At 46.3% G+C, this 56344-nt stretch overlaps 1 protein-coding gene, 3 long non-coding RNA genes and 2 other non-coding genes across 6 annotated transcripts; 5 read left to right on the top strand and 1 right to left on the bottom strand.

Moving 5' to 3' along the window:
- The first annotated feature begins 7244 nt into the window (after positions 1-7244).
- LOC102150074 (uncharacterized) lies at positions 7245-13115 on the top strand. The gene is made up of 4 exons (XR_011434074.1): positions 7245-10998; positions 11145-11434; positions 12621-12711; positions 12863-13115. It is a non-coding gene; the product is annotated as an uncharacterized protein (transcript).
- A 196-nt stretch (positions 13116-13311) lies between these two features.
- LOC111771338 (uncharacterized) lies at positions 13312-14653 on the bottom strand. The gene is made up of 3 exons (XR_002805133.2): positions 14524-14653; positions 13820-14000; positions 13312-13529 (listed from the first exon to the last, which is right to left on the bottom strand). It is a non-coding gene; the product is annotated as an uncharacterized lncRNA (long non-coding RNA).
- Positions 14643-20307, top strand: LOC138921468 (uncharacterized). Its single transcript, XR_011434075.1, has 4 exons — positions 14643-14800; positions 15209-15281; positions 16587-16677; positions 17741-20307. It is a non-coding gene; the product is annotated as an uncharacterized lncRNA (long non-coding RNA).
- Positions 20308-21305: 998 nt separating this feature from the next.
- Positions 21306-53147, top strand: LOC138921524 (uncharacterized). The gene is made up of 6 exons (XM_070255746.1): positions 21306-21438; positions 22965-23571; positions 38650-38796; positions 43845-44045; positions 50898-51019; positions 52200-53147. The coding sequence occupies exons 1-3, from the start codon at positions 21306-21308 to the stop codon at positions 38741-38743; spliced, it is 834 nt and encodes a 277-aa protein (XP_070111847.1). The 3' UTR covers positions 38744-38796; positions 43845-44045; positions 50898-51019; positions 52200-53147.
- An 867-nt stretch (positions 53148-54014) lies between these two features.
- LOC111771339 (uncharacterized) lies at positions 54015-55995 on the top strand. Its single transcript, XR_002805134.2, has 3 exons — positions 54015-54175; positions 54698-54878; positions 55169-55995. It is a non-coding gene; the product is annotated as an uncharacterized lncRNA (long non-coding RNA).
- On the top strand, positions 54461-54595 carry MIR9125 (microRNA mir-9125). The gene is given in 1 exon segment (NR_128157.1): positions 54461-54595. It is a non-coding gene; the product is annotated as a microRNA mir-9125 (primary transcript).
- Positions 55996-56344: the final 349 nt, after the last annotated feature.

The following is a 56344-nucleotide window of genomic DNA, read 5'->3' as shown; positions in this document are numbered from 1 at the left end:
TGATTTAAAGCTTGCTACAAATCTACAATATCAAAACAGCATTGTAATAACATAAAGACAGACATATAGACCAATGAAACAGAATTGAGAACCCAGAAATAAACCCTCCCCTGTGTGATCAAATGATGTTTGACAAGGATGCAAAGATTATTCAGTGAGGAAAAGACAGTCTTTTCAACAAGTTGTTCTGGAAAAGTGGTTGTCTACATGCAAAAGAATGAACTCTGACCCTTACCTGACACCATATGTAAAACTAAATTCCCCATCGATCAAAGACCTAAATGCAAGAGGTAAAACTATAATACCCTTAGAAGAAAACGCAGGACAAAACTTTACAAAATTGGATTTGGCAATGATTTCATGGGTATGATACCCAAGGCGCAGGCAATAAAATTAAAAAGTATGTACACTGGACTTCATGAATATTAAAACTTTTGTGCCTCAAAAGACATTATCAACAGTAAAAACAACCCACATGATGGGAGCCCGTATTTGCAAACCATGTGTCTGACAAGGGCTTAATATCCAGAATAGACAGACAACTCCTAACCTCAAACAACAAAAAAACAACCCAAATTGTAAATGAACAAAGTACTTGAATAGACATTTCCTCAAAGAAGATAATGCGAATGACCAATAAGCCTATGAAAAGATGCTCAACATCACTAATCATTAGGGAAATGCAAGTCAAAAATGCACCTGACATTCATTAGGATGGCGTATATCAAAAAGAGAAGAAGAAAAGAAGTGTTGGCATAGATGTGGAGAAATTGGAACTCTTGTGCACTGTGGTGGGAATGTAAAATGGTGTAGTTGCTGTGGAAATCAGTATAGCATTTCCTATACGGTATACGGTAATTCTATTACCGTAGGACCCAGCAACTCCACTTCTGGATATATACCCCCAAAAGAATTGAAAGCACATTCTCGAACTCATATCTGCACACCCGTGTTCATAGCATCATTACTCATAATAGCTTAAACATGGAAGCACCCCAAGTGTCTGTCCAGGGATGAATAGATGAGCCAAATGTGGTATGTCCATGCAATGGCATATTATTCATCCTTAAAAAGTAAGGACACTCGAGATATGGTACACCATGGATGAACTTTCAGAATATTATGCTAAATAAAATTAGCTGCAAAAATACAATCTTGTGTGATTTCCCTTATAAGAGGTACCTGAAATGGCCACATTCAGAGAGACAGTAAGTAGAATGGTGTTTGCCAGGGGTTTGGAGGTGGGAGGAATGGGAGGTTGCTGATGAATGGGTATAGAGTTTCAGTTTTGCGAGATGAAGAGGGTTCTGAAGATGGATTGTGGTGATGGTTGCACAGCAATATTACTGTGTTTAATACACTTAAAATGTACTTAACGTTCTTAATGATATGTACACAGAAAAATGGTTAAGATGGTAAATTTTATGGGTATTATAGGTATTTTACTTCAATAAAGATATATTTTAGGGGCTGGCCCTGTGGTTGAGTGGTTAAGTTCGTGCGCTCTGCTTCGGTGGCCTGGGGTTCGCCAATTCAGATCCTGAACACAGACCTACACACCGCCCATCAAGCCATGCTGTGGCAGCATCCCACATAGAAGAACTAGAATGACCTACAACTGGGATACACAACTATGTACTGGGGCTTTGGGGAGAAAAGAAAAAAAAAAGGAGGAAGATTGGCAACAGATGTTAGCTTAGGGCCAATCTTCCTCACCAATAAAAAAAAAAAAAAGTGTACTTTAAACAAAGCAAAACCTGTATTTTAGTAAAAATGGGAAAATCCAAAGAAATGAGCAGAGGACACCTTAGTCTTGCCATTTGTACTCTTTCATTTTGACCCTGATATTCTGTCCCAGCAGTTTTACCTGAGACAACTTTGATCAGAGCAAATGTTTTGATTCTGTGCCTAATAAAACCTTGAAATCAGACTTAGACAAAACATGTAAAAATTTGTCTTGAAATGCATTTTTCAGAGCAAACTTTTTAAAAATTTGAATTTATTTTTTGTATCAGTTTCAGATGTATGACATAATGCTTTGATATTTGTATATCTTGCAAAATGATCACCACAAAAAGTCTAATTAACATCTATCATCATACAGTTACAAATTTTCTTTCTTGTGATGAGAACTTTTAAGATTGACTCTGTTACCAATTTTCAAATATGCAGTACAGTATTACGAATTCCTTGATCGATTTCTTTAAAACATAGTCCAGTAAAACAATTCTGGTGTATCCGTTTTTAATTCACTGGAATTATTTTTTATCAGAATCAGTTATTTTTCCTGCAAATGGCTGGGCTTTTTTTATCCACATCATAACATAGTGAGTACAGATTCTTCTATTTTAGGTTTTGTTTAGGTGTCATCATTCTACCAAGTCAGTTTTCCTGAATCTCATTATTCATTTCAAAGTGTGATCAGATGTATTTCTTGTTTCCTGGATGTTTAGTCAGTGATAGATTTTACCAGGTGCCATTTTAACCATTAGCAGTTTTATTTTGTGTGCATTAATTTAACTACTAATATTTACCATGTAGGCTCTAAGTCTTTGGGGAGTTTACTGGGGGGACTTCTTTGATTTGCAGAGATTCCATTTTGACTCGGCTCTTAAGGCACATGCTGTTTCCTCAGAGGCTCTGCAGTCCCGCTCCGTTTGTGAAACAGAAAGGGTGTGCTCAGATCTGCTTCCAAGACCCAGGCAGGTGGAAGCACACAGTGCTTCTGATGGGCCTTTGCCAGTTTGGAAGCAAGGCTTGCTGTTCTCTGTGTGAATGAATGAACAACCTGAAAGAGAGGCCGTGGTAGATGCCCGGATGCCCAGTTTGCGTGGCAGTGACATTATCTCCTCCTCTTCAGCTAGAAGGTTAATGTAGGAGGGAGCACTGGTCGTTTCCACTGTTTCCCTCTCCCTTCCCCTTTAGAATAGAGAACCCGCTTTCCTTCAGGCAGCAGTCGAACAAACTACAAGATAAAATTCCTGACCTCTCTTGCAGCTAAGAGTGACCAGAGGAAGTTCAGGCCAGTGTGTGTGACCAGAAGTCTGCTGTGGCACTGTGGGGAGGCTGCTCAGAGGGAACTGACCTAGCCGGGAGGACCCGCTCTGCCCTCCTGTTCTCCTGCCCACAGTCTGGAATGCAGACAGCGTTGCTGGTCAAGGTCAGAGCTCCAGCAGCCATCCTGGACCGTGGACAGCCTCGAAGATGGAAACCACATAGGAAAATTCTGGAGCAGAAAGACAGATGATCTGTGAACTGCAATGGTGGGAATTCTGGGATTAATTTGTACTGCCAGCCTCTAGGGGTTTTTTTATATGAGAAAGAAACAACTCTCTCCTGTTCGTGCCAGTTATTTAGTGTTTTCTAGACTACATAGCCAAATCTAATCCTAACCAATGTTGATGTTTTGCCATGGAATCCCTGTGTGACCTTCGACGAGATAGGACCCTTCTCTGGGACATATCCCCTTGTGCATAGCGGCAGAGCAGGTGTGAAGGCAGATGGCCTGATTGTGATATCTGGTGCTTTTGCCCGGATGACATCTAGGTTCTCTTCCACTGGGAACAGATGGAGGTGCAGGCGGTGAGGTGGGGGCAGGGCACCAAGACCTGCCTCAGGGGCAGAGCCATGGGTGTGTTGTCCATGCGTGCATGGCAAGGCTGGGCTCACATGTACGAGCTGTCCTCGGGCTGTCACAGGGCCCCTTTTGTCTGCAAGTCTTGGACACGAGGCCTGGTTGACTGGCAGGTTGTCCCCCACTGTTCCCCTGTAGTAGAGAGCGTTCTGTGTGTCTGCTACCCGAACATCAGCCCATGTGACACCCCATCCAGTATCGGTGGAGCCTGATGACCTGTCCTGGCTGAGCATGTGCTTATGCTTGCACATCTTACCCCACACTGTACAGTTGGGAGGTGGTCAGTGTCCAGAAGATTAGAGAGAGCTCCGGCTTCCTTGGCCAAGGCTCAGCCTCTTCCCTTCAGGTTTCTTTTGGAAATGAGAGGCCTTAAGATCCTAGAGGATTCCCGCCCACCCCCTCTCTATTCGGGGCCATTGTCCTTTCTGCATTTTCGCATGTGCACAGGCACACCCACTCACGCTGACCTTATGTGGGGACCAGGAGGTGCAGTCAAAAAAGAGCAGAGACCAGGGAAGTGGCAAGGCAGGAGAGAGAGAGATTGGAGGCAGCTCTCCCACAGGGCAGTAGCGTCCATTCTCCTAGATACGTGCCTGGGGGCACAGAGATGGGCAGAGGGATCCCCAAGGTTCCCAGGTCTCTACAGATTCCAGAGCCGTCCCTGGCCCAGCCTGGAAAGGACAGGACTGGGGTCCTGCAGTCCACCTCTGTGAGCACCTGGAAGTGTGATGAGGCCATCATCCCCTTTGCAGACCTTGGGTGCAGGAGAGAAGCCCTCAGTGAGTGTCCTCCTGTATAAAGTGGAGAGCACCCGGCGGGTGACTCCAAGGGTTCCATGGCTCACAGCGTGTCTGTTGGGCTGGCTTCTCCGTCGATGACCCACTGCTCTGAGAGCCTGAGAAAACGCTTTCCACTCCCTGGAGATCCCTTAGAACCGAGTAGCCCTGGGGGCTTGGGTGGATGAGACTTGGGATAAGGAAGAAGCCAGAGCACCGGACACCAAGTCCAGATTCCAGGGAGAAGACTAGTCCTTGGTGGATCCTCGGGGTCCTCATTACAAAGTAGGGAGGCATCATTGTCTTGGCTGAGGTTGGGTGCCTCATGAGTGCAGAGGACACCCTGGTGGGGGACAGAAAGACGAGGGGAAAGGCAGACTCCTGAGATTCCCCCCACTCCCTGGAAGCCTGCAGGTCCTGCTCTTCTACCCCGGGACACTGGAGACCCTCTGCCTTGAGGACACCCAAAGAAAGCAGCCTTTCTGCTTGGGGGAGTTCCTGCCTGGGCTGCAGTGCTAGTGCTGGCCACCAGGGGGCAGAGGCTTCCAGTGTCAGTGATGGCCACTGAGTTTTTGTTCTTTTCGATTGTATTGAGATATAATTGATATACAGCACTGTATAAGTTAACATTGCTGTGTGATATATTTGAAAGTTGCTAAGAAAGTAGGTCCTGAAACTTCTCATCACAAGGGAAAAAATTTTTTTTATTTTGGTGTGGATGTTGACTAAACTTATTGTGGTAATCAACACGTAGTATATGTAGATCAAGTCTTTATGCCGAGCACCTACAATTTACATGGTGGCCACTAGCGTTGCTTGGGCTCCTGGAGGAGCGAAGAGTCATGCAGTGGTCTTTCTGGCTGCCCCGCCTCAGAAACAACTAGCCCCTCCAATTACTAGCCCTCATCTCCACAGTCAAAGTGAGTCAGAAGCAGGAGGAAGGTGCAAGGTCTTCCCATTGCTTCATTCAGCAGCTGTGTGCTGAGCACTCCCCCTGTGCCAGGCACCCGGGTGGCCCCCATGCGGGCTGAAAATGACCGAGTGGTCCCCGCCTGCGGGGAGCTCACAGTCTGGAGGAGAGATGGACAACAGCAAAGACCTGAGAAAGAAAAGGGCAGGTGCTGTGGAGAACACAGCAGGGGGCTGTGAGGGAGGGCTGGGGGTCAACTGGGCAGGAGGGTCTGAAGGCCTCACTGGAGTGACATTTGCTGTGACCACAATGACAAGAGGGAGCCAGCCCTGCACGAGTCTGGAGCAGTGTGTCAGGGAGAAGGCACCACTGGTGCAGTCTTGCTGACAGAAGTAGGTTTGGCCAGAGGAGGTTAGAAAGGTGGCGCTGTGGCCAGAGGGCACTGGGGAGGAGAACAGGAGATGGGGTGGAAGGTAGGGCCAGGGCCTGGGAGGCTGTTAGTTACCTTTTCCTCTCTGACTACGTTGCCCCTAAACCTTGCATTTGAAAACGACAAATGTTTACCATCTCACCATTTGTGTGGATCAGCAATCAGGCACGTTTTTGCTGGGTTCCTCTGCCTCAATGTGTTTAACAGTTTGGGGCTGTGGCCTCAACTGACGCTCGACTGGGAGAGGATTGGCTCCAAGTGCACTCTCAGCTTTCAGGACTCGGTTTGGACTGAGAGCCTGAGTTCCCTTCTGTCTGGTGGCCTGGGCACCCCCTTGCTTCTCTCCTCTAAGGGCCACGTTAGGGCACACTGGGCAGTCCAAAACACCAGTGCTCGATTCCCCAGTTCCAGGGATACAATAGACTGAGAGAGAGAGAGAGAAAGATGGAACCAAGAGAGGGAGGAAGAGGAAAGCAAGAGACTTTGTGTAATTAAAATTCAGACAAGACACCCCATCACATTGGCTGTATGCTATTGGTCAGAAGACAGTTACTAACCACTGAGTGGATCCACAGGGAGGTGTATCCCATGGGTGAGATTTACTGGGTACCACTGTGGAGGTTGTCCACCCCATAGGCCAAGATGAGGCCCTTGGGTCTCATTTTAAATATAACACAAAACAATTGAATGGTTTTATGCCACAGGATGACAATACCTGAATTTCCATTCATTTCACCCCCCCTCATGACGCTGACCTGAAAATGCGGCCAAGTTGGAAGCGACTGCTGCAACGTCACAGTGCTGGGTTCTCCAACATCACAGTGCTGGGTTCTCCAACGTCACAGTGCTGGGTTCTCCAACGTCACAGTGCTGGGTTCTCCAACGTCACAGTGCTGGGTTCTCCAACGTCACAGTGCTGGGTTCTCCAACGTCACAGTGCTGGAACCCAGGCCTGCTTTGAGTGGTGCTCCATGCTACATCTCACCCCTTCTCCTAATTCTTCCATCTCTAAGTTTGTGCCTTAGATACATGTGACACCAGCCCACAGAGGTTATGGATATTATCTCATATCTACCTGATGATGTCCCTAAGAAGTAGATTGTAGCCTGATCCCCATTGTGCAGGTTTGGAGACTGGAGAGGACCTGAGAGGCACAGTGACTTCCCCAGGACGCAGAACTGGTAAGAAAAAGCTACGACCGTAGTTAGGTTTCCAGGGAGCCGTGGCTAGGGCTGTGCTGGCTCACTGTGTACCCTTCAGGAGATGACGTGGGGGACGAGGGTGAGCAATAGCTGTTCAGGGGGGCTTGGGAGAGTGATTGCACAAAGTGGCCCTGGTAATGACTCTTGAAAAAGTGACCTCACTTCCTTGGTCGTGGAGCTCAACAGAACTTAGGACTCTGCTACCAATCAGGCACCCACAGCCCCCTATCCAGCTCACTTGACTGGAGTGCTCAACAGACAAGGACGTTTTGTGGTTGGGTCCCAACTTTCAGGGATTCTGGGCTCAGAAAGGCCCAGAAAGAGAATCGTTTTTGTCGTTGTAGATGTTAGCTTACCCGTCATCCCCAACACATCTGGCCATTTGGCAGGAGGCACCCAAAGGTAACACGGGGCAGCCCAGGGCAGGCCATGCAGACCAGCATGCAGCTGTGATCCCACCTGAGCAGCCCCACACCCCTCGCCCTGATCGTGTGCGTGTGTGCGTGTGTGCTTGTGTGTGTGTGAGAGTGTGGAAGGAGGAAGGCAGGGATGAGGGGTGGATCTTTCCTGGGCAGGAGCTGGTTGTTAGGGTGGGAAGCCTGTTGGGCCTGTCGTGCTCAGACCCCAGGTCGTGGCTGGCAGCATGAGAAGGTGAGCTCCTCCACTCCTAGTTACCGAGCCCTAGAGGTGTCATCTCCTTCCCTCCTGACTGGAGATCTCTGTGCCTGAACTGAGGAACAGACTTCCCCTTGGGAGCTGGTCCCAGTGGCAGTGTGCAGGCAGCCCCTGATTCCTCCTGGCCTGGCTCTCGGGCACTGTCTTTGCAGAACTCCACTCAGGAGAGCCTCGAGGAGCTGGCGGGTGGGTTTAACCGCTCCAACTCTGTAGACAAGGGGCAGGAGCAGGAGGCCACATTCACCATCCAGCGCTGGTCCGAGGTGAGAGAGCAGCACAGGGTCTCCACATTCAGGACCTCGAGATGACTGGGTGGGACCAGCACCCAGACTCAAATCTGGGGACTCCCTGAGGCCCGGCCAGGGCTTTCCCACGTGAGCATCCCACAGGCCTGATCCCAGAGAAATCTGGCCCTCCACACAGAGCTCACCTGCTACGTAATAGAGTAGAAATACACTCTTCGCACATTTGTTGGAATAGCAGAGAAAAATTTTATGTTGTCTTTGCATTTGGCTGCTATTTTCTTTTAACTCCCGCCCGGGAATCCCGTGGAGCAGTCGGCTCCACTGTCCGGGCAGCCCTTCCCAGAAGCTTACAAATCATCACACCTGATAGGGCGGTTTGTACGAAAATGGGGTGGGAGTAAGGTGTTGTGTACGTTTCTCTGCAACTTGTCATCTCGCAGAACCCATCGAGTCATTGTAGGCCCACCAGGCCAGGAGCTGTGGCCTTACTCATCTTCATAGTATCCCATAAAGGAGGTCATTTGCCACAGCCCTTCAGCCTCTAGATGTTGCTGGACCTTGACAGGATTCAATTCTGTTGCCATTTCAGCAGTGCGCAGGGAACACGTTAAGTGTGTCCTCACAGGCTGTGTTAGTGTGCTGGGTCTGCCATAACTTGGGGCCATAGACTGGGTGGAAGGCCCCTGAGGCAGACTGGCCCCGGACCGGGCTCTGTCTTTCTAGCGCTCCACCCGGGACCTCTGTGAGGAGCTCGTGGAGGGGTTCAAACTCTCCATCTCCCTAGACGAGGGGCAGGTGCCTCAGGCCAACAACAGCCTTGCTGGTCTGCGGTAAGTGTGGGCACAGAGGGGTCTCCACACTCAGGACCCCAAGATGACAAGGTAGACCCAGACCCAGCCTGGAATCTGGCAACTGCCCTGGGGCCCTCCCAGGAATGTGCTTTCCACAGAGCCTTCCCCTCCATGTCAGGAGCAGACCAAGCCTCAGGCTGTTTGGAGGGATGTCACGCAGCCCATGCTGTGTCCTGTTCCACTTCTGACCTCGTGATCTTGAGCAGCCGCCTGGAATCCCTACCCCTCTCTTTCCCAGTATCTACAGCGGGGAAGTTTGTTGACGACTCGCGGGGACAACACTCTTAACACAGGCTATTGATACAGGGAGGTGTTATTGTTTCCCAGCTGACAGAACATCTTGAAGGTGCCAGCTGTTTATTATTTCTCCCCAAATCAGACTTTTAAAGCCTAGAACGTTTTCCTGTGTGGGCACACATGTTCCTCCTCTTGCGTGAGTTCCTGAGGTGACGGGAGTTTCTGGGCTGAGCTCCAGACCCTGATCCTCCTGGGGGCTCCTGGTGATGCCGCGGTGTGTCTCTCTTTGTCCACTCGGTGTGAAAAGGACTCAACCCTGTCCCTCCATCGGGCCTGATCATGCTGACCCCAAGGCAGGCACAATGGAGAAGGCGACAGAATCCCTGGCACCAGCCTCCCCAGGGGGAAACAGCTACGTTGCCACCTCGCCCTGCCCCCACCACACCTTCGACACCACCCAGCAGGTGTTGGGCCAGCTGTCCCACAGGTGAGAGCTGCTTCCTCCTCAGCGCAGCTCTGGGTCTCCCACCTGCTACCTGTGTGTCTGGAGAATGTCAACACACCTCTCTGAGCTTCACTTTGCTCTTCCGAAAGTGGAGTGGTCAGAAGATGAACCTCGTGCGGTTACTGGAGGAAATCATGGGATAAGCTGTGGCAGGTACTTCCCTGGCGCCTGGCTCTGCAGAAAGGACTGCTGGACATGCTGGACATTTTCATCTTTATTAATTCTCTCTCTCCCATGGAGAAGCTCTCTGCCTCACTCCGAACTGTCCCGTGGCTTTCCTGAGTTTGGAAAGCCTCATGGAAAGCAACCTCTTTTCCCATTTGTAAAGAACTTTTGAGATTCCATCCAGCTGGTCCTGGTCCTTGTCCTTGGGGTAGCCAAATTAGGGATTTCCAGGGGCGGGCAGAGGAGGCCTGGAGCCATGTCGACACCTGGGGAGGTTCCGGTTGAGTTCATTCTTCAACAATCTCTGTTAAATACCTACTCCGTGCAGGCACTTTCCTGGCCAATAAGGTCATTCAGTAAATGGAGCAGACTCAATCCTTGGGCGTGAGATCCTGTCTTAGAGTGGGACAGTCACTCTAGACATCATAAGCAGTCATGTTCACAGCATATTGGATGTCACACCCCCATGGCCTCTTGTAGATATGGATGCATCTTGCCGTATTCCATCCAGGGTGACCAACAGGAGCTCCATCTAAGAACGTGAGTGGTCTTTGGGTGCAGAAGGCAGGCCTCCTGTCTCCACAGAAGAGCCTGGGAGTCTCTGGGGGCTGTGGCTGGGGAAGGACTGACTGGCAGAACTCTGGATCTCGCACAGGTTTGATTCCCATGAGAGGGCTGAGGTCTGGGGCCTTGCCCTTCATGAGGACATGAGTCAAAGAGACCTGTGGGTGGGGTCGCAGCCTCCCTGAGAAGCAGAGGGGAGGGGACTGAGTGGGCCTTGAGAGACCCATCCTTTCCACAGTCCCATGTCACCCTGTGCCCTCTCCACATCCACTTGTCCTAACCACCACCACCGGGGCCCCAGATAGTAGGTGTGGCGAGCCGCCTGCTCACCAATCTGCCTCCAACCTAAGTCCTGATGCTCATGTGCATGGGGGATGGGATCGGCTCTGGCCAGGCCCTGGGAGAAGAGTGTCAGTGGGCAGATGAGACTCCCACAGGCTCTCTGTTAGACCTGGTCGATGACCAGGCCTTCCACTGCACGGACAGCCACAGGGGGTTGGGTGTGGGCTGGGCCATCCTGTGGGTCCTCGACCCAGATAAGGGAGCTGTGGGAGCACGGTGTGGAAGGAAAGGCCAGGCTTCAGACTCCACTTCACACGACTCTCCCCACTGTCCTCTCTCTCATGCTGGGCACCTGGCCAGAACAGAACTCTCAGACTTCCATGCGGCCCCTGCACTGTCCCTTTTTCAAGGTAAAGGGGCTGTACGTGCAGGTTACCTTACCTAGCTCTGTCCTGAATTGCTGTGACCCTGTGATCCTGGTCTAGTTGGAGCTTCTAGAGGCCACTGAGGCAGAGCCAGAGGGTAAGGGGGGCTGCAGGCTGTGAAGACTATCTGGGGCGGGTTCATGGGCTGGGTATTCCTGTAAGGGCAGTGGGATCTTTCCTGTTTGGGGTAAGGCAATGGAAAGTCAGTCATGTGGGTGAACCCTTCTCTTTATCCTGCTCCAGTGCCAGCTCCAGGTCTCCAGCCAGCTGCAGAACCACAACAGTGGCCAGTTGCGGAGGTAGAGCCAGCTCCAGCTCCAGCTCCATTGATACCACCACCTGTAGCGCCGGAGTCAGTATCACCGCCATCAGCAGTGTTGGAGCTGGAGCAAGGACCAGCATCAGCTCCAGCGGGAGTGGCAGCTCCTGAGCTGGAGTCACCTGGACCACCAGGTCTAATGGGAATTCCATCACCAGCTCCAAAAATACAGCGGCTCGAAACCCAGAGCCTTCCTGCCCCAGGCCTGTGGCGGGTAAGAACCCCCTGAGCGAGGAGAAGCCTAACCTCCCGGCCTTCCCTCCTAAGCAGGTCGCAGAACAGCTAACGATCGTGGACGCGGGGAGCAGGTGGGCTCTCAGGGCAGGGTGGGGCAGGCCTTCCCCCTGCCATCAGCTGCCCCAGACCTGATCTGGACTCCTATGATCTGGGTCCACATCCCGGCTCCACCCCTTCCCTACCAAATGACCTGGGCAACTTCCTGAAGGCCCACGCCTTTGCTGTCCACCTGTGGACAGTAGAAGAGGACACTAACAGGACCTGCTGCACAGGGTGGCTGTGCCCAGTAAATGGGGAAGAAGAGATGGGAAGCCGGGTGGGGCCTGAGCCATTGGGTGGGGCAGCGTCCTGGGTCATCCTGTGCTGGGTGTCCTCAGTGGACAGAGAATACAACCCAGGGGCTCCCACGAGGCTCAGGCCACATCCTCAGCTTCCTCAGCTCCACCTCTAAACTGTGAGCCCTGCCTGGGATTTTAGGGGCTGCAGACACAGAGCTGGGGTGTGGCAGGGCCAAGTGACACTCCCCGTGTCCCAATAGCTCTTCAGGAAGTTGGTGCCCTCTCAGTGCCTGAGTCCACTTGGGGCAAGAGAAACAAGCATGGGAACGAGCACCGTCTGGGGGTCTACCAACCACTTCAAAGTGTGGTCAACTGTGTTATCACCACCTGCCTGGGGAACCCAAGTATGATGGCCTGGGACAGGGTTAAAGTCATGGAGCTCTGGATTCAGGTGGCCCAGGGATGCTGTGGGAGGCCAGTGCGCTCCCTCTCTGAGGCCTTGGGAGCTGCTGCTGCTCCTTTATCAGGTCTCAGGATTGAAGTGTGTGGTCTAAGGTCCTGCTCAGTCCCTAGGCCCTTCCTGCCAGGGACATGCAGACCTGGAGTCCAGGTCCCAGCAGTAGGATGCGCACTTCCTACCTGGCTCCTTCCTTGGGTGGAGCTAAAATCCTGCTCTCTGTGAGTGTTCCTCTTTGGGTCCTAAATGTGCCCTTGCAGGGCTCCCTGAGCACCTGTCTTTTCCAGGACGGGAGATTTAAATTGAAGGGGACTGAAGCCAGAGCAAGCGAGGCCCCAGTGCCCCACCGACAGCTCATTCTTTTCCCTTCCCAGGAGTGCGACATCCTAACGAACTTCTCACAACACGCTGTTGTCTCTGCTCTGCAGAATATCTCCTTAGACCATCTGGAGAAAACGTGGGGGAGTTTCCTGGTCGGTGGGCCTCTGCACACGAGACCTGGTAGAGGAGGGACCTCCCGTATGTCTGCCATTGCCCCTCAGTCACCTGGGAACGCCTGGGAGGTGGCAAACCCTGGGGACAGGGCCTGGGCAGGAGGGGGGCTCCCTAAGCCTCCTGGGGTCCTGAGTGCACCAGTTCTGCTTCAGGAATCAGTTTCCTTGAATGGCAGGTGCTGGGCTGAGCGAAATCGGAGATTTTCAAGTGCTGACTTGATAGCAACAGTTGAAGCTCACCCTGGTCACACCAGAGCTGCTCCATAGCAACGGGAACGGAGGCCCCAGGTGACCACAGGAGAGCCCCGTCCCCAGTCCCACGGAGACCTGAGTGCTCAGAGGAGCCCAGTGAGAGCACTCGTGCAGGCTGTTTGCATCCTGTGGGGTCTCAAATAAAAGGGGTTTGCACTCAAGCCCCCACAGGCATTAGTCCTCCATGTCTCCTTCCTTCTTTCCCCTCCCCTCAGGGAGAGCTCTGAAAATTTAACAGCCTATGCAGCAAAGACAAGTCTCTGAGCAGAAAACTGATGACCAAGGTCGAGTGGAGGCGGGAAGTCTGGAAAGAGAGGAGTGTGTGTGGGAGGGGGACAGGGCAGGGTGTGGTTTGATAGTTTCTCACTTAAACTTTCTCTGAAAAATCCCAGTGTGTCTTGTCCAGATTAGCAAGAGGAGGGATCTCTTTGGTCCACGGGCAGACAGGCTGCAGCCTGTGGGCAGGGGGCCCTGGTCACGGGACGTGGTGGTGCTGGCTGGGCTGGTCCAGGAGGGGCTGCCGAGCTGGCACAATGAGCAGGTCTCTGGCTTCTGTGCAGGTCCATCCTGCCAGACTTAGCTTCTTGCAGGCTGTGGGGTGGGTGAGGTGGGTGAGGGTTCCTATCTTCCCTCCACCAGCCCAGAGTGTCCTCAGGAAGCCAAGCTCCCGCTGCTCCTGCTGTCTTCACCACGTCTCCAAGGGGGGTGCAGCCCGCCCGCCCCAGGGATGGGCATGGCAGGCATTCCCACAGGCCAGGTGGACAAACAGGCTGCTCAGTCTGGAGGCTGAATGTCTGGAGCAGAGTCAGATCCGGGTGCATTCTGGGACTCCCCACTGGGCCCCTAGAACAGTCCCTGCTACTCAGTCACAGGAGTCTCACCTGAGTGCCCAGCTGGCAATGACGTATGTCCCAGCTGGCTGAGGAGAAGTGTCTGGCCACCTGAAGGATTCTTAGTGGATGCTTCCTGAGCAGACGTTGGAAGCTTCATGTAAGCGAGGCAGCAAAGTGTCCTGTCACCCCCTTCCCTGTTGATCAGAGGTGGCACCTTGGGGTCCACGTCCTGAGTGGATGAAGAAAGAGTTCTGTTCAGGGGAATGTCCTGAGGGGCTCCTTAGGGAAGCGAAGGCTTTGGCGTGGCCTCCGTTCCAGCCTGGGGGCCAGACTCTCCAGGGCCTGGGCCGGGCAGGAGCCACTCACCCAGGCTCCCAGGACACCCCGCCCTCTCCATCCACGTCTCGGCCAAGGACACACCTGAGAACTGAGGGCACAGGGCTCCGGTCAGGGGTGGGGATGGGTGTTAGGTGAGCACATGAGAACAGGGCCTCTGGCTGGGAGGGGCAAGTGGCCTCTCCTCTGTGGCCCTGAGCAGCTCGCTGCCCCTGTTGGGCCTCTGTCTCCTCATCGGGGAGATGCAGGCATGATGGTCCTGTGGCGCAGGCCTCAAGGGGGGTGATGGGCTAAAAGCGGGGAGAGGAGCATGCGGAGCTTTCTGCCCTGCTCCCCCTGGAGGGGTGAGGGGAGGGCAGTGATGACGGTCATGGCACGAGTCCTCAGAGACCCTGTGAGGGAGGGGGAGGACTCACCCTTTCCAGACGAGGAAACAGGCTCAGGGAGGCCAGGCCAGGCCACACTCAGAGTGACAGTTGGAGCTGGGCTTGTTCTAGAATCCTAGCACACTGGAGGTTGGAGTAGCCTTGGTGGCAGTTGGCTGGGGTCAGATGTCCAGGGTCAAAGGCCGGTGGTGCTGGGGAGAAGTGGGGGGAGGGGAGCATGGCCTCACTGACTTGTCCTCCATCCTGGCAGGAGGGGCCCTCCACGTTTGCCACCCTGCCATACACCACAGAGAGTCCAGAACAGCAGGTGAGGGTACCTGGGGAAGGAGCTCTGCCCACCCAGCCGGAGGCCTCAGACTCAGAGAGCAGGGCCCTGGCTCCTACAGCCCTGCCTCCTGGAGCCACAGTGCCTGAGTCCTAGTAGAGGTGACAGGAGGAGGGCCTGGAGAGCTGGTGCAGGATGGATTTGCGGTGGGGAGGGCCAGGGACCACGTTCCCTGTCACTTGTGGGAATCTGGCCCTGGGAGGTGATAGGAGGAGTGCGGGGTTCTTGGGGTGTGAAGGGAGGGAGTTGAGGGGAGGCTGCTAAGTGTCCTCGGGGGCTCCTCGTGGGAGCTCAGGGGTGGGCCAGGACGCCGAGGGGAGGACTTTTCAGGGGAGGGTCTGCGGGGGACTTGAGAGCAAGGGCTCATCCCCTCCCACCCGGATGTCACAGGGTGTTGTCCCCTTCTTGGCCTTTCCTTGATGATCTGGTGATGCTGCATCTGGTGATGGGTGACTATCAGGAGGTGAGTGAGGGTGGGGACTGGGCAGGGGCACCCGGATCCTGAGGCTTGGGGTACGGGAGCCCCAAACTGAGCCCTGAGCTCTCTGCACCCGGCACATCTCCTCTCAGGGGAGCCTCGAGCCGCCCTGGGAGCCGGGGCATCAGGCCCATCTCAGGGATGGGTGAACAGAGGGTCCGTGTGACACACCCGTTGTGTCCCCAGGCTGGTGAGGCGGCAGAGCCGCCTGAGGGAGGGCACAGCTGTGAGAGGTTTGTGAGCTGGACTCAGCCTCTCCCTCCCGCGGGGCCCATGGCGGGACAGAGAAGTTGAGCCCCTCCAGTCAGGCAGCAGGTGAGTGGCTGAGCTGTCCCTTCTGCCTGAGGCCGCAGCCTCCAGGTCTGTCATCTGAGAGGGTTGGGCTACAAGGTCCCTCAGCCTCAGCCCCATGTCCTCCTTCTCTGGAGCCCAGAGCCTGGCCCAGTTCCAAGGCCTGCTTTCTCTGTGTGCCCGGCCCCTCTGGGGACCTGGCAGTGGTACCGCATGAGAAACGGGGGGCATAGAGGCTAGTCATGGCCAGGGGCTCTGTCTGATGGACTTGGCTGTCTGCCTTCCAGGGGAAGGAGATCAACCTTGAGAAAAGGACTGAGGTGAGCCGCTGGGGCACTCCCGGTCAGGGTGGGGAGTGGAAATCAGAGACCCTCAGGGCAGAAGAGTCCCCGGCTGCATCCTGCACCTTACATGGACGGGGAGGGTTTGATAACAGAGAGGGGATGGGGACCTGTGCAATTGGCAGGTGGGTCGAGGGGGGATGGCATCAAGGAAAACTTCCTGGAGGCGGGGCTGATTGTCCCATTCCGAGAACAGGTGGAGCCTGGATGGAACTGGAGGGAAGGAGAGTTCCCAGGCCTGGTCCCCTGCCCCACTCCTCACCCCTTGAAGGCCCCTGCAGCATCCCCCACCCAGGCCTCATCTGCGTCCTCTCCTTCCCTCTGGTCCCAGGAATACAGAGTCAAGAGGGAGAGCCCGCTGCTCCGGGTGGCTGCAAACAATTACAGGCTAGAGCCCGAGGAGCGATTTGGGGCCTGGTTGTGGGACATGGAGCTGCTCAGTGGGAATCAGAGCTGAGGCCAGCTGGAGTCAGGGGAGGGCAGGGGTGGACTCTCCATGGTGGCCAGTCCAGAGAGCCCATGTCCATGGCCCCTGGTCAGCCCGAGGCCTTGTTGCGTGGCGACCTCTGGGACACCCAGACTCCAGCTGCTGGCAGGCAGTACGGGGACACCTGACGTGTGGCTCCTGGTCGGCTCACAGTGCCTCTCTGTCCTGTAGCTACAGCCTGTTCTGCCAGCTGGAGCCCCAGTCCTAGTCGGCCAGCAGAATACTCAAGGCCGAGAAGAAGCGGCCATGATCACAGTCAGCGGTGAGTGAGTGTCTGGGCTGGTGGTAACTGAATCCCAGGGGTTCAGAGAAGCTTCAGGCTGAGCATGGTCTCAGAGGGTTGGACAGCTGGCGCTGGGAGCCCAGCCCCACCACTGATCAGTCCTGTGACTGGGGAGAGTCCCTTCAGCTTCCTGAGACTCAGTTTACTCCTCTGTGAAATAGGTGATGCTAAATGATCGCTCACGTGGCAGGGTCAAACGGGCTGCTGTTGGCTGACAGCACTGAGCACAGGGCCTGGAGCACAGAGTGTAGCGGGGCGGGGGGGTGGGCCATGATTCTGGGGAAGGCCCCCCAAGATAACCCGACTCTTCTATTCAGCCGCCAGACCACCAACACTGAGCCGGGTCCCACTGGCAGGTCACAACCCCACCCTCAGCAGTGGGGCCTCGGCTGGGGTGCTTGGGCTGCAACGGGTCAGCTCCTCCCAACTTGAGGGGAAGGGGACACTGTAAGCTGATTCCTGGGGTCCCCTGAAGCCCAAGAGACAGGGGACGACCCCACCCCAGCTCCCTCACTCTCCCCCAGCACCTGTTTTCCTGTTGGGGAGGGACAATATCCATTGATTGTAAATAGTAAACGTTCGGCATGAATAGTCTATTACAATCCTGTCTGTTTCACAGCCTGGGCGTGGTGGTGTGGTTCTTTCACTCCCTGTGCTCGTGTAAATGAGACAGAATCTCACATTCCCCCTTGAATCCAGTAATGCTGCAGAGTCCTCAGCTTATTGTATGTGGGAGAAGGGAGAAGGGCCAGCTCGCCCTGGCTACAAACGACAGCCCTAAGTCCCCCTACCTCGGAGGACAGGTTCATGTCAGTGTCCTTCACCTGGGCCAGCAGCAGACGCAGCCCCCGGATCTCCCGGGATTTAGGGGTTGAAGGGGCTTCCGGAGGCAGAGCAACAACCACTGAAAGCTGGGTGTCTTTAAAAATGGCCCCAGCCAGGACCAGCTTGTGCCCCAGGACATGGCTGCCCTTCTGCCCTCTGCAGGAATAGGGAACATTGCCTGCTTCTCTTGTTGAGGTTTCTTTTGACCAAATTTTAGGAACTTGCAGTTTTTCTGGGTCCATCTCCGCAACTGCATCAGCTCTCAGTGTGGAAGAAATGTAAATAGATTGAAACGTGCACGTGGAGAGGGTGAGGCCCGACTTCCCATCCTCAGTGTCCCTGTAGGGGCTGCGTGTTCATCCTTCACGTTGACTTGAATCCTCCTGGGATCCTCGTCCATGACTCCGAATTCCGTTTCCTGCTTGTTTTGTATCCACGGGGAAAATTTGTGATGCGACTTTAAGGCTACAGCTGGGCTTCGTTCCAGAAACATGACCACTGCCTGTCAAGCAGGATCTCCAGCATCCCTGAACTTCCTGATACAATTGTTTTTAGGGCAGAAATTTCCCCAGAAGGCCCCAGCCTCTCAATCGTGGCCACTCTTCCCTGGCTGGGCCTGATGGATTGTGGGTGAGCTCTGGTTTGCCAGGATAAGGGACCATAATTCTGGCCAGTGAATGACCCCACATTCTTCCTTGTTGTTCCAGGGTGACTTCTGGACCCATGCGGTTCTGAGGTCCATGATTTTGGACAATCCACCAGTTTACACACTTAGTGATGTTGTTACTGACTTGTCCTAAAGGGGCACTTGGGCCTGAGCCCATAAAGTGTGTAGCCCCTGAGATGGCTGTGTTCTTTTCTAAAGTCTTGTGCTGTGGTTACGTCAGGGAGGAGTGAGCCTTTCCTGTTGGGAGGTTTGAAAGATGAGGCATGAGAGGGGTGGGGGTGGGGGGGTGGTCCAGCAGGGAATGCCACCAAACTGATGATCCATGGACATGCGTGGACACAGCCTCACCGATTAAAACTCTGAAGTGCTTCCCATCTTGGTGGTGAACAGACACTGCGCTGAGCTCACCCCGAGAACCCACCCCATCACCAGGAACTTAAGGGTGACCATGCGGCATTTTGAACATCGTTCCTGGAAATGCCATGTGAGACATGGGCCAGATGAATTGCTTGGTACTTTTGAGTTATCCACTTCTTTCTGACAGCTGCCAGTGTCACCCAGACACACAGCAGGCTGGACTCTGCCAGGGAGGGCTTCTCAGGACAGCCAGAAGCTGAGGATAAATCCTGGTTTCCGGCCCCCCAGGCCCTTCCTGACCTGGGACAGCCATGCAGGCAAGTGACTAGCTAAAGAAAGGGCTGGTAAGTCTGATTTTCCTCCAAAGAGAAAGAGGAGTGCCAGGTCCCAGGGCGAATCCAAGGCCAGGAGGAAGGGACTGGTGTCTGCAGGGTTGCTCCTGCAGGCCTGTGAGGCTCCTGAGAGCTGACCCCACATGTAGCAACATTTAATAAGTCTTGAGTCTACCGCATGGCAGAGGAGAACAATTTATTGCATCTTTGGGTTCCCAATGGCCAAAAGTGAGCTGAGAGTCAGCAAGAACAGGCCCACATTTGCAGCAAGAGTCTGTTTCACCAGTCCGTTTTTTTTACTTTGATATAAGTTGAGCATACACACACACTCACACACATACACACCATGCACTCAAACTCAGTCAACAGAGAATAAAGAAGAAATGCTCATAACAATCTAATGCTTGTTTTGTAGCTGGTCACCTTTTCATAGCTGGTAGTTATGACTACCTTCTTCCATCACCCGTTTCATATCTCTTTTGCCCTCAGCAAGCACCTCGGCTGGTCATGGTGCCTTGCCTGGAGGGGACCACAACCCACATTCCCGAAGGGTCTGGGCCATTGCTGGTCCTGCCTGGATTGGTTTCTTGTAGTTTTCCATTGACTTTAGTCATGGGGCCTGGGACAGAAGAAACGCTCTAAGGAACCCCCTGACTTCCAGACAGAGGCCTCCTCACCGCCACTGCTGAGCAGCAGAGGAAAGCCAAGGCCCAGAGGAAGACCACGCTACAGACACGTCTGCTCTGGGCGTGAAGAGGAATAACACGCAGGGAAAAGTCTGAGGGAAAAGCAGGGCAGTCTTTTTTTCCGGCACTGAATCTAGCTAGCCAGTTAGAGCAGAGGCTCCCCAACATGCAGCCCTAAGCTCCCGGGCACGAGGCCGGCTGTGCTGTCCCGTCTGGGGTTTGCGGGAACAGACTGCAGACGACCACAGCTGAAGACACCACGGCCTAAGAACTAAAATTACACCAGGGCCACCCGTTCCCTTCTTTGGGGGTAAGCTTTGCCTCCTAAGTCTTACGTGGTCATTCTCCGAGAATGCTCTCTTTGAAGGTTATAAGAATAATCGTAACAGCTGCCATCACTGACTACTTAGCTTCTGTGCAGCGACTCGACTGGCCAGCTCTGTGGGGGTCATCTCAGTGATGCCTATGGTCTTGAGGGCTGCGTTCCCATTTCATAGCTAGAGAGACGGAGGCTCAGAAACATTAAATACCCTAACAAGGAAGGGAAAAAACACTCAGAACCCAAGTTAAATACTGAGCCAAACTCTCTGTCAAAGAAAGGGGAGGACATTTCTGACACATAGACAGAGTCTGAATTCACCCCCACAGGCCTCCAGTGAAAGAGGCAGGAAGGAATGTACGTTGGGAGGACAAAGCGTGAACCTAGAAAAACATAACAGGAATCAAGAGGGAAAGAAAAAAATCAGTATATCTAAATTATAGTAGTTTGAAACAAGACTTTAAAACACATTCTAACTGAAATTCCACATGGTTACCACATGGCAGGATACAGGAAAGAAGATTCGAATGAAAAACTAATTCGTTTTTAGGGAAAACATTAATACTACAGATACTATGTTACTTTTTAACACATCACTCTGGGAAACTGATAAATCCGTGAGAAGAGGATTTTCATAACACAGAAAGCTTGCTCACTCACGTAGACAAATCCCGACAAGCAGTGGGTTCCTGTCAGGTGACTGATGCCGAAAATGGTCTCCTTCAATAGGGTGATCCCTGAAAAGGGCAGGTCCATCTTCACGAATCAAATTCCCCACACATACAGATCTGAGAAAATGAAGGAAATCTGACGTCTCCCTGGATGCAGCTCTGAATTCGCACGCAGGAAAGAACAGAAAAATGGAGACTGGAAGTAGAGACCTTATTGAGAACATGGATATAAAAGCACTTTTGAAATAATGTATTGGAATCTACTGAAACATTATACAAAGAGAAGAGTCCATTTTAAGTGGGTTTTACTGTGACTGTGAGGACAAAAATTAAATCATCCTATGACTTTGATAACTCTCTGCTGACTTTAAAATACAAGTCAGTAATGTACACAGTAAAGGAAAATGAGAGAACCACACGAAAAGGAAAGGCCTCCTCACCTGAAACCCAATCTCTCACCTCAGAAAGAACAAAGGAGTTTAATAAAGGGAAAGTATTGGTATACTTCAGTTTCGAGAGCTCAAAGCAAGTAAACATTAAGGCCGCTGCAGAGACACATCGGTGAGGCGCCTGCTCCATTTCATCTGCACCGTCTTTTCTCTCAGTGTTGTCAGGGTGTGCTTCTTGGCCCCTCTCTCTGCCTCACTGGTGAGCCTGTCTGCACTCAGCGCAGTCGCCAGTCTCTCTCCTGCCCTCCCCACTGTGCTTTCCTCTTTCCTGGTATCTTTTCAGTCCTCAGAAATTGTCGGCATGGAGCTTTGGGATACCAGACCGGCTCTTGGAATCATCTCCCCCGAATCTGAGGACCGGGCAGGGGTGCACACGAGACTTAGAGTGCAGACCACCTGCAAGCACACCTGGCAGGATTCACCTGTGCGAGCAGGTGCAAGTTTTTCCAAGGCTTTGACAAGATGCACAGGGCTTACCTGTCATCCTGCACTGCTGCAGGCCTGTAGTCCTTGGCGTCTCTCCTGCCAGCAGATTCGGTGGGGCTGGCCCACGGTGTCCTCTCAGTGACCCCTCTTTGCCAGGATGGTATTGGATCCAAGAACCAGCCTCTGGAAAACGTAACTGGACATCCTCAAAGGGATGGAGATGCTTCAACCAGGATTTGGTTTGGACTCGTTCCCACAATCATGCTGCTCCCTCTGTGAAGACTTGGCCACCATCCTTCTTGTCCTCTTACCCTCTGAAAATAAATCATGAAATTGGATCCAAATGATGAAGGAAGCCTGCCTTCTCAGGACAATTATCTTGGCTGTCTTGTACTTCCACCCTCCTTCTCTTCCTCTGGGGATAGATCTGACCTGTGTCCTGGGACATCCTCTCCCTCTGTCGCTTAAAGTCTAAAACTCTCTTCAAAGGACATGAGGGATAATCTGAATAAATGAATAGGTCTTTAACATTCTTGGATGGTGATATGAAAATGACAGTAATCCTCAATTTAATCTACAACCTTAATAAATGCCAGTTAAACATCATCAGGACTTAAAAAATACTCAACAACTGATTTATATAATTTTATGTGGAAGATGACAAGGTCCATTGACAGCTAAGTCAACTGTGAAAAACGAGGCACCACTCCTCTAGGTGATTACATATAGTCCAAAGCCACATTTATTAAGACTGTGTTGAACTTACTGAAGACAGGACACGCATCAAAAGAAAAGAACAGACCCTCAGAAACAGACTTATCTCTGATGGGAATGATATTAAGGTGGCATCAAAAATCAGCGAGTAAAAACTATTTAGTAGATGATGTTGAAAACACTCGCTTGTCTGTGGAGACAGATAAACCCGAATCCTTACATCACACCCAACACTCAGGAGGGCTAGACGGATCAGAGGCTTAACTGTGGAGGGTGAAGGATGAAACTAAGACCACGCAGGACAGAATGCCTGTAACCTGGAGTGAGAAAGAATGTCTTAAATGAGAAGAAAATAGCGCAAACCATAGGTGAAAAATAGATTTAATGATATCAAAATTAAGTATTTCTGTTCAATGGCACAACAATTTTAAAAGAGGGATGGACTACTGGGGGAAGATATTTACAATACCTAAAGCAGATTCTGTATGAGAGACCCACTCACTCCACTATGGTGGTCGCAATGCTGGGGCCAGGGGACCCAGGAAACCCCCCAGCCCCCCAGGCCCCACACTAAGCGGGGTACCAGCAGCCCGCCCACCTGGGAAGGAGGAATCTGACCCCAGCCCGATCCCTGACCCCTTGGTCTCAGCGCACGATCTTCGGGGCCCACACAATCTTCTTCTAGAGCCTTTCCCGACACCCTCACATCCTTCAGGGAAAAGCAAAGGGCCTTCCTCTTCCCATTTTGAAGCAGCGCACCTGACAGGTGGCCTCAGGGGGTCCTCGCTGCCCTTGCCTCTGATGCTCTGTGTCCCCTGAGGACCAGGCGTCTCTGGAACCCGCCTGCGGAGGCGGCGGCGCCAGGAGACCTTCTCCTCCAAGAGCCGGCGGCGGCCCAGCGCCCTTCTCTCCCGGGACAGCCTGGCCGGGCCGGGCTTCCCTGGATCAGAGGGCGGGGCAGCCGCTCTCCGGAAGGTTCTTGGGTGGGCGCTGCATCCCCCGGGGGCCCGGCAGAGACCCTGCCGCCGCATCCCGCAGCGCGGCCTGAACGGACGGCGGCCCGGGTCCCGCTCATCGCGCCCACCCGTCCCCAACCCGCCGGGGCCCCGCCGCCCCAGGAAGCCCCCTGCCGCGCCCGCCGTCCCGGTAGACGCTGTGCCCGCCCCGCGCACGGTGTCGCAGCCGGCTCCGGGCAGAGGGACAGCAATTCAGCATCGCCGTGTGTTCCCCCCTGCCTGCCTCCGGGGCGCTGGCTCGTCTGCTCCGCGGGCTCTGCCGGCCTCTCCCCACATCCAGGACGGAGCACGAGCATCGGGTACTCCAGGCTCGGTCCCTCAGACTCTGGCTGCTCACAGATTCCTTCCGGGCCTAAAAGTACTGGTGCAGTTCTGCAGTGAGGCCCACCACATCTGGAAAACCATCTCCAGGTGGGTTTGATGCTCATTCGGCTTCGGAACCCTGATTCCTTGTGGCATTTGCACTTCGCTCACGTTTTTGCAAAGGCAAATGGACGTGAGTTCCCATTGTGAATTCCGCCACAGAATCCATCACATAAGAAATTGTCGATCTGAGTTGTGGAATCCTCTAGTAATCAAGATCTAAAGAACTAGTGGGGAAATAGTAAAAATTTACAGTAAAGTTTCCCTCTTCTACTTATTTTAGTTCTCTTAGCTTCTTTTCTTAGATTTAAATATAATTCACTGAAGCCCACAAAAGGAAAGGCTGTTATCCTCATATTCAAGTCTATTAGGATTTTGGAGAGGGAAGGAAAGAGGAGAAAAAGGGATAGAAATCAACATTTAGTTGGTACCTACTGCTATGCTAGGTAGTTTAAAATTCACTTTATAACTTCTTACAAAACAGTGATTATCACGTCAGTTTTAAGCAGAAGGTGATCAAAGCTTAGAGGAATTAAAAGTGCATTGCTGAAAGTTCTAGAAAACTCAAAATACTCTAAAAAAGAGCAGGGTTGAAATATCACATTACTTGATTTCAGGACTTACTAGGAAACTAGAGTAATCAAGACCGTGTGTTATTATTGGCTTAAGAAGACATATAGATCAAAAAGCAGAGTCGAGTGCAGAAATAGGTCCACATTTATGCACCAATTGTTTCTTGACAAGACACAAAGACAATCCGGTAGTGAGAGAGAAAATTATACTTTATGTACTACTTTGTGTGTGATTTTTTCTGAATAATATCATGTTCTGAATAATATCCATTTTATTGCATTTATCAGAAGTTTAATCCTTTTATTGCTGTGTTGTATTCTGTTGTAAAAATATACTGCATTTGTATACTTACCCATTCTCCTACTGATGGATACATGAGTAGTTTCCAATTTGGAATTGTTTGAATAGAGTCGTTAAGAATCTTCTGGTAAAAATCTGTTTGCGGACACTGCTTTATTTCTCTTGAGTAAATGCTGAGGCGTGGAACTGTTGGAGTAGAGGACAGGTGCGCGTTTACTTTTCTAAGAAAGCGCCAAAGCGATTGAGCCATTTTTCACTCCACCAAGCAATATCTGAGAGTTCTGGTGGCTTCACAGCCTCTCTGACGTTCGGTGTTGTCTTTTTCCATTTTTAGTCCTTTGAATGTCATGTTTGGGCTCTTTGTTGTGGTTTGAATTTGTGTTTCCCTGATGACTAACCGTGTTGAGCTGTGTCCCTGTTTATGAACCGTTCGTATCTTTTCCTTTGTGGAGGACTATGCAGAGCACTTGCTCGTTTTTATATGCGGTTGTTTCCTTTACTGTTGAGGTGTAGGCGTGTATGTCTCTATTTTCTGGATTCAAGACCTTTATCAATATACGTACAGATAGATATACTATATATATATATATATGCACACACACACAATATATTGGAGATATATAGTATGTTTAGATGATATATAAATATGTTTGATATGTAATATTTATTTAATATAAATATAGAAAAATTTGATATATATTTGATATGTAAACATATGTTTGATATGCAATATATAGTACATATGTAATATACTTGATATATAGCATATATATAATTATATCAATTATATAATATAATTGATGCCGAATATATATCAAATATGCATTATATATCATATATCAAATAAAGGCAATGTCCAAATTTTCCTCCTAAAACTTTAAAATTAGCTTTAATATTTGGGCTAATGGTCCATATTAAATTAAGGTAGAGATATGGTGTGTGGTAGGGAGTTATTCTTTTTCTTGGTTTATATGCTTTTTAAAAAAATTTATTTTATTGGAGTCATATTAGTTTATAACATTGTGTAATTTCAGCTTTACATTCTTATATATCATTTTCTGTTTAGACTGCATCGTGTTCACCACCAATAGTCTAGTTTTTATCTGTCATCATACTTATGTGCCCCTTTACCCCTTTCACCCACCCGCCACCTCCTTCCCCTCTGGTAACCACTAATCTGTTGTCTTTATCCATGTGTTTTTTAGGTTCCACATATGAGTGAAATCATATGGTGGTTATCTACCTCTGTCTGGCTTATTTCATTTAGCATAATACCCTCAAGGTCATCCATGTTGTTGCAAATGGATGATTTTAGCTTTTTTATGGCTGAGTAGTATTTTCTCTCTCTATGTATATACACCACTTCTTCTCTATCCATTCATCACTTCATGGACACTAGGGTTGCTTCCATGTCTTGGCTTTATGAATAATGCTGCAGTGAGCATAGGGGTACACAAATCTCTTTGAATTGTTGATTTCAAGTTCTTTGGATAAATAGTAGTGGGATAGCTAGATCACATGGTATTTCTATTTTTAATTTTTTGAGAAATCTCCATACTGTTTTCCATAGTGGCTGCTCCAGTTTGCATTTCCACCAGCAGTGCATGAGGGTTCCCTTTTCTCCACATTCTCTCCAACATTTGTTATTTTTTGTCTTGTTAATTATAGCCATTCTGACCAGAGTGAGGTGATATCTCACTGTAGTTTTGATTTGCATTTTTCTAATAATTAGTGGTGGTGAACATCTTTTCATGTGCCTGTTGGCTATTTGTATATCTTCTTTGGAAAAATGCCTGTTCATATCCTCTGCCCATTTTTTGATAGTTAATTGTCTTTTTGTTGTTGAGTTGTATGAGCTCTTGTTTACTTTGGAAATTAATCCCTTGTTGGATATATGGTTTGTAAATATTTCCTCCCAGTTGGTGGGTTGTCTTTTCACTTTGTTCATCGTGTCCATTGCCTTGCATAAGCTTTTTAGTCTGATGAAGACTCACTTGTTTATTTTTTCTTTTGTTTCCCTTGCCTGAGTAGACATGATATTCAAAAAGATGCTGCCAAGACAGATGTCAAAGAGTATACTGCCTATATTTTCTTCTAGCAGTTTTATGGTTTCAGGTCTTACACTCAGGTCTTTAATCCAGTTTGAATTAATTTTTGTGTATGGTGTAAGATAATGGTCCACTTTCATTCTTTTGTATGTGACTGTCCAGTTTTCCCAACACCGTTTATTGAAGACACTTTCCTTTCTCCGTTGTATGTTCTTGGCTCTCTTGTCAAAGATTAGCTGTCTGCAGATGTGTTGTTTCATTTCTGGACTTTCAATTGTGTTCCATTGATCTGTCTGTCTGTTTTTGTGCCAGTACAATGCTGTTTTGATTACTATAGCTTTGTAGTATATTTTTGAAGTCAGGGATTGTGATGTCTCCTGCTTTATTCTTTTTCCTCAGGATTGCTTTGGCTATTCAGGGTCTTTTGTTGTACCATATAAATTTTAGGATTCTTTGTTCAACTTCCATGAAGAATGTCATTGGGATTCTGATTGGAATTGCGTTGAATCTGTAGATTGCTTTAGGTAATATGGACATTTTAACTATATTTATTCTTCAATCCATGAGCATGGAATATCTTTCCACTTCTTTATGTATTCTTCAATTTCTTTCAATAATGTCTTATAGTTTTCATTGTTTAGGTTTTTCACCTCTTTGGTTAAGTTTATTACTAGATATATTATTTTGTTGTGGTTGTAAATGAGATTCTATTCCTTACTCTCTTTCTGCTGGCTCATTGTTGGTATATAGAAATGCAACAGATTTTTGTAAGTTGGTGTTGTATCCTGCAACTTTGCTGTAGCTGTTGATTATTTCTAATAGTTTTTTGGCGGATTCTTTAGTGTTTTCTATATATGGACTCATGTGGTCTTCAAACAGCAAGAGTTTTACTTCTTCCTTTCCAATTTGGATCCCTTTTATTTCTTTTTCTTGCCTTATTGTTCTGGCCAAAACCTCCAGTACTATGTTGAATAGGACTGGTGAAAGTGGGCACCCTTGTCTTGTTCCTTTTCTCAGAGGGATGGCTTTCAGTTTTTTGCCATTAAGTATGATATTGGCTGTAGGTTTGTCGTATATGGCCCTTATTATGTTAAGGTACTTTTCCTTCTATACCCATTTTATTGAGCATTTTTATCATAAATGGATGTTGGATCTTGTCATATGCTTTCTCTGCATCTGTTGAAATGATCATGTGATTTTTATTTTTCATTTTGTTAATGTGGTGTGCCACATTGAGTGATTTGTGGATTTTGAACCATCCCTACATCCCTGGTATAAATCCCACTTGATCATGGTGTACGATCCTTTTAATATATTGGTGTATTTGATTTGCCAATATTTCGTTGATGATTTTTGCATCTATATTCATCAGCAATATTGGCCAGTAATTTTTATTCTTTGTGTTGTCCTTGCCTGGTTTTGAGCTCTGGGTAGTGTTGGTCTCTTAGAATGAGTTAGGAAGTGTTCCATCTTCTTCAATTTTCTGCAATAGTTTGAGAAGGATAGGTATTAAGTCTTTGAATCTTTGGTAGACCTCTGCAGAGAAGCCATCCGATCCTGGACTTTTGTTTTTTTGGGAGGTTTTTGATTACTGTTTCAATGTCTTTGCTTGTGATTGGTCTGTTCATATTCTCTGTATCCTCTTGATTCAGTTTGGGAGGTTGTATGAGTCTAAGAATTTACCATATCTTCTAGGTGATCCAATTTGTTGGCATATAGTTTTCATAGTATTCTCTTATAATCCTTTGTATTTCTGTGGTATCCATTGTAATTTTTCCTCTTTCATTTTTAATTTTATATATTTGAGCCTTGTCTCTTTTTTTCTAAGTGAGTGTGTGTTTGTCAATTTTGTTTATCTTCTCAAATAACTAGCTCTTTTTTTCATGATCCTTTCTAATTTTTTTACTCTTTATTTCATTTATTTCTGCTCTGATTTTTATTATCTCCATCCCCCTGCTCACTTTCAGCTTTGTTTGTTCTTCTTTTTCTGTTAGGTACCGTTTAGGATTACTTATTTGAGATTTTCTTTGTTTGTTGAGATGGGCCTATATTGCTATGAATTTCCCTCTTAGTACTGCTTTTACTGCATCCCATAAGAGCTGGTATGTTGTGTTTTCATTTTCACTTGTCTCCAGGTATTTTTTTATTTCTCCACTAATTTTTTCATTGATCCAATGGTTATTCAGTAGCATGCTGATTAGTCTCCACATATATGTGACTTTCCCAGCCTTTTTCTTATAGTTGATTTCTAGTTTCATACCATTGTGGTCAGAAAAGATGCTTGATGTGATTTCAATCTTCTTAAATTTATTGAGGCTAGCCAAGTCTGTAACATATTGTCTATCTTTGAGAATGTTCCATGTGTACTTGAGGAGAATGAGTATTCTGCTGTTTGGGGATGGAATGTTCTATTTATATCTATTAAGTCCATGTGATCTAGTATTTCCTTTAAGACCACTGTATGCTTGTTGACTTTCTGTCTGGATGATCTATCCATTGATGTAAGTGGGGTGTTAAGGTCCCCTACTATTATTGTGTTATTGTCAATTTCTCTGTTTAGGTCTGTTCATAGTTGCTTTATGTACTTTGGTGCTCCTGTATTAGGTGAGTATATATTCATAAGTGTTATGTCCTCTTGGTGGAATGTCCCTTTTATTGTTATATACTGCTCCTCTTTGTCTCTCACTGCCTTTTTGTCTTGAAGTTTGCTTTGTCTGATATAAGTATGGCAACACCAACTTTCTTTTGCTCTCCATTTGCTTGGACTATCGTCTTCCAGCCCTACACTTTGAGCCGGTATTTGTCTTAGAGCTAAGAGGTGTTTCCTGGAGGCAGCATATTGTTGGTGGTTGTTTTTGAATCCATCCAGCCACTCTGTGTCTTTTGATTGGAGAATTCAATCCATTTACATTTAGAGTGATTATTGATATATTAGGGCTTAATACTGCCATTTTATCTCTTGTTTTCTGGTTGCTCTATATTTCCATTGTATCTTTTCCCTTGTATTTCTGACTGACATTTCAGTTTGGTGGTTTTCTGTGATGGTTTTCTCTTTATTTATAATATGTGGCTCTGCTCTGATTTTTTGTTTAGTGATTGCCATGAGGTTTGTATAAAAGCTCTTACAGACAAGATGGTCATTTTCTGATAGCCTCTTATCTTCATTAGCCTAAGCAGGTTCCATACGTTCCCTCTTCCTCTTCTGACAACAATAATTCTTGGCAAAAATTATTCTTTTTTGTGTTGTGAGCTTGTGACTAAATTGAAGTATTTATAGTTATTTTTGATGCTTTCCTTCTCTTTATCTTTTCATTAATTGTTTACTAACCTATTCTGATACAGAGCTGCCATTTTATGATCCTAACTGTCTTTTTATCTCCTTGCTCACAGTTGTGTAAACCTTTGCTCTTTAGTTTTGGATGGGAGGGCTCCTTTCAACATTTCTTTAAGGCAGGCCTAGTGGGGATGAACTCTGTCAGCTTTTGTTTATCTGGGAAAGTTTTCATTTCTCCATCATGTCTGAAGGATAGTTTCACTGGATAGTGAATTCTTGGCTGAAAGTTTTTGTCTTTCAGTATTTTGAATATATCATTCTGTTCTCTCCTAGCCTGCAAGGTCTGCTGAGAAATTCACTGAAAGCCTGATAGGGGTTCCTTTGTAGCTTGTTTTGTTCTGCCTTGCTGCCCTTAATATTTTTTCTGTGTCTCTGACTTTTGCCAGTTTTACTAATGCGTGCTTTGGAGAAGGTCTTTTTGTGTTGATGTAATTAGGAGTCCTATTGGCTTCATATACTTGTAAGTCCAGTTCTTTCCACAGGTTTGGGAAGTTCTCAGCTATTATTTCTTTGAACAAGCTCTCTACACCTTTCTCTCTTTCTTCTCCCACTGGAATACCTGTAATCTTTATGTTGCTTCTTGTATTTGAGTAGGACATTTCTCAAAGAATTGCTTCATTTAAAAAAAAAATCTTATGGGCTGACCCTGTGGCCGAGTGGTTAAGTTCTCGCACTCCGCTTTGGCAGCCCAGGGTTTTGCCAGTTCGGATCCCAGGCAAGGACATGGCACCGCTCATCAGGCCATGCTGAGGTAGCATCCCACACAGCACAACCAGATGCACTCACAACTAGAATATAGAACTGTATACCAGGGGGACTTTGGGGAGAAGGGGAAAAAAACCCAAAAGGATTGGCAACAGATGTTAGCTCAGGTGCCAGTCTTTAAAAAAAAAAAGCTTAGTTCTCTTTCCTCCTCCTCCTGAAGCATTTCTATGTTTCTGTCCTCTAAATCACTTATTCTGTCCTCCACAATGTCAGCTCTATTTTTATATGGTTTCTTGATTATATTTTGTCTCATTAATTGTGTTCTTCATATCCAGAATTTCTGTTTCATTTTTTTTTTTTAGAGCTTCAATCTCTTTGGTGAAGTATTCCTTCTGTTCACTAATTCTCTTCCTGAGCTCCTTGAACTTCCTTTCTGAGCTTTCTTGTAACTTGTTGAGTTTCTTTATGACAACTATTTTGAATTCTCTGTCATTTAGATTGTACGTTTCTGTGAGCTCAGGATTGGTTTCTGGAGATGCCATTTTCCTTCTGCTCTGAAGTGCTACTGTAGTTCTTCATGGTGTTTTATGAATCGATCTTTCACCAGCACATTTGTGGTCGTATCAGGCTGCAGAGTTCACCTGCCACCGCTGGGGACTGGCAGGAGCTGTGGTCTCTGATTCTGCCCCATCTGCTGGAAGTTGTGCTGATAGGTTTGCTTTGCATTTGCGCACACTGGCCACAGCTGCTTGACAGGTCACGCAAGCATACACAGCCTTGGTGGCCAGATTGCATTCCCATGGGCAGGTCCACTGTGCTTGGCAGATGGATCTGGCTAAGCTGCTCTGCTTGGCAGGTGGGGTGCCTTTGTGCTGGCTGAGCCACTGCCGCTTGGTGTGGAGCATTCATGCAGGCAGGGCCACTGCAGTATGTGGGTGTTGCTTCCAGTTGAGCTGCCCCAACCTCCACCCACAGTCATGCTGGCCACTATGTGAGGACCCGTGACCTGGATGGCTGCAGTCAGGGAATGGGAGGGGTCTACACACTCAGTTCTGCTGCTTCCTGGGACCAGTCCACCCCCCTTCAGATGTACGGCTGTGTGGATCCCTCAGATGTCCTGTTGTGCTGGGTAGGGAATCCTCTGATGGTTAATGAATGTCCATTTAGTTGTAACTTCGAGGGGAGAGACGAAGGGACCAACTCACTCCACCGTGATGCTGATGTCACTCCTGTATATGAGAGGTTATTTTTTGTCCCCATAAACATGATAAACTAAATTCTGAACATATTTGTGATGTCCTTTTTAATAAAATTTGTAACCACTGCCCAAATAAAAATATAGAATATTTCCATCACTCCAGAAATTTCCCTTTTGACTCTTTACTGTCAATTCATTTCTCCCTTTTCTCTCCAACATTTGTATATCTGTTACAGTTTACAGAGGAAAAAAGGTCAAATCCTAGACTGTAGTTCAAAACCAGACGTGTTAAAAGTGTGTATCAGTTAGGGTCTACTCAGGAAACACAAACCATACCAGTAATTTACACAGAGCTATTTCAATATGATGAATTATTAACTGGTAAAGGTCCTTAGCTACTAATAGGGATAAAAGAGAACTCTGAAGAATCCATGAATTGCAGCTGAGGCGCAGCTCTACCAGACGGAATTTTGGGGGAGAATTTCAATTCAAAAGTCAGCGACTTAAGGAAGGAAGCTCTACATTTTGCTGGCAAAAGTGGATGCACATGTGTCTGGCTTTTGTAAGAACGGGTTCCTGACACACAGGTGACACTGGTCAGGCGGCAGCGGCAGTTGCAGTAGAGTCTGGAGGTGTGGCGCCATCTCGTGGCCATGAGGGAAAGGTCACGAGAACCGCTAAAATGCAGCACAGGAGACAGAGCTGCTTCCCCACGTGCCTTTGTCTACTGATGCTGCCACTCTGGACAGCGTCTCATGTTCCAGCGCTTCCTCCATCTCCGTTCTCACCCCTGCCAGTGCTGACCTTTTCTGCGTACTAGTCCGTTTTTTATAAATCATTTTTATTAGTCTTTCAAAGTACCATCTTTCAGATTTGCTGATTTTCCCTGGTGTACAGCTGCCTTTTATTAATTAATTTCTGCTCTTACGTTTATAATTGAGTTACTTCTACTTTCTTTCATTGAGTTTGCTATTCTTTCTCTGCTTTCTTGCAGTAGAAGCTCAGTTAACTGATTTTCAACTTTTTTTCTTTTCTAATAAAGCATTTGAAGCTCTAATTTTCCTCTAAGCCACATCCCACGAGTATCAGGATACCGTATTTTTATTGCCATTCAGTCCAAACATTTTCTGAATTTTACAGGGGTGTCTTCTTTGACGTTGGGTCGCGGAGAAGTGTGTCGCTTCCTTTCCAAACAGTGCAGGACTTTCTGGTTCTCTTTGTGTTGTTGGTTTCAGTTTAATTCTGCTGTTTTCAGGGAACATCCTCAGTGTGATTTCAGTCTTTCGATATTTGTTACAACTTGGTTTATCGTCCAGGTTCAGTCTGTTCTGGTAACTATTTCATTCACAATGGAAAAGAATGCGTGTTCGGCAGTTGCTCCTTGCTCCTCGTGTCGTTTGTGTGTTAGGTCAGCTGGTGAACCCTGTTCTAGTCTCCAGATCCTGACTGGCTTTCTGCCTGCTTGTTCTAGCAGTTAAAGAGCTGTGTGAAACCTCCAGTTATGTTTTTGGAGTTGTCTATTTCTTCCTTTATTTTGAAGCTATGCTATCACACACATACAAATTTAGGATTTTTATATTCTGCTGAACTGACCCTCCTAATTCGGAAATGTTCTACTTTATCTCTGGGAATAATTCTTCACTTGAAGTCAGCTTTGTCTTTTAGTAACATAGCCACACAGCTTTCTTCTGGTTTGTGTTTGTAAAGTAATCGTTTCTCTGTCCTTTTATTTTCCACATTTCCATGTTGGTCCTTATGAGCTACTTGTGCGCAGCATATCCTCGAGCCTTGTTTTTGAGTTCAGTCGGCCTGTGTTTACTTCTAATTTGCTTTTGACGAGTCCACTTACATTTAGTGTAATTGTTGATATACAATTGTATTTGTGTTTACCATCTTGCTGCTTTATTTTATTTCACCATTCTGCTTTTTGTTCCTCTATTCCTCTATTCTGGTATTCTTATGGATTAATTATTTTTAATTATTTCACTTTTTCCTCTAATAACTTTTTAATGATATCTGTATCATATCCCTCTATTAATAATAGTATTGTTGTCATTTGTTTGTTGACTACCCTTGAGCTTGGTTCCTTTCTTATTTTCTTTTGGGTTAATTATTTTTTGTGCTTCTACTTTTCTCCTCTACTAGGTTTTTAGTTATGTAAATATCTGTTTATTTATATCTATTTCCACATGTGTGTGCATAGATGTACATAATCATTTTAATTCATTGGTGGTTACCCTAGAGATTCAATATCTACCCTATACTTATAGTCATGTGGCTTATAGTAGTTTTACAACTTCTAAACAACCAAAATTATTAGGATTCATTAAGTTCATTTATCACCATCCTGCCTTTTTACTCTTACTGTCGTCTGTTTTAATTCTGCATGTCTGCAGCATCACTAATTGTGTTTTTAAAAAGTCAATATTCATTCATCTTTTTATATATTCGCATATACATACTTACGTGCATAAATACATAGATATGTATGGTTTTTGCTTGTCTTATTTCCTTCCTACAGTTCTGAACTTCACGTAGAAAACTTTTCTTCAGCCTGAAGAATCCCCCTTAGTATTTCTTATGGTGCAGATCTGGGATGAATTCTCTAGGTTTTGTGGGACACAGTTTTCCAGAGACCACTACTTAGAAAACTTTGCCTTAAAAACAAAGAATGAAGGTAAAGGTGGACATTTTAAGCACTCTAGGATCTATTGGGTAAATATTTTAATTTAGGTTGGAATTTCATCTCTTATCAGACATCCTGGTTTTGGTAACAAACTACTTTATCTGTATGTACAGATGTCAAAAATTGCTCCCAGCTTGTCTTACTAACTAAATTAATAGTTTTCTTTCTGGTTTTATACCCTTAACCCTAATATAAATATTGACTTACTTAACTGCTTTGTTAGTTGATCGTGACATAAGAGTGCATGGCTCCTCGTGAATACTCAGTAAATCTTTGGTGAATGGATGAACATGAAAAGAAGTTTTAAAAATAACAATCATTAAATTTTAAACCTAAAGAAAATACATTTCATCACTTTTCAGTTTCTCAAAGTCTGTTTTGGTCAGCAAGCGTCACTAGTAAACAGAGCAGTCATCGCTTACCTTACCCAAATATCAAGATGGAACATAACGCATGAAACCTCAGATTTTCTGGTTACCAATGAAGAGGAGATATTTGAGAAAAACTTCAAACATGCATGATTTTATCTTTCTGTATCATACAAAATTCATGTCTTTTCTGTTTAATTTTGATGCAGAATTATATCCATATTATATAATTAAAAGCCATTATAAATCACACCTCAACTATCCAATGGAAACCAGTGTATTGATAGAAAAAGATCATATAAATTGTGTCATAAATTTAAATCCATGAAGAAAAAATTTTATATTTGGAAACAATAATTATCAAAGACACTCTTCTTTACACCTGAATAACTTTAAAGTGTGAGTATCACATCAAGATATATCTCCTTTCACTAATCTAAGTAAATTCTCCAAATTCAATTAAGGGTCCCAATAAATCTGCCTTCTTTATGGTCAACATAAATATGTGATGTGAGTTCTTACTCTGGAGATACATAAACACAAATGCCGTTTATCACTGTGCCACAGAATGGTTTATTAACTTCGGATACCTTACTTTTTATTAAGATAATTTAACTTTTGATTTGGTGCAAAAATAGAGAGGGGCCAGATTTATTTTTCCTGAAAATATTAATATAGAATAAAAATTTAGGGGCTGGTCCCATGGCACAGTGGTTAAGTTCACACGTTCCACTTCAGCACCCTGGGGTTCACAGGTTCAGATCCTGGGCGCAGACCTGCACACCACTCATCAGGCCACGCTTAGGCAGCATCCCACATAGAAAAAGTAGAAGGACACACAACTAGGATATGCAACTACGTACTGGAGCTTTGGGCAGAAAAAAAAACAACAGAGAGGAAAATTGGCAACAGATGTTAGCTCAGGGCCAATCTTCCTTAAAAAAAGAAAAAATTTAAAAATCACCCTCTCATGTTTTAGGAATTTATTGTCCACCAATTTCAGTAGCAAAATGACTCAAACTCAAACATGAAATGCCATATTCCATTGAATCTAAGTCATCTGCAGTTGCAAGGACATTATTGTATGTACCACGGAAAGGAAAAAGTACTCCAATCCTGCTATTACCCAATGCTGCTTTTTTAAAGATGTTTTTCACTTTAGAAGAGTTTTAGGTTTACAGAGCCCACTGCGGTGTAGTCATGAGAGTTGTTCTCACACATCCAGTGACAGAGCTCTTGGAGACTTAAAGATGGATTTTAAAACATGTATCGTTCTCCTGCATGTGTAAAAGAGTGAATATTAACAAAATCAATTGTTTGAGGCCCTTCCAAAGCTTCTTGGTGTCCAGTGTCACCTTTCTGAACCACAGCCCCTGACGTCCATTTTATGTCCCTCTTTGCTCTCAAGAACCCCGGTGATGCCACAGCTTTGAAAAGCCCATCCCACTCTGACTGCTGGAGTTTTCTCCCTGGTTTATACTCATTCTGTAAGTTTCAGTGCTGTCCTTTCTTGATTTACCAGGTGTCTATGTGATTTCAAACACCAGGACACTTACTCCTTTCTCTGATGGCCCTTCCATGGTTTTGCTGACTCAGCCATCAAGTGGTGGCCATTGTCTGGGCAGGTCCCCAGTAATAACAACCAAAGTCACATATTCACAGACAACAATAACCACACCACAATCTCACCTGGACACTGTTTCTCGAATGCAGTCAATTGGAGATAAGTGTGAGACTGGGAAGAGCATGTGAGTCATACAATGAATTCAATACTGGAATTCGTTTCCTGTCACAAACAATCTTCCTCACATTCCTTAATCCAAATGAACTAGACAATAAAATAAACAAATACAATATAGTTATAATTTTATTATTCCTGTTTTAATGTCAGAGAGGGAAGTGGTTTGAATAAAAGTTTTTCATACATTTTGAAATCATAGACTTTTTATACAATAAAAAAAATTGTTCTGAAATTTGCACTTTACAGATCTTCCTGTTTAATACATTCTGTTAGTTCAAAGCCAGCACCAGGGCGGCCAGGGCCTGCCAGGCGAGTAGCTGAGACCCAGAAAGAGTTGTGCAGCCACGGCGGCGATGATGTAGGGAGCAGCCAGCTGGTAAGCCTGCACGTGAGCTGTCAGATGAGGCCAGGATCAGCAATGGGGATTACACGGGCAACTGCCAAGGGTCAGGAGCTCAGATATAAGTCCCACCCCAGGATCAGAGGCTAGACAAAGTCACAAGCAACAGCCAGGGCACTCACTGGGGACTTGCTGGCTGACACTAATTCTAATGCCCTTGGAAGCCTGGGCTCCTCGAATTCATGGTCTGGCCAGAGCACACCCACATCTCATGGCCATTTGCACGGAGCATCTGTGTTCTCCTGACTTCATGATTAGGCCTTCCCACCAATCTCAAAAGTGGGTCATCCTGGTTGTGAACATGACCTATAGAGCATGACATGGTGTAAGTAGAGGAAGTGAGTGGGATAATGACACAAATGCCTTCAGGGAAGGTAGAAAGACACACACGCAAAGAGTACATGGTATCTTTATGGAAGAGATGCTAACAGCCTTTAGAGTCAGACAGATCAGTATCTGAATTCTAGATCAGTTTATAAAAGCAGGATCTTAGGCAAATGACTTCTCTGAATCTCAACTTTCCATTTGTAGACTGACCATCTCATAGGATTGGAGAAGGAATGAACAGGATGCAGATGTGTTAGCATAGACCCTTGCCCATAGCAAGCATTCAACAAAGAGGAGGCTATCCTGTGTGGTTGATTCAATTACATCCATGAAGTTCTGGGGATTGTCTTGTGAAAACCCTGCACTTCATGCTATTAATGAATATATCTAGGTTTGGGAGGCTCATGTGGCCCTTCAGAGTTCACTAGCTGTTCAAACCTAATGTGTGTTGTCTGAGTTAACAGGAAAATTGGTCTACATTTCATCTTATACATCAATTAGAGTGCAGCTGTGACCCTGTATTTTTGTAATCCCATATTCATGTATAATGTCATTAGTAGATAATAAGAAAAACATTTCTATTTCTTTTTTTCTTTTAACATGTTGGGAAGATCCCATCCTCTCCCAAGTTCCTCTTTCACACCCAGGTGATGGCATGCCTGAGTTCCCTTTTTAGAAATCAATTTTATAGACTTTTCTTTTGAAGCGCAAATATCTCTTCCTCCTGGCGAGAGTAGGAGAGTGGATAACACAATATCTTTCCTGGGGGTAGTAAAAAGATGTCCATTTCCTAAATCCCAGAACTCATGAATATGCTACCTTACAAGGCAAAACTACTCTGCAGATGTGCCTAAATTGGGATCTTAAAATGGGGAGAATCTTGTGGAATGTCTGTGTAGCCCCATGTAATCGTAAGTGTCCTTATATTGAAAGAAGGAGGCAGGAGAATCAGTCAGAGAAGCGATGTAAGGACAGAAGCAGAGGTCGCTTGATGTGATTGCCAGCTTTGAAGAGGGAAGGGGCCACAAGCAAAGGAATGCAGGCAGCCTCCACAAGCTGGAAAAGACAGAGAAGCTTCTCCCTTAGAGCCTCCAGAAGGAACATGACCCTGCCAACACCTTGATTTTAATCCGGTGAGGCGCATGTTGCACTTTGACCTACGGAACAATATGAATAAATTAGCATTGTTGTAGGCCACTAAGTTTGTGGTAATTTGGTACAACAGAAATAGGATCCAATATGCCATCATATCTTGCTGTGAATTAATTTAGTAGATGCTTTCTTCCAGGTCAGTACACACCTGGAATAAGAAGGATCTGGGGGGAGAAAAGACCAAAAAAAGAAAAAGAGAAAAAACAATGAACAAAACAAAAACAGTGAAAACTGCCTGAATATGAATTTCACTGATTTACCTTTCTTTTTTCTTATATGGAAATGACCACACAGAATTACTAGATTGAACGAAGAGAAGGAAACTGAAGCAAGCCTGAAGACAAATAAGCAAATGTCATCAAAAAATACAAGGACTCGTGTCCAGTGACGAGGCTGGAGCTGCCCCCTTCCTGGACTGAGAGCAGCCGGTGTGGAGCCCGTGTGAGTGGGTTTATCTGACATACACACGCTTTCCTCCCATTGTCATTTTCAAGGTACCCAAAGCATTGTCTTTCTTTTGTAATGGCAAAACACATTTTAAACAACTGGACTTAACTTCAGAAGGAAGAGGAAATGTGTGAGGTACACCTGTTCTTCTACAACTCAAGGGAGTCTTGGGTGGAGAGCCAATGGCAACGAAATACCGGCAAGGAAACATCTCGGCCAGGGTGGGAGTGTGGTGGACACCACAGGTGATCAAAGGACAAATGTGGCATGTGTAGGATGTTACAGAGATCATTATTGGTCTTGATGTTGAACTAGCTTCAGGCCAGAAGGGCCCTAAGGCAGAAGAAAGAAAGAACTGTTTGGTAGCTTATGGAATAGCATGAGGTATGAAGAAGGAAAGGAAAAGGACAATGTCAATATTGAGGAATTAGAAATTACAGCTATAAATAGCAGAAAGAACAATTTCACAGCTTTATGGCTGACATAAAAATAATTACCATCAATAGATGATGTATTTTTCTATACCTATATATATACATCTATATCTATATCTGTATCTATATCTATATCTGTATCTATATCTATATATATAGGTATAGATACAAAAGCTGGTATTATTATATGACAACAAAGAATCCTATGTGTACATTTTACATAATCATAGAGAAATTTCACAAATATAAGTACATTTCAATGTGAAATCTGGAAACAAATGTCAAATATTATACTAAATACCTGAAAATGCATATAGAGCATTTAAAAGTTCACATCACTACTGAACATGTAATATTAAAAATCTCCTAAGCTTTCATTGAAGTGAGCTCTTTGTTATTTCCAGAGCTCTAGAAATAAGAACAAAAAATTAGAAATCGCAGCACATCCTGCAAAGAAAGGCCTTGATTTGAATAATGGAGAGAATTGTTGATTTCATTGGCTAACATGAGAAGCCAGGATTTTCACTAAATTTCTGCTTGGAGAATTATTGATCACACACTAAATAGGATGCTACATACATTGCAAGAACAATTCAAATCAATCAAAATGTGGAAGAATGAAGACAGGTTGTTGAATTTTTTAAAATTTATTTTCATTCATTCGTTAACAAATACACTCTAAATATCTGCCCAGTGTCATAGTGCTTTTCTAGGCTCTATATGTACCTGGAGGTGAGGAGGAGACAGGAAAAACCAACAAAAACTCAGTTTCCATGGAGATTATACTGTAGTGTGGGAGGTAGACCATAAACACATTTGAAATGTGTAAAGTAATAAGTGCCGTGAAGAAAAATGAAGTAGAGTCAATCAATTGAGAATGAGATGGGAAGATGCTACTGTAGAGAGGAGGGTGGGGAAGCTGCTCTGAGTAGTGCACATCTGAGCAGAGGATGTCTCAGTCACACGGAGAGCTGGGAGAGGCACGTTCTAGTTAGAAATTACAATAAGCCACAGGCATGTGGTTGTGGTCAGCTTCACTTGTACCTAAGAAAATTCCTCTATGCTCTTCTTCTCCTGTTGGTGGTAAATAAGGAAGTCTGGGTGACGCTGTGCATCAATTACCGCCCAAAATATCTTTCTCTTTCTCTTTCTTTCTCTTGTTGTTTGTCATGGAACTGCGGCCTCCAGAACATTCCTATTGTGCTCTCTATCCTTTAAACTTCCTCTTGAGAAATATAAAGACAGGCACTATATAACCAACCCCTGAAGTATGGCTTCAACTATGAGCAGGAGCATTTGGGATAGTGAGAATTCTGTAGACTTTCCTTTAATTCTGAGTGAACTTAATTCTACATCTTATTTCACTGTTTGAAATATGATACAGCATAAGAAATACAATCAGGGAGCTCTCAGAAAGCGCTGCATTTCCCAGGGGACTATTCCAACAGTCTGTCATCACTGTGAACCTGGAGAAGTGCCCGGAGCTGAGGTTACCGGAACCAACCGGGATGACTATTTGGGGGTTTTCTCTCTGCAGCTAGAAGCCACTGTCAGACAGGAAATAGGAACTCTAGTGACTGAGCTGAAAAGGAACTGGAGTTTAGAATCAGGAAAAAAACAAACAAGAACATCAACAAGACAACAGCAGTAACTGGCTTCAGGCTTAAGAAGAAAGGACCAGATACGTATTTCAGGAAAATGTGGCTTTGATGGGCACTGTGAAGACTCAGCCATGATCCTGGGTGAGAAACCCAAGCTCAGCTGAGGGGTAGAGCCAGTCAGTGAGGCCTGGAGAATCCACTTCAGGGAAACTGAACGGGCAGGGAGGAATGGAGGCCCGGAGGTAGATGTCCTTTGGCAGAAGCCCAAGGGATGTTTTAGAATTTCCCAGAACATTTTTCTCTTTCTATTACTTTTCTCTGCCTGTCTATTACTTTTGAAATTCTAGCTTTAAAGACTTCTTTTTATAATATAGATTGATGAAAAATCTACTTAGAAGATCAAAAATTAAGATGTTTGACTCTTTGTCTCTTTGCTTCATCCCTTTCCTTGAGGCAGTACCTATGGAAACCGATAGCTTTATGTGCAAGATTTGACCAGGAGTGGGGCTTGGAGCGATGGTGGTGGTGATAGAGAAAGTAGTATATTCAAATAAGCAAGGAAAATAGCAACCTCTTACCCTCTGAATGATAGCCTATATGTGTGTGTGATGTCACTGTGTGCTTAAAGCACTTTGACTCTAACCCTGTCATCAGTGATCTTGCTTGTTGATACACTCTCATCTTCAACACACTTGGATATACATGTATTTTCCTTCAGCCTCCTTTTCTCTTGACGGGCTCCTCCTTTTGGATCTCTTCTGCTTTTAGACTGAGTTGAGGCAAACACAGCATCTCCTAATACAAGAGAATAGCCAGAGGAAGAGTAAGAAATAACAGTCACATCATTCATTGGCTCTGTAGAGGATGAAGTGGATGTTGCTCTAGTCTTTGGTTGGCTACTTGTATGTGGGTAGTGAGGTTGGACAAGCCAGCTGCCAAGCCTGAGTACATCATGAAGGCTAGGTAAGGATGCGAGCTGGACTCAGGAAAGAGAGAGCTGGAACTGGCTGGGATTGCTCATTCCTTCCCACATCAGTGATGCCCTTGGCTACCAATTATGAGGAATGGCTGAGGTCATCAGGGGAGTTTAAAGTGGAGAATGAGTGACGTAAGGGAGAAATGAGTGTTGTCTTCATATGTTCAGAGATCTGCCATATGCATGATGGAGTTTGTTATTCTGACATTTATTGCACTGCATTTTTTTTTTTGCTCCTGTACACAAAATAATTTTTGGAAGCAATATACCTCTTGCATAGTTTTAATTTATCTGTAAACAATTTGATCATGTCTAATAGTTCAAAGGATATAATTTGCTGCTTATGCCACATTATCTCTGTTCTTTAAATTTATGTCTTATTGAAACTTTGTAGTGCATATTCTATCACTCATATCATGGAAAATGTACACCATATAATCCAATTGGCAAAGCCAGTTGTCACTGTCAAACTAATCAGTCAAATTACATTTATGTTATGTTGGAAAAAAACTGACCTAATTTTTCTAATTCAAGTAAATGTGGTAATACATGTTCTTATGACAGCTACCTCACCTTTGAATTATAATTCATAAATAGATTAATGGATGCAAAGGTGAATGAGTGAATGGATGGATAAATGGATAGATAATTAGATAGATAGACAGATAATTAGATGATTAGATAGATGACAGATTAGATAGATAGATAGATAGATAGATAGATAAATGATAGATAGATGATAGATTATAGATACATCGGTAGATACATAGGTAGATGATAGATAGATAGAGGCATGGAGCTTTAGCATGAGCCTGTTCTCTGGATGAAATAAGGCCCTGCTCTCTGCAGTCTCTCTCACTGAACCTCTATTTGTTTTTCTGCCACAGGACATTCTCTCAGGAACTGTGCATTTTGAAACTGTCCTTTTGTTCGTTGTCCAGATTTTTTGTGCACAGGAGTGAGATTCGGGCTGGGTGCGAGGTGCACCATGTAAAGCAGGAGAAAGGCGGGTGTGCAGGAGGAAATGACCTTTTCAAGCAGGTCAGCTTTGAGAGAGATGACCTATGTCCGTTGAAGTTCTAGAAAATGACATCTTTAAATTCATCGTCCTCTCATACTCCCTGGAAAGTTCTCATGTATCTCCATTGAGATTCATTCCCCGGTGTGAAAACCAACGCCCTAGAAGGGGAGGCTAGAACCAGTGGAAAAAGTGTAACCAAACATTTCAAACTCTTTAAACACAAAGTGGTCTGCTCAGTTTAATGAGTTTCTTGTCATTGGAGTTATTTACACGGAATCTGGGTGGTCAGTTGTCAAGGATGCTGTAGAAGGAGGGATCTTTGCATTGAGTATAAATTCACTGGAGAATAAAGGGTCTCTTCCAACTCAAGGATCTGTGATATTCCAGCCAGGGTTGCTCAACTTTGAGGTGCATTAGGATCTTAATCTTATTTTCGAATCCTGAAAGAAAAAAAGGAACCCATTATCTCGTATTAAACAGTGAGTGTTTATTTCCTTTGTGTTGATCTCTCTCTCTCTGTTTTTACACTTTAGTTCTATCTTCTGCAGTCGCCTACTGTTTGCCAACTGTTAGCTGACACAATGAGATGTAATTTGCTTAATAGTACACAAATTAATTTTTTTAACTTCGAAAGCAAGAAGGTCTTAAATCAGGTTAGAAAGCACATATGAAGTTTATATAATTGGTCTCAACAAGGTCAGACTTCCTTCTGGGTACAGGGACATAGGACAGGAAGATGAGAATTGGGATGTGGAGGGCTGGGAAAGCAGAGCAGAGAGAAAGGTTGGTACATGAACTCAGGTTTCTCACCTTAATGAAGAAAGTTTATTAGATGTGTACTTTTTGTTTTTCATACAATCAAACAGGGAATAGAATTTTGGCAAGCACGTATCGGGGTTTTTGCGGAAGTCCCTAGTAAGTCTGATCTTGAAGCTGGTAGGAGTGTGGATTGGTGGTAGGAGGTGGAAGGTATGTGGGGAGCCATCTTATACCTTCTCATTGCCCCACAGGTACATCCACTACTGCTTTGAAGGACTAAAAGTATGTCACTGATTCCATGGCAAAGTGGGAATGATTTTACACAGTGGTATCTGGGAAATGTTTCCTTCTGGCCCACTGACACAAGATTGGCCTTTTTATATTGTTCTGATGTTAACTTCAGAGGAGGCCCTTCCCTGTGAAGTCACAGCTATAGGAACTCACTGCAGAAGGTAGGTCGGACTGATTCTCCTTAAGCATCTCTGTTGGTTATAAGCTTCCTCTATGGTCTGAGCCTCTAGTCATTCTTTCCATTTCCAGCTAACCTAGATAGCACCACAATGCAGTCAGCTATTCCTAGAAACATCTCTCCCCTGCTGGTGGAGTCAGTTACAGTGGTCAGATTTCTAAAGGCACTTTGTGTTCTAGAAGCAAGGGTAGGCGGACTGTGTCACTTAGAGATTTGTTTGGATCCATGGGCCAAAACTTAATGAAAAAGATTATTATCCAAATTTCATTGGCTCTGTCAAACTAAATGTCAAAGAACTATTGCTCTGGTGACTTTGTGAACATACCACAATGACCACTTTCTATCTGTTTTCATAGCTTTTAAGTGGCTGGTCATAGGAGAAGAGAAATCCCAAATTTAGATTAATTGCTTGAGGGAGAATGATTAGATTCAGAAAGGTAGGTTAGTTCAGAGAAGGAGAATTTAGTAATAGTCATGAGAAAAATACTGCCTGAGATTAAGTCAAATCCCAAATGACCACAGCCTATGTTGATATCGTGAGGAGTTTCCTCCGAATGCAAGGAGTAAAACCATCTTCAAATCAAAACTCACTTTTATGATGGAAAAGAATAATTGGTAATATGAACGAAGGAATAACTATGACAGATACATGATTTACAAACAAGATATTATTATGAAACATGTCATTTTGTGAATCCAGGGCATTAATACTGAATTTGTATTTAAAATATCACACTCCATTGCACTGTCTAGAATGAAAAGAAGCTCAATGAAGAGAAATGTGATTCAATCATTTTAAAGAATTGCAAAGTAAGGTGAAGATACCTATCAATAAGGTGTTAGAAATTGATGTAAGCATCATTTTTATCAGTCTTAGTTTAAATGCTGGCCAGCTCATCACATTTTGGGGCTCTGGGTGTTCAAAGTGCATGTGTGGTGACCAGGGGCCTCTGCTCATTGCTATTCTACTCATGTTCTCATATCCAGCCTGTGAGACCCTCGAGGCAAAGTCTGGATCCTAACCAAAATATCTGTCCTGTGGAAGTATCATTTTATTTCTCCCGCAGAGATTTCTGATTTCTCAAATATTTTCCAATAGCTAATTGGCAAACAATTGGTGTCAAAATAGGCAAAATAATAATTTGGAGGATAGAAAGAGAAATTGAAATCTAAGAAGCATTTCTCAACGGCTGCGTGATCTTAAACCAACTCTCTTTCCACTTGGTTGCAAGATTAAGTTAGTAATTCTCCTCTTACGAATAGTGGATAAAATGCTCTCTTTATAAAACACAGGCCTCGAGAGAGTGAGAATGTCCACAGTCTGAGGCTCTCTTTCCCACACGATTCTCATCAATGTCCTCCAGATGACTTAAATGGAAACCGATCTTTGACCATTATTATGAAAGATCATTTTACTTTTCATAACATGCATGTTGGCTAATTCTTGTGGAGAATAACAAGTTCCACTGAAATATGCACATGGCATCTCCAAGAAACGGAAGCAAGAATTAGGGTGAAAGGCAGGTATGCAAAACTGCCCAAGAATGACTGCAATTAGACCAAGGAACTTCCGCTTCTAAAGAGGAGCTGATGCGATCTCGCCGCAACTCGGTAAATGCTCCAGATGACAAGATGTCCTCTCAAAAGAGTGCTCTGTGCTTACTCTGCCAAACACTTATCTTTGTGTATTATAACTTTAATAAAAACTCATGCATGCTCATTGCCTAAGTAATGTTAAATTTTTATTGCTTAAAAAAATAGTCTAGATAGCTTTAAAAATATTATTGTTATTATTTTCATTAGAAACATAAAGCTGCTGTTAGAGAACAGAAAACGTTGATTTCAAGGATGAAATGTCCCAGTTTAGTTAAATAAAAAATTAAATAATTGTCGGAATATTTAAATCAATTCATCAGTCAATTACACTCAAATGACCAATCCCATTTTCTTATTGAAACAAATCTAAGACTCCACAATTGTTTTAACTGATTCACTCATCTTGCATTAGGCAGTACTGTTATGTTGCAAGTAATACATTCTCAAGCCAGTGTCATTTAAATAAAAAAATTAAAATTACATGAAGACTATTGGGGACATGCAAAAAATATCTGACCGGCCACACTTGGGAGAAGTGTGCAGACCCAGTAAGGCTTCAGGAAAATCAGGGGTAGATGGCGTCCCTCTCTTATCTGTTTCTCTCTGGAATCTGATTCATCTCACTTTTGCCCTCCAGACCAGCTTCTCGTGTGCTCACATGATACATGTGATGTGTGCATATAGTGACACATGGCTGCTGGCAGCTCCAGTGCTCCACAATCTTGGCCACCCAGGATGTTACTGGTCCCAGAGTCTCTACACCTAAAATTCAAAATTCTATGGGAATTTTTTTTTTATTAGGGACCAGTCCTTGGGTTAATTCACTGGAGTTAAGAGAGCAGAGTCATATTTTACAAAATTGCTTCCCCACATAACCACTTGGATTTGAAAGTAGTAATTGCCCCCAAAAGCCATTTATCAGTTCCCATCAATGCACCTTTCAGTCCAAAATCAACTCATACCTACTTGATCTTTTGAACATTAACATATTCTTATGCTATGTTACTTTTCCACACTTATAGCTGTGTTTTATATCAAATAAATTAATGTAGCAAATTAAGGTAGACTATGACACAATAGGAAACTTTTCTTGTTTCAATATCAGTATGAATTTCATGTAAAAATGCCTGTTTTTATAGATAATGAGAAAGCACTTCATTTTCTGGCAACTTGCATTGACCTTAAAGGTAAGCATGACAAGGAGGAATAGCAAATCAGACAGGGGTTCCCTGGGTTCCGGACAGCATGTGTCCAAGGTGTAAACTGAGAATGAGGATTTAATGACCAACAGTTGAGCAAAGCAAAAAAAAAAGTCGCAAGGGGGAGACACGTAAGAGCGAGATAGAGGTTGAGAGAGAGACCTTTTTTGCTCTTACTTGTGAGAGGAAAGTCAGGAAGTTTCCACACCAGTGGGCTGTTTCTTCGAACAGACTATGAAATAATAAAATAGCCATGAGTAACTAAAAGACTGCCATTAAAAAAAATTTATATCTCTTGCCCAGAGTAACTTCAGTTTGTACCTATAATTGTAGTAACTTAAAAGTCAGTGCAATAGGGGCCGGCTCCATGGCCGAGTGGTTAAGTTCGCGTGCTCCACTGCGGCGGCCTGGGGTTCAGATCCTGGGCGCCGACATGGCACCGCTCATCAGGCCACATTGAGGCGGCATCCCACATCCCACAACTAGAAGGACTGGCAACTAAGATATACAATTGTGTACGCGGGGGGTTGGGGAGATAAAGCAGGGGAAAAAAAAAAAAGATTGGTAACAGTTGTTAGCCCAGGTGTCAATCTTTAAAAAAAAAAAAAAAAGTCAGTGCAATAAAATATGAAGCTTGATTTTTTTTTCAGTAGGGAAACATTTTCTGATGGGTTCAAAAGAAATGAAAAGCAATTCTAAAAAAAGAAAGAAAAGGTCAGCATTTCTTTTAAAAAAGGAAACCCTTCCAATGTACGCATCTAGAGATAAATATTTCACCTCACATACACTCTTGGAAGAAGGACTGTTTAGTTTATACATGCTGAACACACATGCCTAAACACGAGATGATTAGTGATCTGGGTAATAATGGTAGCCTTGTTGGTTGTTGAACAAAGTTCTAGCGTTAGTAGAAAAGAAAGAGAAGTCAATGCAAATAACTGTCCGTTCCAAAAGTACCTTGGTGGAACTCTACCCTTTTGTAAAATAAAAAGCTGCTTCTGTATTATAGACCTGGATGAAAATGAAAGCAAGCCACATTCGTCGTTTATTAGTGGTGTTATTTTCTTATGTCACTGCCAAACTTAGGGGATAACATCACTACAAAGTTGCAGGCACCATTTTTCAGTACACATGACTTATTTTCTGGAGACGGAATGCAAATGGCCTGTGACATACCTGAACTGAGTACTGAGGAAGTGCTGGCCACTAGGTAATAAAAAAGAGAAAATTCAGTGCAACTGGGCAAGATGGAGACACGGTTTCAGATGCAACAATGATACCTCTCTTTTGCTTACAAAGTAAACATCTACTGGTCTCTCTTTGGACGGTGGTTTCTCTCCACATCTTCACGAACTGGAGGTTTATGAGCATCTCAACACTTTGTAGATGCTTCTGGAAAGCTTCCTGCCAAGAGAAAGCAATGTGTTTATTCACCAACATGAAAGCCCATTTTAGTTTAATTATCCTTCAAAGCTGTTCCAAACTTGGTAGCAGTTCCTGGTTAAAAAAAAAAAAAAAAAAAAATGAAGAAGAAAAAGATGAAAGGCATTGCTCAAAATGTCGCCCTCACATAGCTCTGTTGACAAGCCCCAAAGAAGGCTCTCCGAAACCTTGCGTGTGGCGGACTGGAAATGCCTGTGGACTGGATGAGGAGTGAATAGGAGAGAGGGCTTTGGTTTAATTGCTTGCAGATGAGGAGAAAAGATTCTCTCCTAACTTTCCACACCAAGCAAAACTACACGCAAGGAAGTTTTAAGCCAAGCCACAGATCTTCACGCGTACCAACAGAAGACTTATGTCGGTGGACTCTCCTGGTGCTCCCAGGACTTCTCTTACTAGGACAACCAATGAGGACCAAGCGGAGTTGGTTGGCCAATCTGCTAAAACATTTGCGAGTTCTAGGAATAAAAAAGAGTTGATTTTTTTCCCTTTCTGGACTCTTAGTTATATTCAGCTCTTCAAATTAATTAAAACATTTCTCCTTGTTGCGTGGTAATGTTTTATCAAATAACCATCACATTAATGAACCATTTTTAAGTTTTTTTCCAGCTCAATGATTCCCAACTACAGTAGCAGCATGGGGCATTGATGTACACATAATTTTGATAAATATTTGTTATATTAATTAGTAAGGAGTTTATTAAACATTCAGCAACACTTATTGAATATATACTGTTTGCCAGACAATGTGCCAACAACAGGATACAGAGAGATGAATAATACCCACTTTCTACCATCAAGGAAGTCACAGAATACAGAATAAAAATAGTTTGGGGTTTGGTATGTGAATTGCAAAATTGTTAACTATTTTGGATTTCACGAAAGAACAATGATAAACTTTTATACTCTGGAGACAATCTTTTTAGTTTAAGATAGGGTTACTGGATTCTAATTTGGGTGAGGAAAGTGTTATTAATCCTTCTTTGCAATGTGGGTATGGCCTCCTGTTCCATTTACCTTTCCTGTAGAATGTCTTGTGCAACTGAGATGGGAGCTGCCGTGGATCTCGGGTGATTCTTTGGGGTGGTTCCAGCCCGGGCCAGAGTGGTGGGGTCAGAGCTCAGTGCTGAGTCTCTGTGGTTCTACCAGAGCAACCACAGCACTAATGTTCTGCTAAAACTTTTGGATGTCCACTTCCACACGTCCCAGTGCACTGTCCATCTCTCTGTGTGAAGATGCGAGTGTAATGTGTCCAATTAACAACAATAAACACTTGCCCATTTTGGAGCCTGGTGACAAAATGTTGTGCAGTTACAAACATGTTGAGTATAGTCACTTTATGAACTCAATCTTCTTTATTCATTTTTATTATATCCACGGGGGCCTCCTGTCTCAGGCAGTAACTAAAGCCAGAAAAAGAAAATGAAATTCTCTAGTTCTAAAGAGCCGCGAGTTCCCATGCCAATAACCTGCCTCTTAGATCTGGAATGTTTACTCACACAGCATTAGTCCTGCTGGAGGCTGAATCCCTACCAGGGAGAGTCATGAAAACAAGAGGAGGGAGAGCGTGACTTTAGTCTATAAAGGGAAGTAGTAACACTGCTCTCGAACCTACTATGGGCTGGAGTTTATACCTTTTAACCAAGTTGTTGCACATTACCTTTGAGAAGAACACTCTTTTAGAGGAGGTGGTAGAAGAAGGGGTGTTTAGGTGGAAGAAAGGATAACTGTTTTGGGTGCTGTGTGCTTTACCGTTTCCATCCCATTATCAGAAACACCACCACAAAACCAAACAGACCCCACTACCCACAGGCCTATTTGTGAGGTTGCCAGACCTCAGGTAATGGTCGTGGACTGAAGTGGTATTTAAAATAATACGATTCCAGGTTTACCAACAAATTGCAAGAGTTCTTTAGATTTTGTTGTATTGAAAGATCTCTGATGAAAATCAGAATTCTCAAGTGTTCACCAGATGTGCCATTTCACATGCCTCATTGTAGTTATTTACCTAACCCTGTGCCTCAGTTTTGACCTGTTTGCTCTCAGAAGGCAACTTAGAGATGCTTTCATGTTGTCATGTAGTTTCAGCATGAAGAGACGACCCAGAGAGTTAGGGTAAGTGACATGCATGCCTGGGACATGCAACAGCACAGTGACAGAACTGGGCTAAGAACTCAGGGCTTCTCATGCTCAGCTCATGCTTCCTTGTGCCACCTTCACTGTCCTCTGAAGCTGCTGTGATGAGCTATCCAATTTCTCACTAATATGTCCCCATCTGGGACTCATCATGGGGTGACCCCTGGGCTCCGCCTCCATCTCCGTGGTCCACATCAGGCTCTCCTCAGAGCAGAGCCTCGGCTTCCTTCTTCCCTCCTGCTGTAGATGCGAGGCAGCCACCTTTGCATCAGACTCCGCCCTGCCACTTCTTACCGCTGATGCACAGAGGGGCTCTTCTACCTCTCCAGGGCAGTGAGCTTGCTCATCTGCAACCCAGGGCGGGCAGTGGGGGGGCTGACAGAGAAAGCCCAGATGGCTTTTAGATCTTTAGCCACTGCAGCTTCTAATGCTTATGCTTTTTTATTTTGTTTTCTTTCTGTCAGAGTTTTGAACTATTATATGTGAAAGAGTGAGTAGAAGTGACACATAGTTAGAGAGTCACAGCTGGATTTGAGAGGCGAAGGATGGTGCAGGATAATATGGAGGACCAGCACAGAAACCACGGGTAGGTGATGGGCAGGAGAGCAGGGCCAAGGGAAAAAGGGACCAGAGGGCTCATTGCTCTCCTCCATCTGGCAAGGGCTGGAGAACAGAGGACAGGAGAGTGTGTGTGTGTGTGTGTGTCTGTCTGTCTGTCTGTCTGTGTCTGTGTGAACTGGGGTAGTAGTTCTTCATGTGTGGTATAAGTTTGATTATTTTATTTTTTCATTAAAGTGGATAATCTTGAAAGCTCCGTAGACTTCCTTCACATGGAATGAATAATTCTGTTCCCAGTTAAGGGATGAAGACATTCTGATCTTATGTAAATGCTGAATGCCCTCTCTAATGACAAGCCTTTGAGAAACGCGTGTGTAACTATGTCTGGTTATAAATACTCCCTACAGCTTTCATTACACATCTGAATTCTCCATGGCCAAAAGAAGCTGTTTTGCTTGTTTTCCTTTTCTGGAAATAACCTAAGAGTTGGACGTACATTTCTTTAAACAGAGTCAGTAGACAGTATTTAAAAGTAGTTTTCATCCGTAAGTGGCTTAAAAGCAATTCTCTGATAAAACCAGTAACCCAAAAGGAGAGCTACAGTCTTGGATTTGTTTCTTTTCTGGCACTATCAGCATCATAAAAGGACAAGATCAGGAGATAATCATGTTTAAGAAGTGTTATTTCAGTGATAGTTCTGCCAAAGCTCAGGATTTCTCCGTTTCTTAAATTTAATTCTAATTGTTTTTTTTAAAATACAGGAAAGAGCCCTTTGGGAGGGAGGGAGGTAGAAGTTTCAAAAAGGATGAGATTACTGCAGCCCTGGGAGACATGAGTCACATTCACACATGCATTAGTGCCAGGCCAATGTGAGTAATAAAATACAGAGGCAATTGCTCGTTAGACGTTTCACAGGTGGGTAACAGAACATTCTGTGTCGGTTACACACTTTAGAAAATGGTCTCTGGCTTTTCTTGGTCTTTGGTTGGACGTGAGCCAAAAATATCCTTCCTTTAATTTTGCTGACTTGCTTTCCTTCCCTTGTCCTGTGATTTCACACACAATGGGAGAAGGTTGGTTTGGTCAGCTCACATAAGGTTTACCTCGAAAGGTTTTAAACATTTATGTTGAAACTACAGTTGACTTGTTATTACTCAGAAAGTTGGGTGCCTGCTAATGCCAACAGCATGGCTTTTCCTTCTTCTCAGCCACATGAAATTCAGTACACTCTGCTCATCGCTAGCATGGGACTGGAAGAATCACTTTCAAACGACACCGTGGCTGAAGACTGAAGAGTAATAGTTACCAACATCATAGAGACGCTTGGGGAAGTAGGCATAAATATGACTTCACACCATGCGGGGGGCGGGCACAACGTCCACCGGGGACGGCGGGCACAGTAGGGGGCTTCCTGGGGGTGGCGGGCTCCGGCGGGTTAGGGACCCACGGCAGCGATGAGCGGGACCCGGGCTGCCGTCTGTTCAGGCGGGGGGGTGGGGGTGGGTCTCTGCCGGGCCCCCGGGGATGCAGCGCCCGCCCAAGAACCTTCCGGAGAGCGGCTGCCCCGCCCTCTGATCCAGAGAAGCCCGGGACCGGCCAGGCTGTCCCGGGAGAGAAGGGCGCTGGGCCGCCGCCGGCTCTTGGAGGAGAAGGTCTCCTGGCGCCGCCGCCTCCGCAGGCGGGTTCCAGAGACGCCTGGTCCTCAGGGGACACAGAGCATCAGAGGCAAGGGCAGCGAGGACCCCCTGAGGCCACCTGTCAGGTGCGCTGCTTCAAAATGGGAAGAGGAAGGCCCTTTGCTTTTCCCTGAAGGATGTGAGGGTGTCGGGAAAGGCTCTAGAAGAAGATTGTGTGGGCCCCGAAGATCGTGCGCTGAGACCAAGGGGTCAGGGATCGGGCTGGGGTCAGATTCCTCCTTCCCAGGTGGGCGGGCTGCTGGTACCCCGCTTAGTGTGGGGCCTGGGGGGCTGGGGGGTTTCCTGGGTCCCCTGGCCCCAGCATTGCGACCACCATAGTGGAGTGAGTGGGTCTCTCATACAGAATCTGCTTTAGGTATTGTAAATATCTTCCCCCAGTAGTCCATCCCTCTTTTAAAATTGTTGTGCCATTGAACAGAAATACTTAATTTTGATATCATTAAATCTATTTTTCACCTATGGTTTGCGCTATTTTCTTCTCATTTAAGACATTCTTTCTCACTCCAGGTTTCAGGCATTCTGTCCTGCGTGGTCTTAGTTTCATCCTTCACCCTCCACAGTTAAGCCTCTGATCCGTCTAGCCCTCCTGAGTGTTGGGTGTGATGTAAGGATTCGGGTTTATCTGTCTCTACAGACAAGCGAGTGTTTTCAACATCATCGACTAAATAGTTTTTACTCGCTGATTTTTGATGCCACCTTAATATCATTCCCATCAGAGATAAGTCTGTTTCTGAGGGTCTGTTCTTTTCTTTTGATGCGTGTCCTGTCTTCAGTAAGTACAACGCAGTCTTAATAAATGTGGCTTTGGACTATATGTAATCACCTAGAGGAGTGGTGCCTCATTTTTCACAGTTGACGTAGCTGAAAAGTCCTCCCCTCGGCGTCCTGGCCCACCCCTGAGCTCCCACGAGGAGCCCCCGAGGACACTTAGCAGCCTCCCCTCAACTCCCTCCCTTCACACCCCAAGAACCCCGCACTCCTCCTATCACCTCCCAGGGCCAGATTCCCACAAGTGACAGGGAACGTGGTCCCTGGCCCTCCCCACCGCAAATCCATCCTGCACCAGCTCTCCAGGGCCTCCTCCTGTCACCTCTACTGGGACTCAGGCACTGTGGCTCCAGGAGGCAGGGCTGCAGGAGCCAGGGCCCTGCTCTCTGAGTCTGAGGCCTCCGGCTGGGAGGGCAGAGCTCCTTCCCCGGGTACCCCCACCTGCTGTTCTGGACTCTCTGGGGGTGTACTGCAGGGTGGCAGACGTGGAGGGCCCCTCCTGCCAGGATGGAGGACAAGTCAGTGAGGCCATGCTCCCCTCCCCCAACTTCTCCCCAGCACCACCGGCCTTTGACCCTGGACATCTGACCCCAGCCAACTGCCACCAAGGCTACTCCAACCTCCAGTGTGCTAGGATTCTAGAACAAGCCCAGCTCCAACTGTCACTCTGAGTGTGGCCTGGCCTGGCCTCCCTGAGCCTGTTTCCTCGTCTGGAAAGGGTGAGTCCTCCCCTCCCTCACAGGGTCTCCTGAGGACTTGTGCCATGACCGTCATCACTGCCCTCCCCTCACCCCTCCAGGGGGAGCAGGGCAGAAAGCTCCGCATGCTCCTCTCCCCGCTTTTAGCCCATCACCCCCCTTGAGGCCTGTGCCACAGGACCATCATCCCTGCATCTCCCCGATGAGGAGACAGAGGCCCAACAGGGGCAGTGAGCTGCTCAGGGCCACAGAGGAGAGGCCACTTGCCCCTCCCAGCCAGAGGCCCTGTTCCCATGTGCTCACCTAACCCCCATCCCACCCCTGACCGGAGCCCTGTGCCCTCAGCTCCCAGGTGTGTCCTCGGCCGAGCCGTGGATGGAGAGGGCGGGGTGTCCTGGGAGCCTGGGTGAGTGGCTCCTGCCTGGCCCAGGCCCTGGAGAGTCTGGCCCCCAGGCTGGAACGGAGGCCACGCCAAAGCCTTCACTTCCCTAAGGAGCCCCTCAGGACATTCCCCTGAACAGAACTCTTTCTTCATCCACTCAGGACGTGGACCCCAAGGTGCCACCTCTGATCAACAGGGAAGGGGGTGACAGGACACTTTGCTGCCTCGCTTACATGAAGCTTCCAACGTCTGCTCAGGAAGCATCCACTAAGAATCCTTCAGGTGGCCAGACACTTCTCCTCAGCCAGCTGGGACATACGTCATTGCCAGCTGGGCACTCAGGTGAGACTCCTGTGACTGAGTAGCAGGGTCTGTTCTAGGGGCCCAGTGGGGAGTCCCAGAATGCACCCGGATCTGACTCTGCTCCAGACATTCAGGCTCCAGGCTGAGCAGCCTGTTTGTCCACCTGGCCTGTGGGAATCCCTGCCATGCCCATCCCTGGGGCGGGCGGGCTGCACCCCCCTTGGAGACGTGGTGAAGACAGCAGGAGCAGCGGGAGCTTGGCTTCCTGAGGACACTCTGGGCTGGTGGAGGGAAGATAGGAACCCTCACCCACCTCACCCACCCCACAGCCTGCAAGAAGCTAAGTCTGGCAGGATGGACCTGCACAGAAGCCAGAGACCTGCTCATTGTGCCAGCTCGGCAGCCCCTCCTGGACCAGCCCAGCCAGCACCACCACGTCCCGTGACCAGGGCCCCCTGCCCACAGGCTGCAGCCCGTCTGCCCGTGGACCAAAGAGATCCCTCCTCTTGCTAATCTGGACAAGACACACTGGGATTTTTCAGAGAAAGTTTAAGTGAGAAACTATCAAACCACACCCTGCCCTGTCCCCCTCCCACACACACTCCTCTCTTTCCAGACTTCCCGCCTCCACTCGACCTTGGTCATCAGTTTTCTGCTCAGAGACTTGTCTTTGCTGCATAGGCTGTTAAATTTTCAGAGCTCTCCCTGAGGGGAGGGGAAAGAAGGAAGGAGACATGGAGGACTAATGCCTGTGGGGGCTTGAGTGCAAACCCCTTTTATTTGAGACCCCACAGGATGCAAACAGCCTGCACGAGTGCTCTCACTGGGCTCCTCTGAGCACTCAGGTCTCCGTGGGACTGGGGACGGGGCTCTCCTGTGGTCACCTGGGGCCTCCGTTCCCGTTGCTATGGAGCAGCTCTGTTGTGACCAGGGTGAGCTTCAACTGTTGCTATCAAGTCAGCACTTGAAAATCTCCGATTTCGCTCAGCCCAGCAGCACCTGCCATTCAAGGAAACTGATTCCTGAAGCAGAACTGGTGCACTCAGGACCCCAGGAGGCTTAGGGAGCCCCCCTCCTGCCCAGGCCCTGTCCCCAGGGTTTGCCGCCTCCCAGGCGTTCCCCGGTGACTGAGGGGCAATGGCAGACATACGGGAGGTCCCTCCTCTACCAGGTCTCGTGTGCAGAGGCCCACCGACCAGGAAACTCCCCCACGTTTTCTCCAGACGGTCTAAGGAGGTTTTCTGCAGAGCAGAGACAACAGCGTGTTGTGAGAAGTTCGTTAGGATGTCGCACTCCTGGGAAGGGAAGAGAATGAGCTGTCGGTGGGGCGCTGGGGCCTCGCTTGCTCTGGCTTCAGTCCCCTTCAAGTTAAATCTCCCCTCCTGGATGAGACAGGTGCTCAGGGAGCCCCGCAAGGGCACATTAGGACCCAAAGAGGAACACTCACAGAGAGCAGGATTTTAGCTCCACCCAAGGAAGGAGCCAGGTAGGAAGTGCGCATCCTA

Source organism: Equus caballus, chromosome 30 (genome assembly GCF_041296265.1).
Source record: "Equus caballus isolate H_3958 breed thoroughbred chromosome 30, TB-T2T, whole genome shotgun sequence".
NCBI lineage: Eukaryota > Metazoa > Chordata > Mammalia > Perissodactyla > Equidae > Equus > Equus caballus.
Note: the sequence above shows the minus strand (reverse complement) of the source record. Positions and strands in the feature narration are given on the sequence as shown.

Excerpts from the sequence above, each read along its gene's own strand:
- LOC138921524 (XM_070255746.1), top strand. The coding sequence starts at position 21,306 with ATGGAGCTTTGGGATACCAGACCGGCTCTTGGAATCATCTCCCCCGAA. Across the intron at positions 21,439-22,964 it reads GGATTCACCTGTGCGAGCAG|GACCAGGCGTCTCTGGAACC; the intron begins GTGCAAGTTTTT and ends GTGTCCCCTGAG. Across the intron at positions 23,572-38,649 it reads ATCTGGAAAACCATCTCCAG|AATTACTAGATTGAACGAAG; the intron begins GTGGGTTTGATG and ends ATGACCACACAG.